Source organism: Podarcis raffonei, chromosome 7 (assembly GCF_027172205.1).
Source record: "Podarcis raffonei isolate rPodRaf1 chromosome 7, rPodRaf1.pri, whole genome shotgun sequence".
In the NCBI taxonomy this organism is placed as follows: Eukaryota; Metazoa; Chordata; class Lepidosauria; order Squamata; family Lacertidae; genus Podarcis; species Podarcis raffonei.
The window spans coordinates 14,705,991-14,778,079 of record NC_070608.1 but is presented as its reverse complement, the minus strand read 5'-3'; the positions used below and the strand labels follow the sequence as shown (position 1 = coordinate 14,778,079).

Below are 72,089 nucleotides of genomic sequence, written 5' to 3'. Positions count from 1 at the left end.
GTGCTGGAAGAGACTCTTGAGAGTCCCATGGACTGCAAGAAGATCAAACCTATCCATTCTGAAGGAGTGAGCCCTGAGTGCTCACTGGAAGGACAGATCGTGAAGCTGAGGCTCCAATACTTTGGCCACCTCATGAGAAGAGAAGACTCCCTGGAAAAGACCCTGACGTTGGGAAAGATGGAGGGCACAAGGAGAAGGGGACGACAGAGGATGAGATGGTTGGACAGTGTTCTCATAACTACCAGCATGAGTTTGACCAAACTGCAGGAGGCAGTGGAAGACAGGAGTGTCTGGCGTGCTCTGGTCCATGGGGTCACGAAGAGTCGGACACGACTAAACGACTAAACAACTAAACAACAACAACATTCAGATCTCCTCTCAGTCTCCTCTTTTCTAGGCTAAACATACCCAGCTCCTTCAACCATTTCTCATCAGGCTTGGTTTCCACACCTTTGATTATCTTGGTTGCCCTCCTGTGCACACATTCCAGCTTGGAATTGGACATTCCCAGAATTGGACACAGTATTCCAAGTGTGGTCTGACTAAGGCTGAACAGTGTGGTACTATTACTTTCCTTGATCTGCACGCTATACTTCTGTTGATGCAACCTAGAATAGCAGTAGCTTTTTTTGCAGCTGCATCACGCTGTTGACTCACGTTCAGCTTGTGGTCCACCAAGACCCCTAGATCCTTTTCACGTGCACTGCTAGTAAGCCAAGTGACCCCCATTCTATATTTATGCATCTGGTTCTTCCTGCTTATGTGCAGAACCTGACATTTGTCCCTATTGAAATTAATTCTGTTAGCTGCACACGTAAGTAGATTGTGCAGTTCCACAATAAACCTCAAAATTTCTCCCTTTTTTCCTAGGAAACCTTTCCCTCCGCTAAAACATGCCCTGCATATTTCTGTGACTGTTTTCCTTTGATGCCTAACTTCCTGGCTCCCTTGCATATGAACTGGGGGACTTTCCCCAAGATTCACATGGCATTGTCTGAACCATTCTCTTGAGACACTTTGAAGGAGAAACTGCGGGGAGGGAATGAGTGATCTGGGCAAGGAACAAGCCATGAGACAATTGCTAAGTCATTCCGAGAAAGGCGCTTAAAGCGTTGCTCAGCATGGGCCGCTGACAATGACAATGGCGGCCGGGAGCCTTTTCTGCACTTATGAATGAAACGTTTGTGATCTGCAATCTGCTCAGCTGCGGTAGGTCAAGCCCCAAGAAAAAGGCCACAGTGCACTGGTCAAATCAGCTGCTGCTTAAGCTTTCCCAATGTGAGTGACTCTGAGATGTGTTTCAACGACATCTCTGGCTTTCAGACTGTGTTCCAGGGAGTCCTAAGTTTCCTCAGCGTGAAGATCCCTGGAAGATGGTTCGCCAGCCTTTACTAACCTCCCCCTGAAGCATTTGGTTCGAGGGGATCCAGAGTGGATCCTGGAACACACACCAGATCCCTTGCAGCTGTTCTCTCCTGAGTGGTGGTCTCGGTCATGTTATAAGAATTCTAAGGTCTCAAATATATAAATTAAATGTTCATAAATGTACAAGGGAAACACATACATAACTGTATAAACCATGTGTCTGAGATGGTATGGGAGAGCAATCCTGAAGCCATTTTGACTCACCCAATGACCTGAAATATTCCTCTGCAGTAAGAGAGGCAAATGGGGAAAGCCTTCCCTTTGTCTTTTTGCTTGCAAATCCTGTCTTAAGAGCATATTTGTGTATGAATAGGGTGAGCCTGTGACCTGGATTCAGGAACTAAAGTATTAGCCATCATAAAAGAATGGCCAGACTGCCTAAGTAATGCAGTCAGTGGCCATTATCAGGTATCCTGGCAGGCAGGATTTCTGCTGTAGACCACCTCCTACCGTGATGTATGTATGATGTTCTGGGCGGTGATCCTGGGCCACAGGGTGGGCAGTTTCAAGAGTTTATATAAGGGCCTGCACACCATTATTCAGGGTTCTCCTCCCTCCTGCATGTGGTGAGTGGGGACCCTGTTGCAACAGTTCAATAAAGATCAGGCTTACTAGCTGCTTTGCTCCTCAATATACTCTGGTTGGTCTCTGTTATTTTCTCCTACCGATAGGTAACCCACTGAAGGACTGTATACGGGCTCTTGGATACCCCATAAGAGAAAAGGAGCAGGGGGTTTTTCTTACAACAGTCAGATAAGGTTCTAGCCCCAGTATGTGTGTGGCATTCAAGGTGGCACTCAGGTCCTAGCAAGCCAAGCCAGGCAAAGTTCAGTTTGCAAGGCAATGTTCCATTCCCAGCAAGGCAAAGTTTGAGCTGAAGGCAGCACCATGGACAGTTCCATTTGGAGCTGTACCCATTATTTCCAATCCTCTGCTCCACTCTGAGTATGTCTAACATTGGCTTCCACCCAATATATCTTTGGCTGAGTGTCAGAACTCCGCTTACAACTCTGCTTACAAGGTCATTTACATGGTTCTCCTCCTTACCTCCTCACAACAGCCCTGTGAGGCAGGTGGGGCTGAGAGACAGTGATTGCCTCAAAGCCACCAAGTGAGCTTCAGTCTGAGTGGGGATCAGAACCCAGGTCTCTCAGGTCCTAGGTCTGCATTCTAAAATTCATGCAGGGTTATGTGTGCCCATTGAATTTATTCAAGCACTTGAGAGAGTTCACCTGTTGGATTTATGCATAGGAGACCCACAGAGGTGGGGATACTGCTATGCCATCCTTAAAAGGTAAAGGTAAAGGACCCCTGACAGTTAAGTCCAGTCGCAGACGACTCTGGGGTTGCGGCACTCATCTTGCTTTACAGGCCAAGGGAGCCAGCGTTAGTCCGCAGACAGTTTTTCCTGGTCATGTGGCTAGCATGACTAGGCCGCTTCTGGCGCAACAGAACACCGAAACAAGAGCAGCACACGGAAACGCTGTTTACCTTCCCGCCAGAGTGGTACCTATTTATCTACTTGCACTTTTTTTGGCATGCTTTTGAACTGCTAGGTTGGCAGGAGGGACCGAGCAACAGGAGCTCACCCCATCACAGGGATTCGAACCGCCAACCTTCTGATCAGCAAGTGCAAGAGGCTCAGTGGTTTAGACCACAGCGCCACCCACGTCCCTAAGCCATCCTTACTGGAATCTAAAATTTGAAAACAGTCCATAGTGGAAAAGAAGGTTGGGGGGATGTTACCTGGTGAATAAATTGGGATGGATAATAGAACTATCAGTGACCAGAAGCAAAGTAGGAAATGAATGCAAGCTGCAGAGCATAGAAGGCTTTTGTGTCCTTGTTTTTTAAATGAGTTTGGTGCCATCTAGGGGAGAGAGAAAGAGAAAAGCTTAGGAATTTTATAATACATGCCATTCATAATATGTGTCCTCACAATCACTTGCACAAACTGGACTTTTTTGCTGTTGTAATAATTTTTATATTTTAAAAATGCAACAAATTGTCAGCATGTAACACCTGTGCTCAGAGAATGGCACCAGTTGCCCATCTGCTATTAGGCCAGGTTCAAGGTATACAATGTCCTTAATAACTTGGGACCAGTTTACCTACAAGATCACCTTATCCTAAATGTGCCTACTTGACTGCTTCAATGGGCAGAATTCGCACTACTACAGGCATCACATAATACCCCTTCTGCATTTGTGAAAACCTTCCTGCATTTGTGGAACTCCTCGCCTATTGAGATCAAGCACATGCCTTCATTGTATTCTTTTTGCCAGCTGCTACAATCAATATGGGGACGCGGGTGGTGCTGTGGGTTAAACCACAGAGCCTAGGACTTGCCGATCAGAAGGTCGGCGGTTTGAATCCCCGCGACGGGGTCCCTGCTCCTGCCAACCTAGCAGTTTGAAAGCACGTCAAAGTGCAAGTAGATAAATAGGTACTGCTCCGGCGGGAAGGTAAACGGCGTTTCCGTGAGCTGCTCTGGTTCACCAGAAGTGGCTTGGTCATGCTGGCCACATGATCCAGAAGCTGTACGCCAGCTCCCTCGGCCAATAAAGCGAGATGAGCACCGCAACCCCAGAGTCAGTCATGACTGGACCTAATGGTCAGGGGTCCCTTTACCTTTTACTTTACAATCAATATGGTTTAGACAAGCCTACCCAGATGCTTAGAGATGCTGTGGTGACTTTTTAATCTGTTCTAGTATTTTAACTTCTTGCACATATATACAACCTGCACCTAGATGGAAGAATTGAAATATCCTGATTTGAGGCATTTGGTTTGAAAGCGCCAACCGGGGTTCGGCTGAGGTGTGTACATTTCAGACAGCCATTGCACATGTGCAGATGACAGCCTTATTGGAGTTCAGCATGGGGAAACAAATCAGGTAATGTGCATTAGTGAAGACATCCCCACCACTTGGTTAGTGACATAGGAATGTGACTTGACATGCTGCAGGACCATCTCTCTATATTTCAAGTCTCCGATGTGTATATTACATTTTAGAATATTCATTTAAACAACCTTAATGTATCAGTGGCTTCCCTTCTTCTCTTTCCATAGTTCATTTTGCCTAACATAAATCCCTGCATATTTTACATAAACTAAACCATTCAGTATTCCATTATTACATCCATCAAAACTTATTTACACTGCTGAATTTATCTTAATGCTGCCAACGTTTTCAAGTGTACACAATTTCCCCCCATATAATCAATAAACATATTCCATAATCGTTCCATGAACATAATCAATAAATGTTCCAGTGTAAAGAACATATGTTCTTCTTGTTCTCTTATTCTATATGTCAGGTCCGTAAGCTGCGCATATTCCATCAGTTTAAGTTGCCATCCTTCTTTAGTTGGAACCTAACCTGTTTTCCATTTTTTGGGCTAACAAAACATGGGCCACAGTAAAAGCATACATAAATCACATTTTTTGACACCAGGGAATTTCCATCTGAATTATCCCCAATGAAAAGGACTCTGGGGTTTTTTTTGTAAAAGCACTTTTAAATATTTTTTTCATTATGAATTATTTCCCAATACTCTTTAACCCTTTTACAGGTCCACCACATATGATAGGAGGTGCCTGTTAAGTCTGTGACTACAGACATTTTAACGGGTTTTTGAAAATTCCGCCCAGACACCATTTTCGATGGACAAATCCCGGCTATATCTGGTTGTATGGCAGCCCTATGTTAAGAAGTCTTTGAACATGTCCCAGAAGCTGAATGTCACCCATTGCATACTGCCCAACCCCCAGCATTCATCAACCAGCAAAAACAGCAGACTAAATACAGGAGAAAATAAGTTCAATATGTAATTAATTAATTAATTCAGCATCAACACCATTGCTTTTGGGGAGGAGAGGCCCTGAAGAGTCACCATGTGACCTGCCATATGTGGTTGCTATGGAAATAGCTGTCTCCTCCAATGTAGTATACTCAACAATGGAAACCGTTCCTGTGAATTTTTGGTGCATGCCCCCCTGAGCACTGCCAGAGAAGAACAAGAATTTGCAGCTCTTAGCTTCATTTGTACTGGAAACCAGGAAGAACCGACTCTGGGGTTGCGGCACTCATCTCGCTTTATTGGCCAAGGGAGCCGGCGTACAGCTTCCGGGTCATGTGGCCAGCATGACTAAGCCACTTCTGGCGAACCAGAGCAGCGCACGGAAACACCGTTTACCTTCCCGCCGGAGTGGTACCTATTTATCTACTTGCACTTTGACGTGCTTTCGAACTGCTAGGTTGGCAGGAGCAGGGACTGAGCAATGGGAGCTCACCCCGTCGCGGGGATTCGAACCGCCGACCTTCTGGTCGGCAAGTCCTAGGCTCAGTGGTTTAACCCACAGCGCCACCTGCTTCCCAGCGAAGGGGTAACTGAGTGCTATTTCCAGTGGTCCATGTGTCCCTGACTGCTCTTTACTGCTCCCATGAGGAACAGAAACAGAATGCATTCTGCAGAAAAGTGATGGGGAGAGATTCTCCATCCCTCCATGTCCTACTCTCTTGTAGCATCTGTGTGCTTCAAAAGATTACTCTGTAAATATTAATTTAATCCAAGAGGAAGGAACAGATACCTCTCCCATCCAAACCTCTCAACTGCCCAAAAAGTGGCTCGTTTCGACAAACGGTATCAAATTTAAAACCCCCACGCGCTCTCAGAATCAATTATGGCAACTTTTCATTAATTGGGGGGAAATAATAAGCTTATCCTTTGCTAATGAACTCTTCTGCATTTGGCCTTTGAGCGAGGACCGCTTCAGCAGGAAAACTCAATCAAGCCAAGATAGCAGCTAATCAAGAAACATACATTTTGCTGTTAGAAACGAGAAGCAAAATGAAAAGCAGATTTGGGGGTTTTAGTGTCAGGGGAGTCTGTCCCCCCCCCACTTCAAAAATCCTTACAAAGAGAAAATGTAAGTTGCCTCATTCACACCCCACCTCAGATCAGAAGCCTAGTAAGCATTCCTTTCCATAGTTCATTATTTGATCATCATTCTTGTTTGTTTGTGTGCATATTTTCATCATTCCTTCAACAGGGATCCTATATTAGATCATATCCTCATAGTCTCGACAGGCTCATCCACGTTGTTTGTCCCATAATTCATACTCTCCAGCATTTCTCCGATGAAAATAGGGACACCCTATTCCATAATAGTGCAACACACATCATCATGCATCCGCTGAATGCTGTTGCAGGAATTTATGCATAGGTTGGGGGTGTTGCCCCTCCAGCAGATATCATGTACATGCAGCCCACTACCAAAATCAGCACAATCACTTTTGTGACTTTTGTGATTTGTCCCCACAAAACACTTCATCACAGTTTCTTCCTATCTATTCAAAGGGCCTCTGCTGCAGAATACCAAATGTAACAATTCACTGATCACTGTATCTGTGTACTGGCTCACTGGCAAAACTTCAGAAATTCATATAGACATGTGAGCTCAGCTACTCTGCAGCCCCTCTGCCTGAGGGATAATTCCTGGCCTCCTGATACCTGAGTGCCAGACAGGTAGTCATTCCAGAAATAACAAACCCAGATGAAGACAAAAGGGTGTGATTAACTTGGCTGGGAAACAGGGAAATGTAAATATCTCTTTTGTTACACTTGATGGGTGTTTGGTGGAGGGCAAGGGGAACCATGGGGCAGGGTCCAGGATGCTCAGATTACTGCCACCAGACCTCCCCTTTCATGATGTAACCATGATGTATTCGTGATGTAGTTTGGGGGGGGTGTGACATGGGGATTAGCAGCTAATCAAAGTTTGGGGGCTCTTTTGTTCGGGGCTTCCATCTTGTTCCACCTTGAGGCAGGTGGGAGTCCTGTTGCAACAGTCTTCAATAAAGACCAAGCCTACTGGCTGCTGTTTTGCTCTGGTATTCCTGGCTGGTGTCCTTGTTTTTTGTCCAAGGGAGCCCTCGGATTTCTCTGTTAACAAGGTCCATCACTCTGGCATGACTCTCTGACAAGCCCAGAGCACCAGTGCCGTGCGTGTGTGTGTGTGACATCGCGCACACACGCAACGCCGCCCCGCCCCCCAATGTTGGGCGCAACTCGTTGTCTCTGGTTCCCTGAAAACAGGTGCTTTCCGAAGCCTTCTTGCTGCTAAATCCAGAGTTTCCCTATCCTTAAAGAATCCGAAAATGGCTTTTGCTGTCCTTTAATGGTGCTCCTGCCACCTTTCTGTGGACACCTGTTTGTTGTTGTAGTTTTGTCCTTGATGTGGGTGTTTTCTGAGGTGGGGTTGCTCAAAACAGGAAATAGTTGGGAAACAAGGTGGAAGGATGTGGGAACTTCAGATTAAAACCCCCATCCGCATATAACCCACTGAGGTACGGACTGCCAGGGGACAGCTTGATTATGCAAACTGTGGATTTTGTGGGAAAGTCTAGGTGGGCCCTATAGTTTAAACCAGGGGTAGGCAACCTAAGGTCTGTGGACCGGATGAGGCCCAATCACCTTCTCAATCCAGCCCATGGACAGTCCGGGAATCAGCCTGTTTTTACATGAGTAGAATGTGTCCTTTTATTTAAAATGCACCTCTGGGTTATTTGTGGGGCCTGCCTGGTGTTTTTACATGAGTAGAATGTGTGCTTTTATTTAAAATACAGTGGTACCTCGGGTTACAGATGCTTCAGGTTACATACACTTCAGGTTACAGACTCCGCTAACCCAGAAATAGTACCTTGGGTTAAGAACTTTGCTTCAGGATGAGAACAGAAATTGTGCTCCGGCGGCACGGCGGCAGTGGGAGGCCCCATTAGCTAAAGTGCTGCTTCAGGTTAAGAACAGTTTCAGGTTAAGAACGGACCTCTGGAATGAATTAAGTACATAACCAGAGGTACCACTGTACATCTCTGGGTTATTTGTGGGGCATAGGAATTCGTTCATTCTACACACACCCCCGCAAAAAAATATATAGTCTGGCCCACCACATGGTCTAAGAGATGATGGACTAGCCCACGGCTGAAAAAGGTTACTGCCCCCTGGTTTAAACAAAGGGAAAGCAACCAGGAAGTCGAGATCTGCATTGTGTTCTCTATTACAGACGAAGGAACAGATCAAATACATAGCCACCAAATGGCACAGAAAATGTATGGTTCCTTCCTCCCGCCTTAACACTGCTACATCATTGGTTATTTTCCATGCACGTGCTGCTCTCTCTACATTCAGTGCTTGAGAGTGTCAAACTAGGACTGTTGAGTCCAGCTTTCAAATTAACACAGGCATGAAGCATCTTGGGCTACTCGCCATCTCTCAGCTTTCCCTACCTCACAGGTAGAGGATAGAATCCAGTAGTGATGTATGGAAGTGAGAGCTGGACCATAAAGAAGGCTGATCGCCGAAGAATTGATGCTTCTGAATTATGGTGCTGGAGGAGACTCTTGAGAGTCCCATGGACTGCAAGAAGATCAAACCTCTCCATTCTGAAGGAAATCAGCCCTGAGGGCTCACTGGAAGGACAGATACTGAAGCTGAGGCTCCAATACTTTGGCCACCTCATGAGAACAGAAGACTCCCTGGAAAAGACCCTGATGTTGGGAAAGATGGAGGGCACAAGGAGAAGGGGACGACAGAGGACGAGATGGTTGGACAGTGTTTTCGAAGCTACAAACATGAGTTTGACCAAACTGCGGGAGGCAGTGGAAGACAGGAGTGCCTGGTGTGCTCTGGTCCAGGGGGTCACAAAGAGTCAGACATGACTAAACGACTAAACAACAACAACAGAGGATAGAATGGTGGGGCGATGGGCGGAAAAAACACACGTTTTTGCTCCTTGGAGGAGAAGCAGGAAATAAATAAAGTTGAATGGGCCAGAGAGAGAAGGATATTCATTTCGTTTACGAGTTGCTTCTCATGAAACATCTCAGAGCAATTTTAACAATAAATATCACGAATAGCCAGGAGTGGTTTTGAGTAAATGCAGCTGCATGCATTTAGACTTTGTTTCATATGGGGATTTATTTATTTTTTATTAGGGGTAAAATTATTGTTGCATTGGGTTTCTTGTTATGGGTAACGAAATAGAATGGTGCACGCTATATCTCTAGCAATAGCGCTGGACTGAATTATACGTTAAAGACAGGATCCTGCTCCCCCAAGATGCTATATACCATGTCAGCAAAGCAGGAACAGCTTGTCCCTCAACAGGGAGCTCACAAAGAATTACAAACAGCTACAGTAAATTAAGGCTGCATGCAAACCATACATTCAAAGTGTGTTGCTTCCCGCAAACTGGGAACTCAGAGACCTACAAAACTCAGAGCTTAACAAACTAGAGTTGGCGATGTTCTTTTGGGGAAGCCTTGTAATTTAAGTGTGCTTTAAAGCTATGGGGGGTGAATCTTGTGACTTACGGTGTCTCCAGGCAATGTGTTTATCTGATTTCTTTATGGGAAGGTTGGGGCAGAGCCATACTATACATTTAAAGAACAGTGGCAAGGGAAATTGATGGATTATGCGGAACTGGTGAAATTGTCATACAAACTGCGAGACAAGGACAACTGTGGCTTTAAAGAAGAATGGGAACTTTTCACAAATTACTTTGAAAAACAACAAAATGAACTGGACTCCTTGCCAGGTTTTGAATAAACATACACAAATTTATTATTGTTAACATAATAGACAGATAATTTAAGGATCTTTATAATTTTATAATATGCAGAGAATAACATGTGTTGAAAAATCAGAGAGAGGAGCTGAGGGAAGTCTTGGGGGGAGGGAGGGAGGGTTTTTCTTGGGGGGGGAAATGCGGGGAATGAAGATGATATGTTTTTGATAATTTTTTATGATGAAATTCTTAATAAAAACTATTTTTTAAAAAAAAAGAAAAAGCACACCCAACACACATTTCAAGCATACAACTTGCCCCAAAGAATCCTGGGAGCTGTAGTTTATCCCAGGTGCTGGGAAAGGGAGCTCTACGAGGGAAAACTATGGTTCTCGGGATTCTAAGTCATATGCTTTAAAGGTGCATTTGGTGTGCTTTAAATGTATGGCATCGCATCCAAAGCAAGCGTTATCCCAGTGCAAATTCCTGTCACTTTCCTTCCTGCCAAAAGCCTGATCCTTGGGGAAAGTGGGTTTGCTGCACGAAAGCTAATGTGCTAAATGGCACAACCTGAATTTGCCAGCATGCGCCTGAATCCCACCCCAAAATAGTGTCGGTCTGGAAGCACTCTTAAATGACCCTCTTCTTGAGTCTCTCTTTTGATTGCAGGTCCTAAGACATCCCTTTACCATCACATTAAATCTGGTGTAGAACAAAGACTGACAGGACATAAGATTCTGAAAAGGGCCACCAAAATGACTAAAGGGGGGGCTGACTCCCTAGGCAGCTAGACTGGTGACTAGGGGCGGCCGCTGAGACAACATAACACTGGTCTTGAAAGACCTACATTGGCTCCCAGTATGTTTCCGAGCACAATTCAAAGTGTTGGTACTGACCTTTACAGCCCTAAACGGCCTCAGCCCAGTATACCTGAAGGAGCATCTCCACCCCCATCGTTCTACCCGGACACTGAGGTCCAGCGCTGAGGGCCTTCTGGCGGTTCCCTCAATGCGAGAAGCAAAGTTACAGGGAACCAGGCAGAGGGCCTTCTCAGTAGTGGTGCCTGCCCTGTGGAACGCCCTCCCTTCAGATGTCAAAGAGATAAACAACTACCTGACATTTAGAAGACATCTGAAGGCAGCCCTGTTCAGAAAATTTTTTAATGTGTGACATTTTAATGTATTTTTAATCTTTGTTGGAAGCCGCCCAGAGTGGCTGGGGAAACCCTATCAGATGGGCAGGGTACAAATAAATTATGAAGAAGAAGAAGAAGAAGAAGAAGAAGAAGAAGAAGAAGAAGAAGAAGAAGAAGAAGAAGAAGAAGAAGAAGAAAGGTTGCAGAGTCTGGGACTTTCAAGTTTAGAGAAAAGTTGAGTAAGAGGCAACAAGATAGATGCTTATAAAATTATGCACCGCATGGGGAAAGAGGATAGATAAATGTTTTTCTTCCTCTCTAACTCATGGACATCCAATGAAACTGAATTTTGGAAGATTTGGGACAGATAAACAAAAGTAAATATTCACAGTGCTCATCGTTAAACTATGGAACTCACTTCCCCAGGAGGCAGTGATAGACACCAAAATAGATGGATTTAAAGGAGGATTAGACAAATTCATGGAGGAGAGGACATCAATGGCTACTTGCCATTATGTCTATTTGCTGCCTCCACACAGTTGATAATAATAATAATAATAATAATAATAATAATAATAATAATAATAATAATAATTTATTATTTATACCCCTCCCATCTGGCTGGGTTTCTCCAGCCATTCTGGGCGGCTTCCAACAGAATATTAAAATACAATAGTCTATTAAACATTAAAAGCCTCCTGAACTAAAAATCTGGTAGTTGTTGTCCTCTTTGACATCTGGTGGGAGGGCGTTCCACAGGGCAGGTGCCACTACCAAGAAGGCCCTCTGCCTGGTTCCCTGTAACTTGTCTTCTCGCAGCGAGGGAACCGCCAGAAGGCCCTCAGCGCTGGACCTCAGTGTACGGGTAGAACGATGGGGGTGGAGACGCTCCTTCAGATATACTGGACCGAGGCCGTTTAGGGCTTTAAAGGTCAGCACCAACACTTTGAATTGTGCTCGGATAGATAGATAGATACCGTATTTTTCGCACCATAGGACGCACTTTTTCCCTCCTAAAAAGCAAGGGAAAATGTGTGTGCGTCCTATGGAGCGAATGCAGGCTTTCGCTGAAGCCTGGAAAGTGAGAGGGGTCGGTGCGCACCGACCCCTCTCGCTCTCCAGGCTTCAGGAAGCTATCCGCTAGCCATGGGAGACCCAGCTCTCCCACGGCTAGCGGAGCGCTGCATTAATCCCGAAGCTTGGGGCGTGCGGAGCTCAGTGCGCCCCAAGCTTCTGGGTGCCGGCAAGGTCTCCAGTTGCATTAATAGCATCGAAAGTAACAGCCAGGATTTTTGCCCACCAGTCGGAATGTAGTTTTATGGCTTCCACCGGAACCAAATCTGGCCCAGGGGCTTTGCCGATTTTAAGTTTAGAAATTAAATTCAAGATTTCATCGGGGTCAGTAGGAGGCCAGATGGGGAGATGATCAAATACATCTTCAAGAGCGTTGGTATTGGAATCTGGTAACGCAAAATATTTCCTTTAAAAGGATTCCCAGACCGGGGCAGGAATTATTGTTAAGGGGTATCTCCTTGATCTTCTATTAACCAATTGCCAGAATTGCCATGAGCTACATGAACTAGAGGCGACTATAAGCGCCTGCCAGCGATTTTGTTGCCACTCTTGCTTAGCCATTCTCTGGGCTTGCTTATATGCTGTTTTTGCTTGTTGGTAATTCCTGGGTAATACTAAAGCACCAGAAGATTTATATTCATTGTAAATGGCACAGAGATGTCATCTAGCTTGTTTGCATTTTAAGTTAAACCAAGGGGCACCGGTCTTAAAATGGGCCCGATTTACTTGGATGGCTGGTACTGTAAAAAAGGACATAAGATCTTCTGTAAGCAGAGAGAATGAATTAATAATTTGTTCATGCCCATACAGATCTAAATCTAAAACAACATGAGTTTGAATTATCTCTTGTTGAAAGAATTTCATATATTTTTGGGCTTGTGTTACTGACCATTTTATTCCTCTTACTTGTTCTGCAGTATTTATTCCCATATATATGGGGTGTCTAGACTTGATAGACTACCAGTCTAGGGAAAGCTTGGCACTCAAGGGGAGATGGTCGCTCATTTGGACGTTTTCTATTTTAAAATAAGAAAAATTTGGGAATAAATCTCTGGAAACAATAAAATAATCGAGAACACTATTTGTAAGTGTGCTCAAATGAGTAAACTCACCCGGAATATCCGGGGGACAATTTCCGTTTAAAATCATCAAATTCAAACGTAAAATAAGCTGATAAAGAAGGGTTCCCGCTTCGTTAACCCTATTATCTTTCGATTTTCTCTGTATATGGGGGGAGAAATCCAAGTTCTGGTGTTCAGGTATGACCCACCATTTGGCCTTGCCTAGCACTTCCCAGTTTGCAGCTGTACGAGCATTAAAATCACCTCCCATGACTGCTGAAATGTTTGGGAACTTAGTGTAACAGAAAGCTAGGTGTTCTTCAAGTGTTTCCCATTTGGAATGGAGGTCCACTACCTGCCCCCCCCCGAGGGGGATTGTGCTCGGAAACATACTGGGAGCCAGTGTAGGTCTTTCAAGACCGGTGTTGTATGGTCTCAGCAGCCGCTCCCGGTCACCAGCCTAGCTGCCACATTCTGGATTAATTGCAGTTTCCGGGTCACCTTCAAAGGTAGCCCCACACAGACCGCATTGCAGTGGTCCAAGCGAGAGATAACTAGAGCATGCACCACTCTGGCAAGACAGTCTGCGGGCAAGTAAGTTCTCAGCCTGCGTACCAGATGGAGCCATAATGCTTCTGGAAACCACAGGAATGGAGATTTTCATACAAAGCACTTGCTCTGCTGGTATCTCACCGTTTTGTTGTCTTAGGATCTGTAGCGTGGGAGCATTTCCTTTTATAAAAAAATAATCATGTGCCACCCCGGCATTCAGGTGCGTTCAGACAGAAAGTGTGGTACATAAATAGAAAAACATGTATCTTGCAAATGAGCAAGATAGCAAGCACAAAAAAGCAACACTTATCTTATCCACAATAGAATGGACCCTGCAACAGAGGGCTATGCAGCAGGATACCTTTCAGATATTTTGGACTCCAACTCCCATCAACCCCTGCTGGAATGGCCAGTATTTGAGAATGATGGAAGCTGTAGTCCAATGCATTGGTAGGATACCATATTGGCTACTCCTGCTGTAAAAGGATGCCCCTGAAACATGCTAATGCTTGGAGTCTTATTCAGGATTTTTATTTTATTTTTGCCCTGGGATCAAAAACGGACTATTGGCCTTTGGGGTATGTACCGGTATGTATGTATGTATGTATGTGCATGTGTGTGCTATTCATGAAATGGCTTTCCCATAAGGGATACAGTTAACCGCTGGCTCACCACTTTTGTCATTTTAATGAGGCAGCCCTTGCAAAGTGCTTAATGATCCATAAAAATTCAGAGCATTTTTGCCGGAGACCTCTTTCTCTCTCGCCTCCCCAAGCCTGCTCTGCTTGAACAAATCCCAGCCGAACAATCCTCAAGCAGCAAACAGCAACCTGGAGTCAATAGTTTTAGCTCTCTACGGCGCATAGTTGCCGGTAAGCCCCTCGTGGAGAACAGCAGGGTCAATGGGCATTGTGCGGTCCATGCCAGGACAACTCTCTTCCTCCACCATCCCTTACACATGCAACTTGGAACCACTTCTGTCCTGGGACAAATAGCAGCTTCCTGGGGTGAATTTCATCAACTGAGGACTAATGTTCTAGAGTCCTGGTCCTGTTTTCTCTCCCTGCAGCTGATGTTTTTTATTGAACAAATCCGTTAAATGTGATCATGCATTTGGACTCCAAATACTTAAGTACAGTAGTTTGGTTCTTGGTTGGTTACTGCCTCTAGAATAAAAGAAGAATACACACCAAATTGGTGGAATAACATCTTTATTTGGACGAACTAGGGTTTGGAATGCTGCGGGCAAGCTTTTGAGTCACACAGGTCTCCACATCATGCGAAGTATTTGACGGGTGGAAAGAAGAGAGAAAGAAAAGAAAGTGGATGTTATTGTACCTAATAATATCTTCTGCCCACTCTGAAAATTTTTTGAGTCCCTTGAAATAAAAAAAAATTAAGGTCATATATATATATATATATATATATATATATATATATATATACACACACACACACAAACATATATATATATACATATAAAATAAATGTTCATAAATGTACCAAGCAAACACGTACATAAATATATAAACCACATGTCTGAAGCAGCACAGGAAAACAGCCATGAAGCCATTTTGGCTCCCAAACTGACCAAATGTTTTCTCTGCAAAGTCAAAGGAAAATGGAAAAGCCTACCCATTGTCTTTTCCTTCACAAATCCTGTCTTACAGTAAGGGTATGTCTGTGTATGAATAGGGTGAGCCTGTGACCTGGCTCAGGAACCAAGTATTTATCATTACAAAAGACTGGCCAGGCTCCCCAGGGTATCCAATCAAGTAAGCATTAATAGGTAACCTGCCAGACAGGAGGTAAACAACGCACTCAGATTTCTGTTGTAGACCACCCCTTTCTGTGATGTAGGTATGGTGTGTCTGCGGGGTGGTCTTGAGCTACACCTTTTCTGTGATGTATGTATGATGTTTCTGGGGGTGGTCTTGGACTCCAGGGCGGGCAATTTAAAATGTCTATATAAAGGCGGGCACACCGAGGTTCTGGGTCTCCTCCTTTCCTGTGTGTGAGGGGAGCACCCTGTTGCAACAGTTCAATAAAGATCAGGCTTACTAGCTGCTTTGCTTTGCAATATTCTCTGGTTGGCCTCTATTATTTTCTCCGACTGATGGAGAACCTACAAAGGACTCTATAAGGGCTCTTGTGTCTCCCATAAGGGAATAAGGGCAGATTTTCGTTTATTACACCCTCAAATAAGGTGTTGTGGGGTTGTTGTTGTTGTTGTTGTTTTGAGGGGTACAGTTTGCTTTATCAAATTACAGACAGCCAATGGCTGTCAAGGCTTTATGTGACACAACCTTCAGAACACAAAGAAGGAAATGTCAAACATACCTTTGAAAACACAAACTTTTTAAAGGAGTAACCAGTGGTGGTACTATTATCATAAATAACTATGGTTTGTTTCATAGTTCTGTGACACTTGTGTGCAGGGTGTCTTGGGTTCAGTTGCTAATAACTCTAGTTAAAGGGCTATCAGGTAGTTGCTTGAGATTCTGCAGAGTCACTGCCCATCAAGAGGCAATACTTAGCCTGATGGAACAATGAAAGTGAAAGCTTTATAATATTTAGTTTATATCATATCTGAGAGCCAATGTGGATGCAGGTGGCGCTGTGGTCTAAAGCACTGAGCCTCTTGGGCTTACCAATCAGAAGGCTGGTGGTTTGAATCCCTGCGACGGGGTGAGCTCCCATTGCTCTGTCCAGCTGCTGCCAACCTAGCAATTCGAAAGCACGCCAGTGCAAGTAGATAAATAGGTACCACTCCGGCGGGGAGGTAAACGGCGTTTCCGTGCGCTGCTCTGGTTTGCCAGAAGCGTCTTAATCATGCTGGCCACATGACCCGGAAGCTGTACGCTGGTTCCCTTGGGCAATAAAGCAAGATGAGCGCCGCAACCCCAGAGTCGGCCACAACTGGACCTAATGGTCAGGGGTCCCTTTACCTTTACCTAGCCACTATATGGTCCTGTCTTTGATTCTGCTCTTTTAGAAGGGGTGGCCATTTTGTGTCATGCCACACCGCCACTGCAGCCATAAATAGGTACTGCTGCAGCGGGAAGGTAAACGGCGTTTCTGTGTGCTCTGACTACTGTCACGGTGTTCCGTTATGCCAGAAGCAGTTTAGTCATGCTGGCCACATGACCTGGAAAGCTGTCTGTGGACAAACGCCGGCTCCCTTGGCCTAAAAGCGAGATGAGTGCCGCAACCCCATAGTCACCTTTGACTGGACTTAAACATCCAGGGGTCCTTTACCTTTACCTTTTTATAGCAACATTATAATATAGGCTTCGGATATGGGTTAACCATGTTCAAACATCCACACCTCTGTTAAACAGCATGCTCACAGGACAGACATTGTCTCAAGAGATTGTTGTGAGGCTCAAATGCATCGAGAGAACCCCTTTCCTTGTCACCCTGAACTCCTCAAAGGAAGGATGATATCCAATTTTTTTAACAGACAAATTTAATCCACAAAAAGTGTTGCTATGTGGAATGCTTTTGCAGTGCCAATCAGAGTGGGGGCCAGGAGGGCAGCCTCAGGCTCCTGTGGGTCCTTGGTTTCAGACACCTATTAATTTTTTGGTGTTTAATAAGTTTCACAACTTGCTTTCATGTGCATCAGATTAAAACATGACATACTTCCTAAGCTTAAAGCTGCAAATTAAAGCAAATAAGAGGTGTGACTTGTTAAGAGACAATCTCTTTCTTTTTTGTGTGTTAAATGATATAGATTTTGTCATATCCTTAATACCAACTGTGACATTGCACGAAAGTGAGATTTTTCCTTAATAATTAGTGCATTTGCACAGAAAAGGGGTAGAAATTCATTTGTTAAATCAAAAAAACAAAGCACATCTTACTCTTTTCTTTTTGTCAGTGCCTTATTTAGTTTTTAAGTGCTGACATTTTATTATTATTATTATGGCTAGGGGGCTCAAAACTGAGAGAGCCTGTGCTGTTGCACAGGGTTCCAATTGGCCAGCTATACTTGAGCTCTTTGGTGGAAGAATTATATACAAATCGAGTTTATGAACAAACGAGTGAGACCTGCAACAAAATGTTGCAGTATGGAATTCTTCTGTACAGGGTGTTTGCCAGCCAGCCAGCCAGCCAGCCCCTTTTGCAGGTTTCCATTGCAAGATTCCATCGATTTGACACTTGAGAGCCATATTTGATTTAATATTTGTATTCTACTTTTCCAGAAACATTGCTGAGTTTCAAGGCTGGCAAAATGGTCCTATCTTCTCCCCCTGGAATCTGCAGTTAAAGGGATTATGAAGGACCAGATCCTTATCTCCCCTACTCATCCTCATGGGCCAAATTTAACAAAGATTTAACAAAGATCTTTGGGGCTTCAAAGCACCACACCGGGATTGGTGAGTTAGCAACCTTGAAGTTATTGGCTGTCAGCTGATGGGTGGTGATTTCAGGCCTGCTTTCTGCAGCACAATCAATTCCTTTTTTATTTCCCATGGGGAACTTGGCCACGCATCTGATTTAACTGTGTCTCTGCTTGCCCCAAACGTGAGATCACATGAGGTGTCAGGTACGGAGCTGGTGGGTTCAGTTTGGAGAAAACAGCCTGGTGGGCAAAACAGAGTCCTGAGCTGGGCTGAATTTGGCCTGCAAGATGGAGGCTCCCCACCTCTGAATTAGATGAAACTATGGCTCATTGAAGGGACCCGGGTGGCGCTGTGGGTTAAACCACAGAGCCTAGGACTTGCTGATCAGAAGGTCGGCGGTTCGAATCCCCGCGATGGGGTGAGCTCCCGTTGCTCGGTCCCTGCTCCTGCCAACCTAGCAGTTCAAAAGCACATCAAAGTGCAAGTAGATAAATAGGTACCACTCCGGCGGGAAGGAAAATGGCATTTCCATGCGCTGCTCTGGTTCGCTAGAAGTGGCTTAATAAAGTGAGAGGAGCACCGCAACCCAGAGTTGGCCACGACTGGACCTAATTATCAGGGGTCCCCTTTACCCTTTACCTTAATGGCTCATTGAAGACTTGGTTTATTGCAGCATATAGAGAAGGGAAGCAGCTGCACCTGTGGGCAGAAGCCTCATGCATCTGTTTGTTAAGCCAAGATATGATAGCCAAACAAGATCACTGTGAAATGCAATGCAGATTTACCTACCGTATTTTTTGCTCTATAAGACTCACTTTTCCCTCCTAAAAAGTAAGGGGAAATGTGTGTGCGTCCTATGGAGCGAATGCAGGCTGCGCAGCTATCCCAGAAGCCAGAACAGCAAGAGGGATTGCTGCTTTCACTGCGCAGCGATCCCTCTTGCTGTTCTGGCTTCTGAGATTCAGAATATTTTTTTTCTTGTTTTCCTCCTCCCAAAACTAGGTGCGTCTTGTGGTCTGGTGCGTCTTATGGAGCGAAAAACACGGTGCATTGCACATTTTCGTAGGATCATAGAATCGTAGAGGAGTTGGGAGGGATCCTGAGAGTCATCTAGTCATCTAGGTGTGACAGGAAGTCCTCCTGGCTGGAGCAACATTCCCTGTGTGTCCACTCTGGGCAAACAGGAAATGTGGTATTTGACTGCTTAGGTTACATCCCACACATCCACCCTCTTCAAGGAAGGAGAGTCCACCATCTCCCGAGGAAGTCCATTCCAGTCGAACAGCTCTTACCTTGTAAGAGAAATGGGTCTATACAAATCTGCTCTGTTGCTGAAACACAATTCTTGATTCTCAGCTTGCATTAATGTGCCTGGTGACCAGAAATAAAGGAAGGCAAGGGTCTACTTATTTGTACAGAAAATGTTGGCAAGAACAATTTGCCTTGCCAGAGTAAAGACACTCCGCTCATCACAATTCCTGCTTCTACAAGATCCCTCTCCCCTTTGCTTCTTACACATCAGCGCAAGTGGGGGATCAAACTCCGTTGCATCAATATATAAATGCAAACCTGGCTTGCACCTTTGTGCTAAATTAACTGGCCAGGCATTGGTGCTCCATTCTTTTTTCCATGAGAAGGAAAATACTAAGCACATGAACTGTGAAACCACCCCCTCCCCAATGCTGTGTTTTCACTATGGATTGAAACCCTGTGGACACAGAGTCCTGCCTGCATCCCACTGATTGCAGCCAGATTTTATCTCATTTACTTGAGACTGGTGTGCTAATAATTCGGTCTACACAAAGTAAAATTCTACAGATTGTATTATTATGGTCGGGGAGGAAGGCACATGAGAAACCAGAGCTACACCGTGTCACAAACCAATCTTATAAGTGTACAGTGGTACCTCGGGTTACAGACGCTTCAGGTTACAGACTCAGCTAACCCAGAAATAGTACCTCGGGTTAAGAACTTTGCTTCAGGATGAGAACAGAAATCGTGCTCTGGCAGCGCGGTGGCAGCGGAAAGCCCCTTTAGCTAAAGTGGTACCTCAGGTTAAGAACAGTTTCAGGTTAAGAACAGACCTCCAGAACGAATTAAGTTCTTAACCCAAGGTACCACTGTAAAATGTGTTGTTGGATTCCAAGTCTAAACTCCAGTCCTCCTGTGATTTACAAAGATAGCACAACAAAGCTATTAATTATCCTCTGCCGAGGGGTGCCCTATATAATTACTTTTTACCCAATGTTAAACTGTTGCTGTGTTTCTCAGAGGCCATAACAACATGGAGCCTGGTATTTAGGAAAAATTAAATGCAAAACAGTAAGCAGGGTGATTTTAAAGCTCAGTGAACGTAAGCAAGTGTGAAATAAACTCTGCTGAAAGGTATTCTTCTTGTTTAAAGTCAAAAGGGCATGTGCCCATAGCAGCAATTTGAAACAGTGAAAGCACCACTCTCTGCACAGTTGAAATATAATTAAAGCATTATTGAGGAAGGGAGAATGAGAGCCAAGCGCAATAATCGCCAAGTTCATTCATTGCCAATTAAAAAGGTGAGCATTTTGCAGCACAAACCTCAGCATATGCACGCAAAGGTAACATTTTATGCAGATCAGTAATAGACCTGTTATATGCCTGTTGCCTTTGTCCATGGAGTCCAGTAGTGATGTATGGATGTGAGAGCTGGACCATAAAGAAGGCCGATCGCCGAAGAATTGATGCTTTTGAATTATGGTGCTGGAGAAGTCCCATGGACTGCAAGGAGATCAAACCTATCCATTCTGAAGGAAATCAGCCCTGAGTGCTCACTGGAAGGACAGATCCTGAAGTTGAGGCTCCAGTACTTTGGCCACCTCATGAGAAGAGAAGACTCCCTGGAAAAGACCCTGATGTTGGGAAAGATGGAGGGCACAAGGAGAAGGGGACGACAGAGGACGAGATGGTTGGACAGTGTTCTCGAAGCTACCAGCATGAGTTTGACCAAACTGCGGGAGGCAGTGGAAGACAGGAGTGCCTGGCGTGCTCTGGTCCAGGGGGTCACAAAGAGTCGGACACGACTAAATGACTAAACAACAACAATAGACCTGTTGCAACCTACTCACTTTTTAAATCTGCAAAATATTTAACACATCCTCAAAACAACTCTGATAGGTGGGCCGTTTTTCAGATTCTCTAGAGAGAGAATCTCCGAGAAGCCAGCAAGCCAAGGAACTTAAAACACTATTTGTTACCCGTAAAAACCCAGCTGCTTGTCTAGTAGATTGAATCTTGCTCTCTAGGACAAGCAAGGCAGTAAAATGAGTTCTACATTAAAAAAAAAAAAACCTTTCCAAAATCGTGAGGAAATATTATGAGAATGATCTAGTTTAGTCGGTTAGAGCAAGGTGCTGATAGCACCAAGGTTGATGGTTTGATCCCCATATGGGACAGTTCCATATTCCTACATTGCAGGGGGTTGGAGTAGAATTCAGGGGTCAGCAAACTTTTTCAGCAGGGGGCCGGTCCACTGTCCCTCAGACCTTGTGGAGGGCTGGACTATATTTTGGAAAGGAAAAAAATGAACGAATTCCCATGCCCCACAAATAACCCAGAGATGCATTTTAAATCAAAGGACACATTCTACTCATGTAAAAACACGCTGATTCCTGGACCGTCTGCAGGCTGGATTTAGAAGGCGATTGGGCCGGATCTGGCCCCCAGGCCTTAGTTTGCCTACCCATGGACTAGAATGATCCTCGGTGTCCTTTCCAACTCTACAATTCTGTGATCTCAGCTGTTAATATCCTTGCACTTTTAAACGAGACAGATTCCCATGCCAAATTGCAGGTAGGATGGAGTGTCCCCCAGCAAACAAGGTAATGCATAAAGGTAAAGGTACCCCTGCCCGTACGGGCCAGTCTTGCCAGACTCTAGGGTTGTGCGCCCATCTCACTCTATAGGCCGGGAGCCAGCGCTGTCCGCAGACACTTCCGAGTCACGTGGCCAGCGTGACAAGCTGCATCTGGCGAGCCAGCGCAGCACACGGAACGCCGTTTACCTTCCCGCTAGTAAGCGGTCCCTATTTATCTACTTGCACCCGGGGGTGCTTTCGAACTGCTAGGTTGGCAGGCGCTGGGACCGAGCAACGGGAGCGCACCCCGCCGCGGGGATTCGAACCGCCAACCTTTCGATCGGCAAGTCCTAGGCGCTGAGGCTTTAACCCACAGCGCCACCCGCGTCCCTTAAGGTAATGCATAGAACAGTGTAAAAGCTGTGCAGGACAGGCAGAAATGCAACAGGTGAAGAAGTGTTTCCCATCACCTTCTATTCTGGGATAAACTACACCAGCTGGCTTCTTGGGCAGCTGTTATAGGAGCCTGGGTGTTTTTTTGGGGTGGTGGGGTGGTGTGGGAGTGGCGACACAAGGAGAGGAGGAGGAGGAGAACAACAACTGCCCCTGATGGATAAATGGCCTGGCACCACATAAAGTATATTTATCTATTAATATAAAATGGCCGCTGTTCTTCAGGGATGTAAATCAGGCGGATCTGTCAATCTACTTCTGCTGCACTTCAAGACATAAGCAGCCGGCGATTGTTAAGAGCCACCCCATGGATTTGACTTTCCTCCGGTGCGATTTCCTCCTTTCCCCGAGGCAGTCGAGAGCTCTTTTCCATTCTTTCCTTCCAAACAAATGAAAAGGAGGTAAGGGAAAACAAAACACCACCTAAAGGAGCAACGCGGGAGAGAGGCTCAACCCAGCGTTTGCTCTTTCCTCAATCATCAGATTCATTCAGGACGGCTTCTTCTCGCAGCTCCCGCGTGGCCGCGATCAAGAGTTTGTCGAAGTCCCCAGCCGCGCTTCGAACTGTCCCCTTTTGCAAAAGATAGACGGGGGACGCCAGTCAGATGCGCCTAGGCGCGTCTCGACACACGGTCACCTGCCTGTCTCCCTCTCTCCGCACCCACACGCACATTTCCATTTGAAGCATGGCATTGAAACAATGAACGTGGAACAGCAACTGGGCTGGGGCTGGGGCTTACTCTCTGCCTATTTCTTCCAATGACTTGGGATTTTTTTTTAACAATTAAAATTAGATCAGAGGGGAGGGAACAAGTGACGGCACACACAATTACGCGCCGCCCCGTTGCACGGCCTGTGGCTGTGCGCGCAAGCAGCTTTTACGCTTTTCTTGGACTCTCAGATTTTGCCATCTCAGTGCACGGCCCCCCCCCAAAAAAAATCCACCTCACCCACCAGAGCCTTTGCAAAGGGATTTTGATTTTTGATTTAATTATTTGGTGCGGTGGGACGCGCGCGTTAATTTGTCCATTAATCACAGGGCAGAGGGTCTTAACCATAATGGCCCGGGTTTAAATTTAACTGGGTTCACATTATAGGACAGGGTGCAGCTGTTTCGGAGTCTTCCTGGGCGTAAGAAAGACTCCTCCTCCTCTCCCCCCGCCCCATTTAAAAGGAATATCCGACAGCATAACCGGCTCGAGGGGTAGCGATGAGCAAGATATCCGACCGTATAGCCAGCCCCAAATTCTGTTGATTTCAGCTAAACTTCTGGGCTGTGCCACTGAATGCTCCGGACTTCTGATTATAGGATCGAAGGCTCCGAATGATTTTTACTGGGGGGGGGAGGTGTGTGGAAAAGGAGCAATGGTCTCTTCCATAGGAAGTTCTGCACCCTCTGATTTCTCTAGGAACCCAGCGTCCGGATTTGGGGACCTGTGCGCGCGTGCGTAATTCAGAAACATTTTGCGCCGGTGTTGCAATGAGAAGTTAGGGGGCGCGGAGATGAGAAAGTGGTCCGGGTCCATTATGACAACTTGCGCGGTTGCTGTACTTTGGAAATAACAGCAGGGGAGGCCGGAGGGACTTTCCGGAGGAGATAAAGCGCACAGCTACATTGAGGTCATTTAAGCGAACAAGTGTGTTCCACCTATTTCTACATAAGCAGTGTGGTTCCTTTCTGCAAACGTGCACAAAAGATCGAAGGCTCCAGTCCCACGCTCGCTTACGAGGGAGCAAGACCCACGGAACTAAGAGATGACTTTCTCCCGAGTTCAGCATGCACGTGGAGTCCCACGGAGCTCGAGTGGGCTTGCTCCCCAAGCATCGCGCGTGAGGCTGCAGCGCGACCCCAGAATGGAAGTTGCTCCCGAGTAAGCGCTTAGTGCAGCCTCGGACCGTGCACTAGTAACCAAAGAAAGACTGCAGCGTTGATTTTATATATATAAATGTAAAGCATCCTTGATATTATTAGAGGCAACCTTCTCTTCCCGCCGCCCCTCCCCCGTCAGCAAATTTAAACGTCTTTTTCCCCCTCTTTACACTGTATTAAAGTTAAGAGCAAAATGCACGTAACAAAGAACGCGGTGACAAAAAACCAAAAAACACCCCGCATGTGAACAGAATGAAGATATGATTTGATTAATTAGCAGAAGGTGAAGGCATGCTTTTTAAGGGAGGCAGGGCATTTGGAAGGAGAGTAGAGAAAGTAGCTGCAGGTTTTTCACGTTGGGGGAAAAAACCAAGAAAGAGAATGAAAACTTTGTCCCAAATCGAGGGACCCTGCTAGAAGAGCCGCGGGTTGTATCGTATGCAAATACGCAAGCTGACGTAAGAGATCATGTGGGTTTTGGCGTAGATCACCACCACCGATCGGAGAGGGTTTTTTTTAATTTAATTTATTTTTTTCCCCCAAATTGCTACTGTGTTTTGGGGGGTTTTTTTGGTGTGTGCGTGAGTGTTTGTGTGTGTGCTCGTGAGTGTGGTGGTGGTTGCTTTTTTTCCGCGGCGGGGGTGGGGGGGGGTTGTGCGGTGGGCCGAGTGTTAAAACCGAGAGTCCCGGACTGTCTCCCCCGCGTTCTAGAACGCGCACCGAGAGTTCCATTCCCGGGGAAAGTTCGTGTCTCGGCGTTCCAAAGCTTTGATCGCAGGTAAGGAAGAAAGAAAGCAAAAGAAAACAACGTTCGCCCTCCCTTCCTCCGCCCCTATCATTATTATTAGGCTTTTGGTTTGTTTGTTTTTAAGAAGGAACAAGGAAGTGCGGTTCTTTGCAAAAAAAAAAAAAAAAAAACCCAACAACCCCGCTGCTAAATCTTTTTGCCACATGGACTTAAGATGCTCTTTTGCTTTTGACCGATCGGGCAAGCCACTCGGACCTAACTTTTGCTTCTTCCTCCGGGGGAGGAAAAAAAAAGCTCCCGTTTTGTTAAGAGGACTTGAGAGCGGGTGGGGAGGGGAGGCAGGGAGGGAGGGGCGTTGAAGAGAGGAAAGATTGCGAGGAAGGTGGCAAAAGATCGGATTAAAAGGAAAACATACACGAGTATTGGAAAGGAGGCCCTTCGCCCTCTCTTCAAGCCGATCTCAAGTTGTTGTTGTTGTTTTAAGGGAGGAGGGGGCTGCATGCCGGGCGGGGGGGTAGGAGCAAAAAAGGAGAGAAGGCGAAGGGTGTTTTTTTCTTTTTAAAAAAATACATTAAAAAATATGTCTACGTTTCCCTATGTCGACATCAGCCACACAAAATATGGCGTCCGCTTTCGAGAAGGCGTTACGTAGAGGCGAGGAAGGCGATCTTGGAAATCCAGGCTTGGAGAAAGAGGGACACCCCCGCCCCCTCCTTTCCCCCATAACTGCGATGTTGGTGGAGCGGGTGGGGGCCGGACGCCTTTGCCCTCGTGTTCCCAGCGCGCCTCCTGGAAGACGGGGTCAGAGTTTTAATGTGGGGAGGGGGTGGGAATGCGGAGGGGTAGCCCCTCCAGGCTCCGAGCAAGCACAGATTTGGGCTGCAATTCCACGCACACACCAGATTTGTCTTTCATCCAGGCACCATGACGCGTTTGGGCTGCAGTCTCGTATCTCTCTCCCCGCTGCAACCCCGGAAAAAAAAATCTGTAAATTGACAGGAGACGTTGTATTCCCCCCCCCCTATTAATAGGAAATAATTGCTCTGTAGAAGCCACGCTTGCATAGCACAACGCATCGGGCTAACTCTCCTCCCCACCCCCAAATTTTCCCACCACTACCCCATCTTCTGATAGCGGGTGGGGAGGGGCGATCATCTTCTTGGCGCAGCCCCTCTTTTTTTGCTAAGAAATGAAAAATATAAATCTTGCCAAACGCCTGGTGTATTCCAACGCCCTGTTGAAAAACCGAAACAAAACCCGAAATGGGGAAAAAAGGTTACTCCTAACCGTTGTTGGTTTTACTTCTGATCTGATCCTGTTCCAAAGATCTCCACAATCCTGGGAAATGTTAAGGTGCTCTGGTCATCATTCCACGTTTCCTTTGGAGAGACTTCCAGGTCTATCCTTTTCCCCCACCAAAAAAACCTTCCCCTCCCCCCATCAGTTTTTATTTTCATAGGATTTGAATTGGACTTGCTCCTTTCCTGTCTCACTGGGGAGAGCGAAAGAGAAAAGACAACAACTTAAGGGTGCCCCAACCCCTGAGATAAAGTGCTGTGGGAGAGGCTTGCTTTTTGAGGAAGTGAAGTTTTGATTTGCTGAGAAGTTCCACCTGGTTGATTGACTTCAAAGCCATGTGAGACGGTTCAGAGTCCTAGACTTGTTTCCCGACGGCCTTTTGTTTGCCTGCTGGATGAATTCAGTGCCAAGCTGGGTACATTAGTTGGTTGTCTTGTCTTTCCTTTTTAAAGGGCACATTGTACTTTTGGCAGCTTCAGGTTTTGAACCCTAAATTGTGGGGATCCTAATGCACTTGTCAGTTAAGAGCAGTAAGAAGCAGGCAGCTTTCAGAGCAGGTGTGAGCCTATTGCAGCAACAGCAAATAATCTTTTTGCACCCTAAAGGAATCTACAGTTATTACGGCATGTGCTCTCATAGAATCATAGAATTGCAGAGTTTGAAGGGACCCTGAGGATCATCTAGTCCAACCCCCTGCAATGCAGGAATCTCAAATAAAGCATCCATGGCAGGTGGCCATCCAACCTCTGCTTAAAAACCTCCAGGTTAGGAGAGTCGACAGCCTTTCAAGGGAGACCGTTCCACTGTCAAACAGCTTTCATGGCCTAGACTCCAGTAATCAAATGTATAATGTGTCGTCCTCAGTTGATTGATATATGCATGGGCATAAAGGGGGGGAGTGTAAACAGTGGGGTCAAATAGTGATGGTAAGGTAAAGGGACCCCTGACCATTAGGTCCGGTCGTGGCCGACTCTGGGGTTTATTGGCCGAGGGAGCCGGCGTACAGCTTCTGGGTCATGTGGCCAGCATGACTAAGCCGCTTCTGGCGAACCAGAGCAGCGCACGGAAACGCCGTTACCTTCCCACCGAAGCGGTACCTATTTATCTACTTGCACATTGATGTGCTTTTGAACTGCTAGGTTGGCAGGAGCAGGGACCGAGCAACGGGAGCTCACCCCGTCACGGGGATTCGAACCACAACCTTCTGATCAGCTCTGTGGCCACAGTGCCACTTGCGTCCCTTCTAAATAGTGATGAGTGACCTGCAAAAAAATACGGTCTGTGACGATTCAGTTAAAGCTTAAATTTGTGTAAAATAATCCCTGTGACCATGTACAGTAGTGGTAATTGGTGCTAATACAATCAATCGCCCCAGTTTTGCTATGTTAATTAACACTTGTAGCTAGATGGGGGCAGTTTCCAACAAAAAAAGGGGAATAAAAATGTGTGATGGGAAAAATGAGGGGGAGCATTTGGATTAAATGCAATCAAGCCAGCTTTTGAGCTGCACAGGACATGTCTTTTCTACAGTTTGCAGTTTGCAGCTTTCAAATCCACTTTGCCCAGTTGAAAACTGCACCCGGGTCCTGCTTGCAAGCATCCCACAGGCTGCTTTTTGGGGACTGTGAGATCAAGATGCTGGACCTTTGACCTGATCCAGCAGGTCTTTTCTTACATCCAGAAAGCAGAATTGGGAACTTTGCTGGATTTGGTATTCACAGCTCAATCCTGGGCATGTTTATTAAAACGCTGACTTGGGTGTCTAGGGCCAAAGCCTCAGTAAAGCAGGACTCTGCGGCTATTGACCCACTGTGCTGTATGCCAGCCATACATAGCAGGTGATGGATTTAGACCCCAACACACTTCTGCCATTCTTAACAGGCAACAAACCTAGGAGCTTTAGCATTGTCCCATTTATGTCTGCTAATCACTGTGTTCTACCTTCATGGTCATAGGCAGAAAGCCTGTAAATGCCAGCGGCTAGAAATCGCAGGTACAGTGAGTGTTACTGTGTTCAGGGTCCTGCTTGGGGGCTTCTTGTGGTCATCTGGTTGGCCACTGTGACCCCAGAGTGTTGGACAAGATGGGCCTTTGGTTTGATCCAGCACAGCTGCTCTTGTGATTTTTATGCCTCGATGGAGCACGAGTTGTGCAGATCTGTAGTACAGTGGGACCTTGGTTCTCAAACGCCTTGGTTCTCAAACAACTTGGAACCCAAACACTGCAAACCCAGAAGTAAGTGTTCCAGTTTGTGAACTTTTTTCGGAAGTTGAACATGCTCCGTTTTGAGGGTTACGCTTCCGATTCGAGTGCTACACTTCTGTTTTGAGGGTTTCGCGAGGTCTGTCTGTTTTTCCTATTTATTTTGCGTTTTTGTGGCTCTCTTTGTGTGTGTGTGTGTGTGTGTGAGAGAGAGAGAGAGAGAGAGAGAGAGAGAGAGAGAGAGCGCGCGAGAGCGAGAGAGACTGTGTGGAACCCAGTTCAGCTATGATTGATTGTGTGACTGAAGTACATTGCTTATTGCTTTCATTTGGATCAATGGTCTTGTTAGATAGTAAAATTCATGTTAAATTGCTGTTTTGGGGGTTGTTTTTAAAAGTCTGGAACGGATTAATCCATTTTGCATTACTTTCTATGGGAAAGCGTGCCTTGGTTTTGGAACACTTTGGTTTTGGAACGGACTTCTGGAACAGATTAAATTTGAGAACCAAGGGACCACTGTAGACATTTCGTGGGCAGGTATGCATTGGGTCCCAAGCAGGGCATATGCTTTGCAAGTCCCAAGTTCAGTTTCTGCCAACTTGTGTGAAAGGGAATCTCAAGTAGAGAGCTGAGAACCATCTCCGCCTGAGTCTATGGAGGTGCACTGCTTGTTGGAGTTGACAGAGCTGAGCAAGAGGACCAGTGGTTCACAAGACAGTGGGGATCCATGATTAGTTTCTTTAAATGCCAATGGGTGATCAGTAGAGGTCCCTGAATCACATCAGCACTGGAGTAAGTTAACCCTACTGTTGTGGTTTCTCACTACACGCTCCAAAGTTGTCATTTGCTCCATTAAGAGAAACATGTGGGTACCTATAATCGTTCCCTAACAGGACAAAATGGGATGTGGATGGTGCTGTGGGTTAAACCACAGAGCCTAGGACTTGCCGATCGGAAGGTCGGTGGTTTGAATCCCCGCAACGGGGTGAGCTCCCGTTGTTCGGTCCCTGCTCCTGCCAACCTAGCAGTTCGATAAATAGATACCACTCTGGCGGGAAGGTAAACCGCATTTCCGTGCACTGCTCTGGTTCGCCAGAAGCGGCTTAGTCATGCTGGCCACATGAACTGGAAGCTGTACGCCGGCTCCCTCGGTCAATAAAGCGAGATGAGCGCCACAACCCCAGAGTTGGTCATGACTGGATCTAATGGTCAGGGGTCCCTTTACCTTTAACAGGACGAAATAGAAAGGAGAGGGAGCAATTTTCTGGGGGGAAATGGCTGAAAGGAAAGGACAGCAAAGGAAGTTGTGGTCCCAAGTGGGACCACCCCACATACACAAACAAGATAGTTGGGCTATAGAGAAAAGCAAAGATACAGGAAGTCTGATCATCAGCATCATTGTCTGGTTGCTGTTCGTGTAGGACAGCTTCAAATGCTTCTATATAGTCCTAAGTTCCAAGTTTCCTATTACTGAGCTATTTTTAATACAGTGTGCTTAAATTCATTGTTGCTCTGGCAATAAGAACAACAATAATTTTAAAAAATGGGAAACGGAGGAACTATGATTTATGAAGCATGGAAGCCATAGCTGATGCGAGAGTGAGGTGTCAGAAGCCAGAGGGTTTTCTTGACCCCTTAAAAAGCCCATAGCCATAGAAGAAAAGGACACCACGCACTATGGCTTGCCTTAAACCCCTCTGGTTCCAGCAGGACTGGAGCATGTCTAAGAGGGTTCGGCAATTATAGCTTATATGTAATAGAATTGAGGTTTTTTCAGTCATTCTGGAAATCACTATTATAGCCTGGAATTTTCCATTTCCTGACCAGAAACAGCTTTCCAACATAGTACTCAACTTTTCTATCATTCTGTTTAAAAGTAGAGAATAAACCATTCCCTCCCCCATTTTAATTTCTGCCAACAGCTGTGTAAAATCAGGAAGTACAATACACTTTTACAGTTCCAAGCAATTCTTAAAAAAATTAAAAAGTGAACTTTGCCTGAAGTGCTTCTAGAAGCAGTTACTCACATCAAACGCTGGAGGGGGGGATTACAGTGGTACCTTGGTACTCAAACAACTTGGAACCCAAACACTGCAAACCTGGAAGTAAGCGTTCCGGTTTGCGAACTTTTTTCGGAAGCCAAACATTCTTTGTTTTGAGTGTTACACTTCCGGTTTGAGTGCCACACTTCCGTTTTGAGTATTATGCTGAGGTCTGTCTGTTTTTGCTATTTATTTTGCGTTTTTGTTTTTGTGGCTCTTTTTGTTTTTGTGACTGTGTGGATCCCAGTTCAGCTGCTGATGAATTTATTGTGTGACTGCAGTACATTGTTTATCACTTTCGTTTTGTTGGTCGATGGTCTCGTTAGGTTGTAAAATTCATGTTAAATGGCTGTTTTAGGCGTTGTTTTTGAAAGTCTGGAACAGATTAATCCGTTTTGCGTTACTTTCTATGGGAAAGCACGCCTTGGTTTTGGAACACTTTGGTTTTGGAACGGATTAAGTTTGAGAACCAAGGTACCACTGTAGAAATAAGTGAAAAAGCGTCCATATATAATAGCAAGTGGCTTCACACTTTGCTTCCCCTTGTTCTTTCTCCGTGTCATTGTATGTAGCTAAAGTAGGGGTGGTGAATCTGTGGCCTTCCATATATTGATGGACTACAACTCCCATCATCCCTGACTATTGGCCATGCTGGTTGAACCTGATCGAAGTAGGAGCTCCCCAGAACATCTAGAAGGCAACAGATTCTGTACTCAAAGCTAAAGCGATGAAATGAGGAAACAACATGAATAAGTTTGACCAAATATTATTTCTGTAAATGGATATGTTTCAACGTTTATGCCCTGCCTTTCTGTGATCAAAATCAAACTCAAGGCAGCTTTCAAATAAAGCTATAGGTCGCGGCAAAAGTCTTGTGGCCTCTTATAGTATAGACAGTGCTATGGAGAGTTTTGGGGGGACAACCCCGGAAAACCAGGAGGGAGGTGGAATAGAGCTGGAAAACTCTCCAGATGTGGACTGCAGCTTCCATCTGATGGAGGTTATAGACCAAAACATCTGGAGGCAACCACATTGGCTACTGTTGGAACAGAGTGTCTTAGCTGGGTTTCTGGAACCCTAAACAAGGGCTCTCCATACCAGGCAATTTGTTGTGTGTCTGACTTGGGTCCCATAATCCAGGAAAAACAGGGTTCCCTGTGGAGATGATTCCATATACCAAGAAGGTTTAAAAACAAAAACAAAGAAACTTATAAATGTGTGAGGGCTGAGGAGATTTCACCCCTCCCATATCCAAGAATCTGCTGATGAGTCTGGTGATTTTCCAGAGAGGAGGGGCGGTGTTCTGCTCTCTACTTATTCCGCTCCAGCCTAACATCAGTCAGTCAGTGTGTCGGAGAGAGAGAGACTGAGTGTTAGAGATCGTGTGTATAGATAAGGTTGCTGCTAAGAGCAGCTGCAGGCACTCAGTGCAGTTCAGCATTCATTTTGCTTAGACCTCATATAGCTCTGTATATAGTTGTGTATTATAGTTGTAGATAGAATAAAGAAGATATTCTACAGAGCTGCTCTCCGAGTCGTTTATGCTCTGCTATACTCTGCTGTGCGACGACTGTCTTCTTGTTGGAGTGAATCCGGTGCTCACAACCCTAAGCTGTGAGTCCACAGCACTTTGACCTGTTCCTGTGCAGAAGGTGGTCTCTGGAAGTGCTATCCAGCTCGCCTAGCCCAGTCGGGGCTGAAGTGGATGAGTCCAGTTGGTGGCACTGGCTCAAGGGCGATGCTGACAAGGGCAGGGGGAAGCTGCAATCAGTGATTTGCCTAACTTTGTAAAGCAGTTTTTTGTATACTGTTCCAGAGTTGTCTCTCTGATTCCGCCCCCAGCTTCTGAGCTATCAATATATAACTGTGTCCTTGTTGACATAGAAATTAACACTGCCTAGAATTGGTGATATGTAGGCCATGAAGGTTTGCACCTTTTCTGTTTTCAAGGATTGAGGTGATTTAATTAGCGCTTGCCCTAGTTGCTCCCTGGCATTTGGTCCAGTTGGAATATTTTGTGTCATTCTGGGTGGTGGTTTTATGCAGAGATGTGAAATGGCAGGACAAGGTGTTGGAAAAGTGGAAATTGGTAAGGATAAACAGGGTCTCACCTCACAAGACAGAGCGAGTTGACAAAAATCAGCTCTGTCTGTTATGCATACATATTTATATGAAACACGACATGTAGAAAACAATATTACAGAGGTTAGGCTCAGAACTTTCTTTATGTGACATGATACTTTTCTAACCAATTTAGTCTCCCCTTTTTTGGAATGTTTCCAGTTACAGACTTCAATTACTGTTTGCTCTGAATTCATTTTCCCCCAGTGCAAAAGACTGGAATATTATATGTTTAAGAAATAAATTTATGTTGTAAGTGGGGTCATAATTGTTATTCCTGTTGGCTTGTTTTTGAGAACAGCTATAATGTAACTTATAAAACTCTTGTTTTTGTTTATAACTGGAAGTATAAAATTGGGCTGTCCTAGTAGGCTGTCTTTGTAACATGGGGAAACATTCAAATATGCATTCCTGACCTTCAGTCTTAAGTAATACCATTGGGGACCAGTTTTATCCCAATCTTTTAGAAGATTGGCTGTTATTCAGCTAAACAGTTAGCCTGACTTGGGTGTCATGCTAAACCATAGTTTACTGTGATGACAGTTAGTGTAGGGGAGCCTTAGACTCATGCTACCCACACCTTCCTATAGTGTGGCTGAGAGGAGATGCTCAAAAGCATTTGTTTCTGTTTTTGATCATCCGAACCTGACAAATTATGGATAATTTTAACTGAAGTCAATGGAAATGGGGCAGCTTCAAACTGGTTTCTGACCCTGGTTTATTTTAACCAATTGTAGTTAAAACTAACCACAGTTTAGAGTGGGAACAACACACTAAACTGTGTTTAGCCTAAATATTCTGTGGTTTCAAAATGCAGGGCTAATGCCTCTACAGACCAGTCCTAAGCCTGAAAGTTTTACTGAGTTCACTGGGGCTTCCTCCCAAGTAACAGAGAAAAGGTTACTTAATTGGAAGCAAATAACTTTTGAGATTGACTGGACTTCCTTCCAAGTCAAGTCTGTTGCACATTTCTTAAGCAGATGAAGCTCTCATTAGGCTGCAGGCATTGTCACAGTGTGTGCGTTTTATCAAGGTCTACAGTATCCTTTTACTGTGTGATACTTTGTAAACAGAGCTCTGGCCTAGATAGGTTTACTGCTTCTTTATTCATGCCTAGTTAGCAATCGGTTAGCCTCTTTCCTTTGTCCCAAGTTATTTTACCCAGCCCTCGCTTTTCAGGAGCCCTTCCTGCAAAAACCACAAAGCTCCAAGAAATCAATTAACAGCAGACTGCCAAGGCGAAATGCAATTTAGGTCATCTGCAGCCAGTAGGGAAAAGAGAGTTATGATGGCATTCTGTGAACACGTCCTGAGTCTGTCCGTTGGCCTGTCTAGTCCAGTCCAGTCTGCTCTGATTGACAGTGGCTCTTCTATGTCTCAGAGGGAGGGTCTTTCCTACCACCTGTTACCCACTATCACTTTAATTGAAGGTGCCAGGAACTGAATCTGGAAACTTCTATCTTCTGCCACTTAGCTGCAGCCTAGGGAGTGCTGGAGAAATTGTTGTTCAGCATTTAATGCAGACTTAAATAGCCACTTACATGGTAATCTGTGGCAAGCAGAAGTTCTCTCTAGGTGACAAGACAGGGAAGCTACAGAAGTCTGGCTTTTTCACCTATTAAATTGCACTTGAATAGCCTTGGTATATATGGGCAGGTACAATGGTCACTGCCCATATATACCAAGGCTATTCAAGTGCAATTTAATAGGTGAAAAAACCAGACTTCTGTAGAGCTTCCCTGTCTTGTCACCTGGAGAGAACTTGGTCACTAGGGACACAGGTGGCGCTGTGGGTTAAACCACAGAGCCTAGGACTTGCTAATCGGAAGGTCGGCGGTTCGAATCCCCGCGACGGGGTGAGCTCCCGTTGCTCGGTCCCTGCTCCTGCCAACCTAGCAGTTCGAAAGCACGTCAAAGTGCAAGTAGATAAATAGGTACCGCTCCGGCGGGAAGGTAAACGGCGTTTCCGTGCGCTGCTCTGGTTTGCCAGAAGCGGCTTAGTCATGCTGGCCACATGACCCGGAAGCTGTTCGCCGGCTCCCTCAGCCAATAAAGCGAGATGAGCGCCGCAACCCCAGAGTCGTTCACGACTGGACCTAATGGTCGGGGGTCCCTTTACCTTTACAATAGTCACTGGCCACTTTTGTAGACTTGCTTGCAAGGCCAATAAACTGGTGTTTGAGCTAAAGTCTGACGGTGTTTGACTTGCTTTGGCGTGGTGAAAAAGAAATAGCCTCAGATTTCTCCTACCTACGGGACCGCCTCTCCTGGTATGCCCCATGGTGGACCTTAAGGTCCATAAATAGCAACACCCTAGAGGTCCCGGGCCCTAAGGAAGTCAGATTAGCCTCAACCAGAGCCAGGGCCTTTTCAACACTGGCTCTGGCCTGGTGGAACGCTCTGTCTCATGAGACCAGGGCCCTGCAGCATCTGATTTCTTTCTGCAGAGCCTGTAACACAGAGTTGTTCCGCCTGGCCTTTGGCTTGGAATCAACTTGATCCCCTCCCCCTCTTTCCTTTCTCCTTCTGTGATGGAACTTCTATTTGGGGACTTCCCTGGCTTTTTTCTGGCCCACGTAGGACCAGTCTGGATAGTTAGCCTTGGTGAAGATTTGACATTTTCATCCCCAAAAAGTTTTTGATCTACTGAAATGAGGCTGCATTTTAATGTTGTATTTTAATCTTGTTTTTAAGTTGTATTTTAATCCATTGTTTTTTATACCTGGTGTTAGCAACCCTGAGCCCGGTCTTGGCTGGGGAGGGCTGGGTATAAATAAATAATAATTTTAAAAAATTATTATTTGGTGGAGAAGCCATCCAGGTTCCAGGAAGTAACTACTCGCTTCCCCCTGCCCAAGTTAAAGGAAAAGGGGAGTGAATTTTTGTTCGAGAGGTCAAAGAAGCCTCTTGGAAGTGGGCAGGGCTGTGTCAGGCAGATCATGGCGATGCCATAGGCATGCATAATAATCATGGTTCAAAATTAGCAGGGCGCCAGGCGCGTTTTGCGCCTAAAGATTCTCCGTTTGCGAGCACCTCAAAAAGCCTGGGTGCCACTTTTTATTTTATTTTAATTTATTTTTGCGCCTGGCTGACATGCAAGAATTACTGAAATGTACCGTATTTTTCGCTCTATAAGACGCACTAGACCACAAGACACACCTAGTTTTTGGAGGAGGAAAACAAGAAAAAAAATATTCTGAATCTCAGAAGCCAGAACAGCAAGAGGGATCGCTGCGCAGTGAAAGCAGCAATCCCTCTTGCTGTTCTGGCTTCTGTGATAGCTGCGCAGCCTGCATTCGCTCCATAAGACGCACACACATTTCCCCTTACTTTTTAGGAGGGAAAAAGTGAGTCTTATAGAGGAAAAAATACGGTATGTGCTTTGAAGCCTCGAAGTATATGTTAAGGATAGACAATACGTTAAGGAGTTTAACAATAAAGAGTATAGTGTTTGAAAAACTGAAGTATGGTACCAATAGTTTTTATTGTAAGCGCCCAATTAAACATGTATTAACAATTTCTGCTAAGAGCGTGATATTAAGAACCTGTCACTTACGTGAATTGCTTATTAGTTCATGCTTATCAAAATAAGAAATAAAAAGTGTTGTCGACACACGCACCCCATTGACGACTAGACAGTCTTTTTTGGTACCCACAACCCGGGTCCCAAAAGCTATTTGGCTCCTAGATTTTCTATCCCAGTTTCTAACACTGATAATAAAGGAACAGAGGGGGGAAGCAGATATAATTGCTCCCTGACAACCAGGATGTTTGAAGGGTGGGGTTTTTCCCTGAGACGCAGCTTTGAAAAAGGTGGCAATTCAGGAGTGTTGGAGCATTACTGCTTCTTCTGGGCTGCAGTTTAGCTTAGTGTTTGAGTTATTTTGCATGTAGAAGATCCTGGTTCAGTAAACAATATCTACAGTTCAAAACCTCCAGAAAGGAAGGCATCTGCTTAAAATCCTGAAAAGGTGCTCCTGCTCAAAGTAGACATTGCTGGCCTTGATAAACCGATAGTCTGGCTTCAGGCAGCGCCGTGTGTTTTTTGACAGTTTTTCAGGAGGGGATGGGAGACTAGGGTGGGCTACAGTTGCCCCTCACCCCTCTTCCAGCAAGCAACTTCTCCCCAAACTGCAAATCTTGTTTTTTAAGGGGAAAGACAGCTCTTAATTAGATTCCTGGCCGGCATTTAAATTCTCTCGGTGCTCTACTGTTGGCAGAAATATGCAAGCACATCTCTTTCAGCTAAAGGAACTGTAGATTGGAAAAGCACTTGAGAGCTAGTTCATTACTTCTTTGCTTTCCGTGGCGAATTAATTAGATTGCTTCTTTCCCCTAAAATCTCCCCCCCTCTCTCTCTTCCTCCGTCTCCCCATCCTCAAAGCTGCCAGCTTCAATTTTTGATTAATTTTACTTTGGAAGTTCATATTGCCTTTAGTAGCAGCAGCAGCAGCCTCGTTGATACATCTTAACTCATTATAGTTGTTTATATCCAACCATAGCTTGCTTTGCGCCAGGAATCATGGGTCTGTGGCCCTCTTTATGTTGGGCTGCATGATGTGGGGTTAAAGGTAAAGGGACCCCTAACCATTAGGTCCAGTCATGGCCGACTCTGGGGTTGCGGCGCTCATCTCGCTTTATTGGCTGAGGGAGCCGGTGTACAGCTTCCGGGTCATGTGGCCAGCATGACTAAGCCGCTTCTGGCGAACCAGAGCAGCGCACGGAAACACCGTTTACCTTCCCGCTGGAGTGGTACCTATTTATCTACTTGCACTTTGACGTGCTTTCGAACTGCTAGGTTGGCAGGAGCGGGGACTGAGCAACGGGAGCTCACCCCGTCGCGGGGATTCGAACCGCCGACCTTCTGATCAGCAAGTCCGAGGCTCTGTGGTTTAACCCACAGCACCACCCGCGTTCCTTGATGTGGGAGTTGAAGACCCACAATTTCCCCACCCATGCTTTCCCCAAGAGTCACTTTCTCACTGTTGCAATGGCTTACCCGTTTTTGTCTCCCTTTTCACAAATATGTGAATGTGATTAACTAGGGGCTGTGCCCCTGCTCACTCTTCTCCCCAACCACTGCCACTCCCCCCCTATTAAACCCCTAGGGTCCCCCCTTCTCACCCCATGCCACTATCCCCACCCCCATCCCACAGCCCAAACACTGAGGTCCAGCGCCGCAGGAGGAGCATGTGAAAAATAACAAGGTATACCACAGCACATTCTAGACTTGGCACCAGCCTTGCAGATTTGCTTTGGCTCCCTGTATGATCCCGAGCACAATTCAAAGTGTTGGTGTTGACTTTTAAAGCCCTAAACAGCCTCAGCCCTGTGTACTGAAGGAGCGTCTCCACCCCCATCATTCAGCCTGGACATTGAGGTCCAGCTCCAAGGGCCTTCTGGTGGTTCCCTCATTGTGAGAACCACAAGGAACCAGGCAGAGGGCCTTCTTGGCAGTGGCACCCTCCCTGTGGAATGCCCTCCCATCAGGTGTCATATAAAGAACTACAGTGGTACCTTGGTTGTCGAACTTAATCTGTTCCGGGAGTCCGTTCAACTTCTGGAACCGTTCAAAAACCAAGGTGCAGCTTCCGATTGGCTGCAGGAGTTTCCTGTACTCAATTGGAAGCCACGTCGGACGTTCGGCTTCCAAAGAACATTCGAAAACCGGAACACTTGCGGGTTTTCGACGTTCAGGAGCCAAAACGTATGAGTACCAAGGCGTTTGTGAACCAAGGTACACAACTTTTAGAAGACATCTGAAGGCAGCCCTGTATCGGGAAGTTTTTAATGTTTGACATTTTATTATGTTTTTATATGTGCTGGAAGCTGCCCAGACTGGCTGGAGAAACGTAGCCAGATGGGTGGGGTATAATAATAATAATAATAATAATAATAATAATAATAATATTTCTGCTTGTGGATCTGTCTTGGGCACCTATTGGATAGTGTCTGTGCCATCACGGATAATGAGTATTTCTCCCATGCTGCTCCCCAGTTTCTCATTGGGGGCATGTTTCTGGAGGAAAAACAGCCTTCCTCAAAAAGAGTTCTAATGGTTTCAGTGTTTAAAATGGACTGTCGGTGTTTGCAAGTTTCCCTGTTCTGTTTCCTTTCACTTTTATCATTTCCTTTCACTTTTATCATTTCCCTTTCCTTTCATAACAACAGGAGGTATGCCAAGGTAGCATCTCAAAGGCGTTTTTGTTGCCACCCTCCTTGCAACATCTTTACATACTTTACTCCTTGCCATTCTTTACTTTCATTGGGGCTGGAGAGCTGGGGTTGCTTCTGCTCCGAAAAGGATGTGCCAATCATTCACATCCACTTTGGCAACCCAGGCCTTTTGTTGATACATAAATCGATAAGGAAATTGGATCATGTAATATAGTTCTAATGTGAACTGCCATCAGATGAAAAATCATACTGATGTATTGCAAGCCGGTGTGTGCAGAGGGGTGCCCGGGGCATGCATTCCTTGCCCCCATGCTGATTATTTGATTGTGATATTTAATGCACGGGAGTTGTTTTTCAAACTGCATTCCAGAGACCCCTGGGTTTTCTCAGTGAGAAGATGATTGACTGCAAAGATGCTTCCCTGACAAAACAGTCGCTACTATTGGCAGAACCTATTTGGTGTTTCGCAACTTTCTGACTAGTTGCAGGACCTTAGCCAGACCTAGCAGAGTACACGCAGAATCCACGGAAGCAACTGGCGACTTGGCGGCAGACAGGATAGACGAAGCAGGAACCAGGAACTTGTAGTTAGGTGTTCATTATATACAGTGGACTATTTACAGGAACAGAACACGGATCTTTAGCTAGCTCTCTGACACGACTCACAACTCCTACACTGACACACTGAACCACTGAACTACCAGTTAGTAGGCCACTAATTATCACTCCCTTGAGAGAGCTTGACCAATCAGGGAGTGGTCTCCATGCCTCTGTTATCACCAGGCAGACTTACTCCTTCAGATTGCCTTCTGGCTGTCTGCCAAACCTTAATTGACTCTGTGTGAGTAGCTGCACGTACACAGTTTCCCAACAACTACTACTGGGTACCTGCTTTATTTGTGAATCAAATCACGCAAGGCATTGGCCATTGAGCAACATTCTTCCTGTTCTTCTGCTGTGTGCAGCTCTGGATAATGTTGGGTGGCTTCTCCTAGGACAGGGGTGCAGGTACCAGGTTTGCATGGCCTACTTTGTTCAGGGCCAGCACCTGGAGTTGGCAGGGATGCTGGGCCTTGGAGACCCCTGTTGTTGCTGCCTCTGCCACCAAACCCTGGCCTCCCTTGGCACCATCAGATACCTCACATGACATGGACACTCCTGTTTTCTGCCACCAGTCGCTTACCACCTCTTCTACCTCGATGCATTTACCCAGGCCGCAACTCTCCTTCTGGATACAGAGCTGCTTCTTGGTGGATTGCTGCAAAGTCCCCAAGGTGCAATACCCACCAGTGTCAATGTTGCATCTTGGGAATAATAATAACAACAACAACAACTTATTATTTGTACCCTGCCCATTTGGCTGGGTCTCCCCAGCCACTCTGGGCGGCTTCCAAAAAAATTAAAAATACATTAAAATGTCACACATTAGAAACTTCCTTGACCAGGGCTGCCTTCAGATGTCTTCTAAATGTCAGGTAGTTGTTTTATCTCTTTGACATCTGATGAGAGAGCGTTCCACAGGGCAGGCACCACTACTGAGAAGGCCCTCTGCCTGGTCCCCTGTAGCTTTGCTTCTCGCAGTGAGGGAACCGCCAGAAGGCCCTCGGCGCTGGACCTCAGCATCCGGGCAGAACAATGGGGGTGGAGACGCTCCTTCAGGGAAATCTGCCACAGAGCTATAGTCTTCCCACCACAGAGCCAAGTAGTGCTGCAGCTGGGGAGATGAGTGACCGGCAGCCACTGCCACACTGTTCATGCATGCTGAGGACCCGCCAAAGTCTGCTGTCTGCTTAGTAAAGGCAAACTTTGGCAGCTATCAATCGGAGCCGGATGCCAAATATAGGCTCAGAAGGGCAGACATAGAATTATGGGTCAAGGTGCCTCGACACATGCTCAACCCAGGATTGATTTGTTCCTTCTATATAAACAATTAGCTTCATCCACTCCCTGGTTCCCCCACCACACACCCAGTCTAATTTAGGGAGATAAATTATTCTTATTCTTTATTTGTATCCTGCCTCCCCCCCCCCCCGGCAGAAACTCAGGTGGCTTACAGATAAAACAGGAACAACTAAAAACATTGGTGGGGGGGACAACAACACAATAATTAAGAAACCATTAAACATCAATAAAACTTCATTGTTTAGTCGTGTCCGACTCTTTGTGACCCCATGGACCAGGGCACGCCAGGCACTCCTGTCTTCCGCTGCCTCCCGCAGTTTGGTCAGACTCATGTTGGAACACCGACCAACCATCTCATCCCCTTCTCCTTGTGCCCTCAATCTTTCCCAAAATCAGGGTCTTTTCCAAGGAGTCTTCTCTTCTCATGAGGTGGCCAAAGTATTGGAGCCTCAGCTTCAGGATCTGTCCTTCCAGTGAGCACTCAGGGCTGATTTCCTTCAGAATGGATAGGTTTGATCTTCATGTAGTCCATGGGACTCTCAAAAGTCTCCTCCAGCACCATAATTCAAAAGCATCCTTGGCGATCAGCCTTCTTTATGGTCTACCTCTCATTTCCATACCTCACTACTGGGGAAACCATAGCTTTAACTATACGGACCTTTGTTGGCAAGGTGATGCCTCTGCTTTAATAAAACTGAAACTAAAACTATCAATAAAATCAATAAAAACCAATAAAACCCAAACTATATAAATATTAAATGTCTATTAAAAACATACATGTAATTACAATCAAAACAGCATGGCACCTCCCTTTTCATTAAGAGCCTGATGGAGCAAGATACAGTCATACCTTGGATCTCAAACGCCTTGGCTCCCAAACAAATCAGCTCCCGAACGATCGAAACCTGGAAGTGAGTGTTCCAGATTTTGAACGATTTTCAGAAGCTGAACATCCGGCGCAGCTTCCAGTTGGCTGCAAGAGCTTCCTGCAGCCAATCAGAAGCTGTGCTTTGGTTTTGAAAGTTGAATGGACTCCCGGAACAGATTTCATTCAACTTCCAAGGTACGACTGTAGTCGGAGGGACAGCAAGGAGGGAGCCAGGCTAGCTTCTCTAGGGAGGGAGTTCCAACTTTTCGTTGATTGGGATGGGCTGTTTAACCTTTATATCCAGAAGGCCTCACTTCTCTCCACAAGGACTCAGTTCCACATCAGTCAAGGTAAAGTTAACAGGGCTCAGTCTTTTCAAACCCTTTGCAAGTCCCAGTTCTGTGTCTTCAATCTGAAACTACCGTATTTTTCGCCCTATAGGATGCACTTTTCCCCCTCCAAAAATGAAGGGGAAATGTGTGTGCATCCTATGGGGCGAATGCAGGCTTTCGCTGAAGCCTGGAGAGCGAGAGGCGTCAGTGCACACCGACCCCTCTCGCTCTCCAGGCTTCAGGAGAGCCCCAGTGCCAGCCCTGGAAGCTCCGGGGACAGCTGGGAGGCGCAGCACGTCTTCCCGCTGTCCCCGGACCTGATCTGAAGGCGGGCGGCAGGGTGAAGAGCGCTTCTCCCTGCTGCCGGCCCCACAAGCGCCTTGGTGCGTCCTATGGGCCGGTGCATCCTATGGGGCGAAAAATACGGTAAATACTGGGCAGTGTCTATCTCTATTTTGTTATCGCTCCACCGAGAGTTGCTTTTGCCTCTGCAAATTCTGATTATTGCTTGAATAATAACTGACAAGTCAATTGGAGTGAACTTTGAGAAGACTCTCTTTTTTTAGAAAAAAGTGTTATTCAACCCCAAACCAGGTTTATTAAAGGCTTTTGTTCCCTGAAGTTGGGTGCCCCATGAGTTGAAGCACCCAAATACAGCAACAAGGAGCCATAGCTTGGTTTCCCCCAACTGGGGTCCCTGTCGTCCAGCTGTTTCAAACTACAACTTTTCTCCACCCCAGACAGCACAGCTGAATACTGTGAACACTAAATTCTCATTCCGCCACTGACTAGCTGACTCACTGGCATATATTTATTTGTTGTTGTTTTTTCGAAAGACTTACAGCGTATCGCTTCTTTGATTTCATAGGCCTGATGTGGATTTTAATTGCAAAGCGTAATTACCTTGTGCTGAAAATGTTTTGACTATCATAAATAAGGGGCTCAACTGTCATAATAGAGAGCTATAATCTCATTAAGGGTATATGAAGCAGAGATTACTTTTTAAGGCAACAAGAGGCAGAATTCCTTTTGTTAAATTGGCATTTGTATCTGGGCGCTTTAGCCCAGGATTAAGGAACCTGTAGCTCTCTAGACGGCTGATGTTGCACCAGCTGATTGCTTGTACCGTATGGTTTTTATGGATTTGATATATTAATTGTGCAAATTGCCTTGGAACCAATTTTGGTGAAGGGCGATACATTGATGTTTTAAATGCAACGTTATTGTTTATTCTGTTGGTGAGTTGCCTAACACCGAGCGGTCTCCAGGCAACTCACAACAATTTAGAAACATGCAAAAATCTTAAGGCAACTAATATAAAACGACATTTTAACGTTGCCAAAAACACTACCAACAGCACAAATATGTGGTAATTAGAGCATAGCAACCAGGACATCATATGCCTTCTAAAAGTAAGCAATATCTTCTCACAATATCTGGATGGGGGTCCTGTGGCTGGCACTCTCATCATTTATTTTAACCTTTAAATCACGAACTTTGTCAAAAGACCACCAGTTCTAGGTTCTGCGTTTACAACATAATAAACTTGATATGTCAGTACATAACATAACATCCACAGGATGCAAATTAAAACAGTTATACAAATACAATTCAATAATCTGAAGCGTACAGCCCAATAAATAATACACAATAGTGCATAATATATATCAAACCTAATAACTAAATACGAAGCAGCAATGACAAATTATGCACAGTATCATCCCAGCAGTAAATTTTACAACCCTGTGAAATAGAGTCTCATAACATGTTATTACCCACTTAAATTGGATGCAACTATTAAACATAATGCACATGTAATAGCAAAGGCCTCTTGAAAAATGAGGGGGAAATCAGCAGCAGGATATCTGAAATTCAGAAACAGTGCACAAGTGCTTATACGTCTTTCTCTGCAAAGCTGGGTGGGGGTTGTCGGAGGAACCCTGTGCCCCCTCTGAAAACTACAATTCCCAGAGTTCCTTGAGAAGAGGGGTTGATTGATAGCTCTGTGAGGAGACTAGGCTCCTCCTATCAACTCTCAGCACCCTTAACAAGCCACAGTTCCCAGGATTCTTTGGTGAAGCCATAACTGTTGCCAAGGATACCACTTTTGAGTGTGAAGTGCTACAGATAGGAGCCTAGATCATAAATGACCATTGGCCATGCAGTTGACGAGTGTTGGAATTCCGGCAGCATCTGGTGGGCACCAGGTTGGGGAAGACTGTTGTGTAGGGGATTGGGGAACTGTGGGAGAGGAGAAACCCTGCTCCCCTATTGAGTCATTTTGGACTCACAGCTGTCCATGGAGGCGCAGGTCAAATCTGTATCCAGGGCAGCTGTCTACCAGCTCCACCTGGTACGCAGGCTGAGACCCTACCTGCCTGCAGACTGTCTTGCCAGAGTGGTGCATGCTCTGGTTATCTCCCGCTTGGACTACTGCAATGCGCTCTACATGGGGCTACCTTTGAAGGTGACCTGGAAACTACAACTAATCCAGAATGCGGCAGCTAGACTGGTGACTGGGGGCGGCCGCCAAGAGCACATAACACCAATCTTGAAAGACCTACATTGGCTCCCAGTACGTTTCCGAGCACAATTCAAAGTGTTGGTGTTGACCTTCAAAGCCCTAAACGGCCTCGGCCCAGTATACCTGAAGGATCGTCTCCACTCCCATCGTTCTGCCTGGACGCTGAGGTCCAGTGCCGAGGGCCATCTGGCGGTTCCCTCATTGCGAGAAACAAAGCTACAGGAAACCAGGCAGAGGGCCTTCTCGGTAGTGGCACCCGCCCTGTGGAAAGCACCCCCATCAGATGTCAAAGAGATAAACAAATACCTGACATTCAGAAGACATCTTAAGGCAGCCCTGATCAGGGAAGTTTTTAATGTGTGACACCTTAATGTATTTTTTGTCTTTGTGGAAGCTGCCCAGAGTGGCTGGGGAGACCCAGCCAGATGGGCGGGGTACAAATAATAAATTATTATTATTATTATTGCTGGAGTAACCCCAAGAGTCTTGCATTACTTTACAGCTGGGATGGGAGAGTCTTTGGTTCTTGCTAGAACATCTCCCATCACCCTGGACCATTGGCCATCTGGTTCGGGGCTAATGGGTATTTGCCGTGCATCACACCCAGACGTTCATAGATTACCTGCATCCCTGTTGCATTCTCAGCAACTACATGCATTCCCTTCCTGTCTGATCCAGAGAGTCTGAGAGAGGGAGCCAGATCCTCCAGATAGGAGTTGATTGGCAGTTTAACATGCCGTCATGAGTCAGCAGCTCCAGCACAGCCACCTGGCGCTGTTTGAGCTTTCCCTGGTTGCCATGGCAATGTTATTTTAACAAACAGCCTCTTAATATTTAACGGAAGCCCTGCCTCTGGCAAGGCCGCTCATAGGCGCTGTATCGCTGCTGCATAAGAGCTAGCGGCAAAGAGAGGTTCGGGAGCCAAATTTTTTGGCATCAAACCCTCTGCTCCCCTGACGAATCGCTGCCATTCATTAGCTGTCTGAAAATGTATGCCTGTCCCATAGCCAGAGACCAAATGCAATTTAAAGGAAAACACAAGTACTCCTCAGTCGACGGTAGTTACTTTAAAAAAACAAACAAAAAAAAACTAATGCATGTATCCTTTGATAGCATTTACTGAGAACAGCTGAAATTCCCATGCTGCCACTTCCTGTTTTCTAAACTCTGAGCTGGGTTTAGTTCAGGCTTGATTATTTTCGTTTTCCGCATTGATTTTTCTGCTTGAACGTAAAGTGTGGGTTGCTGTGCAGTTGGAAAGAGAGGCAGTGGAGGGCAAGGAGGGAGCCTTAATCGGCAGACGTGATATTTAGGAAAACGAATCTTTTGCAGGAGACTTAAAAACAGCAGAAAGAGGACTTTGGGCTAGTTCTTGCAGATATTCGCGGAGCCTGAATAATTCACTCAGCTTTCATATTTTATGCAGGAACTTTTGCTTCGGAACATTGTGTCCCAGACAATGGGCTCAAAGGCCGCCGGCTCTTTTTCCTCTGCTCCGGGAGTCGTGACTTTTGTTGCGGTCGCTGAGTAACAGAGGTGAAGAGCAACAAGCTTTGGCTGGGGGAAGTTCAGCTTGCGATGGACTCCGCAGTTGTTGCTTTGGGGGCAGGGGGTGGGGAGCAAACCGCTAAAGCCTAAGCTTGTTTGGACCCAAGGTGCTTGATGCTCAGGTCAAATAGTTGGGCAGGCAAGTACTGGAACAGGCAGGTAGGCCGGTAATAATAATATTAATAATAATAATAATAATAAATTTATTATTTATACCCCGCCCATCTGGCTGGGCTTCCCCAACCACTCTGGGCGGCTTCCAACAGAATATTAAAATACAATAACCTATTAAACATTAAAAGCTTCCCTGAACAGGCTGCCTTCAGATGTCTTCTAAAAGTCTGGTAGTTGTTTTTCTCTTTGACATCTGGTGGGAGTGCGTTCCACAGGGCGGGCGCCACTACCAAGAAGGCCCTCTGCCTGGTTCCCTGTAACTTGGCTTCTCGCAGTGAGGGAACCACCAGTAGGCCCTCGGCGCTGGACCTCAGTGTCCGGGCTGAACAATGGGGGTGGAGACAGTCCTTCAGGTATACTGGACCAAGGCCGTTTAGGGTTTTAAAGGTCAGCACGGAGTGTGTTACTTCCGGGTTTCGCCACTCGCGCATGTGCAGATGGTCAAAATTATGTCATGTGCATGCGCAGAAGCGGCGAAACGCAACGCACTGTCGCGTCTTACGTTCTGTTCAGGATGCGAACAGGGCTTCGGAACAGATCCCGTTCGCATCCTGAGGTACCAGGATTTGCAAAACGGACTAGAAATCTATACCTCTCTCCTAAATCGCAAGGAGAAATAGACTTCTTCCAGACGGTTGGTTTGGAGAGTTTCAAGACAAGGCTGTCCTCTGTCTGCATTGGTATTTGATTTATGTTTCGAACCACTGGCATGCACAGTGTGACAGAATAGGTGAATTAGTGGTTTTGTTCACGAGCAAGTAGAATTTAAACAAGCCTTGTATGTGGATGATTTACTGTAAGTGCTTAGTAGACCCGAGGCATTTGTACCAGAGTTAATAAAAAATAATTAATAGTTTGGGTAGAATTTTGTGGTATACAATTAATTGGTCAAAATGGGTAATAATGCCAGTGGGCAATAGATTATTTGTATACAAAGAGGTGGTTTGTTGGTGCCCAGAGCTCCTGACAAACTTAGGTGCTTTGATTCCAAGAGATATTTCTCAAAGGATTAAACTGAACCAAAACAAGTTGATAAAGGAGGTTTCTAGCGATTTAGAACAATGCACATTACTTAAATTTAGCATTTGGGGTAAGGTTAACATACTACAGATTAATATTGCCACGGATAATATTAGTGGTATTTTGTTATATATTTCCCCCCCCCCCCCAAAAGGGTTATTTGGGAAGTTAATTCAGGACAATAAGATAATGCAGCCACCAGTAACTGAAGGTGGTTTTAATTTTCCAGATATTAGTATGCATCTTAAGGTGTGTCATCGTGTACAAATGATTGACAAGTTTCTCCTCCTATCAGTGCCCCAGCTTGAGTGATTCTAGAGATGGCTTATTTCACGCTTGTTCTTGGATGGCTAATAATAGTGTCTAAATATGGTAAAAGGACCTGTAGCACCTTTGAGAGAGAGGGAGGGAGATGGCGTATGTTGGCCTGTCAACTACAATATGATCCACACGCTCACGCTAAATTAACTTTATGTGGTAATCTAGTTCTGAAGATGGGCCGGCAGTCTTTTTTTGTGTGAAAGGAATGGGTGGCGTGTGGAATACATATATTAGACCAGCTGATAGACTCAGATGCAGGATGTTTATCATTTCTTGTTTTACAGCTTAAGTGTCAATTATCAATGAGCGCGAGAGTGGCAATATTTTCAATTACAACATCTGCTAGTATCTATTTATGGCCCATCTGCTTTGAGTACTTTGGCATTTCCTAAACTGTTAGAGGGAATTATTGACTACTTACAGAAAACCAAACCTTTAACCACTGTTTATGAACTCTTAATGGATTTTGGTATAAGGTAGACGTTCCGGAACTTAGAGAAGCGTGGAAAAGGGAATTGGAAGATAAGCAATGGGAAATTGCTTTAGAATCCATACAGAATGGTTTCCTTGGACCTGAAATTGAGATTGATACAGCACAAATTGATATTTCTAGAACATTGGACTTTACGGCGTTTGTATAGGAACGCTTTGTCTAATGCAGATAAATGTCAGAAAGTGTAATGCTGAGAAATGCGCCTTTGAGATATAAGATGCGGGTTTGTCCAGTGATACATTTCTTTTGGACTGAGGTGGTTATTTACATCAATTTTGTACTGAAAAACTTCTTGATATTTGCAGGAGCTCATGTGCTTTTAAACTATATCCCTGAGGGATGGGAACTATCAGACAGACAACAAAAGTGGGGCTTGTGAGCCCTTATGGTGGATAAGAGACTTCAATTTTGAGCCTGGAAAAATAAATACCCACCATCTATTACACAACAGTCTGAGCACCTGACAGCCCTGGCAACATATTTCATATAAGCATCTATCTCGTGTGGAATCTAGGGGGCTTACGTTTACTTTTAAGATTTGTGTACTGATTGTTACTGTATCCACAATGTGCACTGGTGGTGGTCTATGGTTATTCGTATTATTCGGATATTATTATTTGGGTGTTTTTGTTTTATTTTTTCCTTACGTTGTTGGATTTGCAAATAAAAAACTAAAAAAATGACCTGTTGGGAAAACTGAGGGGGTACTTTCTTTACTGTTTTTTCCCCTCCTATATGTGCCCTGGAGTCTGTTGTGGACCTTTGTATGATAGCTATTAGACCTAGCATTCACTGCATACATTCTGACTTTGATTCTTGCCTAGCCAAGGAAACTGTCATCCTCCATGTTTCTCGGGGCAGTTTAAGCCTGGAGATATCCTGCAGGACCTGAGCATGACCCAGTTCCAGAAATGAGGTTCAGTGCACTTCTGATCTCCTGGGAAGCGGTTGGTGGTGGTGGTGATTTTCACAGAGACTGAACTGGAAGGAGAGAAACTCTCGCCTTGTCATATCGGCCGCACTTCAACTCCGCCAGTTCAGACCGTGGCCTAATTTGGTGATTTCATTCTGCCTCACTAACTGTCGCTGCCGTAGCAAGAGGGGACACTTTTTCCTGGAACATTTCTTTCATGCGTGTCTTTCAAAGGTTTCATTGTTTCATGGGTTCAGTGCAAGGGTGGGGAGACACGTGCCCCCTCCCCAATGTTGCTGGACTGTAATTCCTATCATCTCTGGCTGTTGGCTGTACTGGCTGAGGCTTATGGGAGTTGGAGTCCCAATTGCATCTTCATGGCCACAGATTCCACATATTTGGTTTTGTGGAAGAACGACTCCTAATACAGAGGGACCTCAGGTTAAGAACTCACCGTAATTTTCACTCTATAAGCCGCACCAGACCATAAGATGCACCTAGTTTTTGGAGGAGGAAAACAAGAAAAAAAATATTCTGAATCTCAGAAGCCAGAACAGCAAGAGGGATCTCAGCGCAGCGAAAGCAGCAATCCCTCTTGCTGTTCTGGCTTCTGGGATAGCTGCGCAGCCTGCATTCGCTCCATAAGACGCACACACATTTCCCCTTACTTTTTAGGAGAGAAAAAGTGAGTCTTATAGAGCAAAAAATATGGTAATTAGTTCTGGAGGCTAATGGGGCCTCCTGCTGCTGCCGTGGCGCCGCCACATGATTTCTGTTCTCATCCTTAAGCAAAGTTCTTAACCTGAGGTACTATTTCTGTAACCCGAGGTACCACTGTAAGTAGATCTGTAGCAATATAGTGTTCTACTCCTGGTTTCTCATATTTCTCCAGGTTGCTCAGACACCTGCATTGGAAGGCTATGGAATTAATAGTATTGCGTTTCCATTCCTTCTTAGATGGCAACGTGTATTACTTAAGTTAATTTCAAAATGGTAGCCATGGGTGTTCGCAGCAGTAGGGGATAAGTCTCTCGCCCAGAATGAACTATAACCCCCAGATTCCCAGTTTTCATTTTAAAAATAAGACCTAAGTTTCTAGCATTTGTAGAACCTGAAATATGACGCAAAAGGCACAGGCAAAATTCTGTGTGTGAGAGAGAAACTAGCTTGTGTGCTGCAGCCACCCATTGCAGTGTTTTAATTTGCCCCCTGCTGAAAAATCCCTGCAGAGGCCCATGATCTTGCTGTTTTTTGGGGGTGCTCCTACTCAACTTCTTAAGCAAGGCCTTGATATTGTTCCCTTGCCAAGTCTTGCCTTGATGGTGCCCTTACCAGAATGTATCATAGCAGTGTGTGCATTTGTAAATCTCTTTTATTAGTTATTGTTTCTAGTTCAGCTGAGATACATGTAGTGAAATTAATTTTGAATCTGATACAAATGCCCAAGCGATAACATGTTGTGAAAGTGGAAAGAAATTGATTTTTTTTTTATATTGTAGCTGCAAAAGGAAGCTTGTAAACTGAACTAAATTACAGTTTCAATCTTGTACACTCTTATTTTGGGAGCACGTGCTGCTGATCTCAGTGGCACTTATTTGTCAGTAAACATGCAGAGATTTTGGAGTAGTATTTTGTATACTGCGGATACCGTCCCTTTACTGTTTCCCTTTGTTGTTAGGAACCATAACCAGACACTGGAGAGACCTGTCAGGAGTAAGCATGGACCAATGGTACCAAATAGTATGGGAAACAGCCCTACTGGAAAAATTAACTAATAAACTGAAACTGACACGGGGACAAACAGAAGAAGACACCTTCACCCCGGTATGGCTCCCCTTTATCACATACACAGCCCAACAAGACAATGACAATAATCCACCAACAGCATACAAATCAATATGGCTAACCTGATCCAAAACACCCACCCACCCCACTCACACACGAAAACAAAGATCACCGCAGCCAATCACAAACAAACAATCACACCCTACGCCAACCCCAAACTCTCACCATCAAAGGAACACAAGTGAACAACACAAACAACACTGACACCAAACTCTACATACACTAAGCATAATAGAAACACTACCACCTGACCCCACCCCCATCCATCTTCCCTCCCTCCACCCCCTTTCTTTTTCCCTTTTTTTTTCCTTCTCCCCCTAATGCCTCAACAAATGAAACGGATTTGTAAAACAAGAAAATCATAAATAAAATATTTTTTAAAAAAAGTAAACATGCAGAGGATTGGGTAGCGTAGTTTATAAGCTAGAAGGGTATTCAGGCTTTTTGTAATTTCTTGCATTACAATAGTTTTGAAGGTCTTTAAAAGTCTGCTGCCCAGGGGCATCTTTTAAATTAGTCAATTGTTTATATATATCCTGCCTTCCAAGAGCTTAAGTTGGCATACATGGTCCTAAAGGTAAAGGTAAAGGGACCCCTGACCATTAGGTCCAGTCGTGGCTGACGCTGGGGTTTCGGCACTCATCTTGATTTATTGGCCGAGGGAGCCGGCATACAGCTTCCAGGTCATGTGGCCAGCATGACTAAGCCACTTCTGGTGAACCAGAGCAGCGCACGGAAACGCCGTTTACCGGTACCTTCCCGCTGGAGCGGTACCTATTTATCTACTTGCACTTTGATGTGCTTTTGAACTGCTAGGTTGGCAGGAGCAGGGTCCGAGCAATGGGAGCTCACCCCGTTGTGGGGATTCGAACCGCCGACCTTCTGATCAGCAAGTCCTAGGCTCTGTGGTTTAACCCACAGCACCACCTGCATCCCTACATGGTCCTAACCTCCAGTAAAATTACAGTATAGCAGTCTTTTATAGCACCAAGAATTTCTCATCCCTGATAAGACCACTTAACAGACTGAACATTTTGTGCATTGCAATGCAGTGTGAGGGGTTGGATCCCTGAAATCTCTTCCAGGTCTGTTTGCAAAACCTGCACGTGTGATGATGTTGTTATTGTGCCAAGAGGAAGGGGAATGCGGCTCTCAGACTGAGAAAGGCTCCCTTCTTCTTGCCATAAAACAAATTAAAACACTTTCGGAAGCTTTTGTGATTTGGATGGCTTCCAAGTAAAGTCTAAAGGATGTCTGTTTATGTTGTATGAGACCATGATGGTTCTGTTACAAAGCAGAGATGGAGAACTTGTGACCTTCAAGAATGTAGTTGGACTGTTGGTTCCCAAACCCAGCCAGTGTGGCCAGTGGTCAGGCATAATGGGAGTTGCAACCCACCAACACCAGGAAGGCTACAAGATCTTCATCCCTTGTCTTAAGGGTAATCAGCCATCAAGCTGTGCTGAATCATAAGAACAGTTTTGCTGCATTAAATCAAGGTCCATTTGGCCCTAGGTTCTATTTCCAACAGCAGACTCCAAAACTTTATAGATCATAGGGTTGCATCCAACACTCCTCGTCCTCAGAGTAGACTCATTGAAATTATGAGCATGACTACCTGAGATCCATTAATTTCAGTGGCTTTACTTTGTGTAAAACATAGCTGGATACATCCCGGAAAAGGGTTTTCTGACTCTAATGACTCGCTCCCAAAGACCCACCATCACCAGAGTCTTCTCCTCAAGATTAATGGGGCATATTGATGAGAATCTGCTGACTCTCAAATGACTCGTTGGCACTTCTGCTTTCATGGCAGCTTGTAACAAATGAAGCTTTTAACATTGCTGTGAGAACAGATAATTATAAAGCTCCTTTTAGGGGTAGGGATTATTGAGGCTAGTCATATGTTCGTTGGTACAATGTGGTCGCATCTCATTGACATCACCATATTAGTTCTACCAGAGTCCAGCCAGGGAGTCTTTGACACATCTTTTACCCCATAACCTGCAATCAGGGTACAGTGGTACCTCTGGTTACGTACTTAACTCGTTCCGGAGGTCCGTTCTTAACCTGAAACTGTTCTTAACTTGAAGCACCACTTTAGCTAATGGGGCCTCTCACTGCTGTCGTGCCGCTGCTGCACGATTTCTGTTCTCATCCTGAAGCAAAGTTCTTAACCCGAGGTACTATTTCTGGGTTAGTGGAGTCTGTAACCTGAAGCGTATGTAACCTGAAGCATATGTAACCTGAGGTACCACTGTATATGCATTTTTTGCTGGCCTTGGTAGCCAGCCAAAATTTGTGCTTCCCATGGCCGCCTGGTCAGGTCCTTTACCAAATACAGTGGCTCAAGGATTTGGTCAGTAGGCCTGAGACTGCCATTTACGTGAAGGAGGAAATGTTTGGTATCAGTAAAAAAAGAGTGCACAGATTTGCACGTCCTAAACTGTGGCCAGTTCCACAGTTCATTCTCATGGTTCTTTGTCTTCAACCCTTGCAAACTGAAAATGGTCTCCTTTAAATTAGGACATGTAGACAGCCTAGGGTAGGCCTCGCACGAAGAGAAATACAGGTGTCACGCGATGGAGACAGACTGAAGGTCCCTGCTAGGATAATTTTATTAGGAAAATTGGAAAAGTATCATCTGGTCCGCAACAAAGCCGAGGTGCTGATGAAAGTCTGTAGATAAAAGTGCAGAAATTGCATCAATCTTTTTTTCTGAAAAGGAAAGGGGGCAAGGTTTCTCTCTCTCTCCCTTCTGTTTAAATAACAGCTCTTTGTTCCTCTCCATTTTATTTTATTTTTTTCAAGCGCTTGCCGCTGCGGTACATACAGATCCAAGAGTCTTTCATCCCCAAATTCCCCACCTTTACCTTCTTCTTTTTAGCAAGCCCCAATTACAAGCCATTGATTTTCCTCTGGCTTGCCCACTGAGAAAGATTGACCTGCTGCGGCGCGTCTTCAGAGAGCAGCCCTCTTTGAGCTGCTCTGAGGTCAGCAGCAAAAGCAGGAGGCCAAGTTAAAAGATCGTCTCTTCTTCTTCACGTACCTCATCGTCCTTCCCTCCTGCTTGGGGGCTGCGCCTTTTGGAAACGACGATCAGAGGCACTATTATTAGACACCTTCATTTCAACGTTTCTTTTTAACAACCTTGAGGCGCCAAGGGGGCAGCAAGATTCCTTTTGTGAGAAGCCTTTACCATTCCTCACTTTGGGCCTAGAGGAAAGCATGTCCTCCTTGTTCACCTTCCTTTGGTTTAAAATCCTCTGTGTCGTCCTGTTCGCCTCCACCATCTTTTTCTCAGTTTCCTGTGATGGGGCCAAAATCACAGGTGTTTTCATGTCTTGCGGTGGTCCTTCAGGTATTGCTATCAAAGAGCCGCCCATGAATGATGCTGTCTTTGGGTTGGAGGTGTCAGGGAAGGGTTGTTGCTCAGGGCTAAAGCCTCTGCCCTGTATGCAGAAAGTCCCAGGTTTAAATCTTAGCATCTTCAGGTAGGGCTTGGAAAAACCTCAGTCTGAAATCCTGAAGAGCTCTTTCCATTTTTTTTAAAAAAAACTGTGATAGATGACCCAATGGTTTGACTTGGTATAAGGCAGCATCTGGGACTGGGTGGGTGAAAATCAATGGTATTTTTTAAAAGGATTTTTAAAAAATCGGATTTTTAGAAAAGAATGCTTTTGGAGGAAAATCTTTCTAAAGATCGTTTTCTATTTAAGCTACATTATAGTCCAAAGACTATTCATCAGTAAATAAGGATTTGTTTTAAGTTTTTCATGTGTGCTAAAATTCAGTCTTAAGGATTTTTGTTTTGTTTTTTAAACGTTTAACCACATCAGTTAACAAACATGGATACATATGCTATAATGTTTTTGTTACCTTTAAAAAAAGTGTTTAGCCACATCAAGTTAACAAACATGGATACATACGCTATAATGTTATTCTTTTACTTAAATAAATTGTTTAAATTGTTATTAAGAAAAATATTGTTTTTCTCCTTCCAACAAAGTACAGCAGAAAAGTTGTCCCAATATAAACAGTTAACTTATAAAACCTCACAACAATTTCATAATTATTTGTGTGTATTTCTAATAGTATAACCAAATCAGTAATTTTTGATATAACTGTAAAAACTACTCTGAAAATTTATTATTCCAAAAATGAGTCCTTCACCTGGTTGTAAATACTAAGATTATACCAGCAAGAACGAGTCTTTCTGTAAAAAAAAATTGATTTCAATCAAGTCTTACTGACTAGTGATTTAAATCGTGATTTAAATCAAATCCACCCTGGTCTGGGAGTTGTTTCTTTTTGTTTCCCCCATCTATTTCTTATCCATAAAACAATTTGGTGTGGCATGAGCAAATTTTTTATTCTGAAAGTGTGGCCCAGAGAAAAAAGTTGAAGAACCACTGAGATAAGGAAAAACCTTGGAGCAGAACAGACAGGTGCTCGTTCTGAGGCAAAACCTGAGCACATTCTCGGTCAGGCTTGCAGGCCTCTTTTTCTTCATTAGTGCCAAGTCTCTGGCGCTTTGCTTTTGGATTTTATCATTCCCACCAGGGCTCTTTGGCAGATCATTAATTTCTCATTCTCTTCAAAGAGAGATGCCCTTTCAGCACACTCTGCAAAAGTGAGTAGTATCCCCTGTGGTTTTCCCTTCCAAAACTATTTAGCTGGCCCAATGCAGGCTTGTCATTTTTATTAAAAAAAAACACAGAATTGCAAGTATGCTGCATTGAGGAAGATCTTGAAATGCAGGGGGGAAATCCTTTTGTTTATATTTTCACACCTGGCTACACCCCTTCACAATCCACCCTTCGCTGTATTTTCAACATGGGGGAATTAAAAAGGTATCCCGTCTTGTCTGGAACAGGGGGGCTGTTGGAGTGAAAATGTCAACAGAACCATTGTGCTTGAGTTGTGTTGCAGACTCTCTCGGCCGTAGGTTTTTTGAGAGCTAGCGGTTCATCACGTTGGATTTCAAACTGTGTGTTTATTTGCTCATGATTTATATCCCACGTTTCCTCCAAGGAAGACAAGGAGGAGTACACAGTTTTCCACCTCCCCATTTCATTCTCACAACAGCCCTGTGAGGTAGGGCAGGCTGAGAGGGGGGATTTGAACCCTGATCTCCCAGGTCCTACTGCAACACTAACCACTATTCCATGCTGCCTCTCTCATGCTCTTTGCGCCCAGGAAGTTGAGTGGTTTAGTGGCACAATTCAGCTCACCTCAGGGATTCCGCGTTAGGTGCAATTTTATGGTGCGAGGTAAAAAAAACGGCAGCTGCCACAAGTCTTGTATTGTTAATGTTTCAAAATGTGAAAGCCAGCCTGTCCTATAAAGCATCTTTTACCAACTAGCAACAGGAGAGGACTTTCCAATTATATTTTATGGGACCTCCATCCCACTCTTACCCCTACCCCAATAGTGCCGGTCAGAAATAAGGTGATTTTTTAAAAAGGGATTTAGAACATTACATTGTACCATGCAGAGGCTTTGAACTCAATGATGTGATTTTTATTTTAAGCACAATTTTTACACCTGCTTGGGTGGAGATGGTGATTTTTGTACAGCTTTGAAATTTAAGTTTGTTCATGATTCTTTCGTTTTGTTTCCTCTTAAGTTGCTAGGCTAGCAGTTTGCCGGGCTTGTTTGCAAACTCGAAGCTCCTGTGTTTTAACCGCTTGATTTTTCCATTCAATCTCTTGATTTATAATCATCGATAATTGTGTCTGTAACATTTTTATGTTCTGTTTAATTAGTTCGCTATCCAGATTATTAAATAATTCTTTTTCATTTCTTCCAATTTCTTCCAATATCTCCATTTCCCCCCCTTCTCTCTGATTTTCTTTGGGTATGCATTCTGTTGTATAAAGAACCCTCTTATAACTGCTTTACTCTCATCCCACGTGGTTTTAATGTCAGTCCCTTGGTTCAGGTTAAGTTCAAAGAATCCTTTTAGTGTTGACTTTGCTTTTTGCAGGACAGTTTCATCATTTAACAGACTTTCATTTAGTCACCATCTTCTTGCTTTTCTTCTCATCTCCTTTCAGCCATGCCCATACCAGGTTATGGTCTGAGATTGTTCTTGGTTGGATTTCGACCTTATTTACATGAATTAGAAGTTCTTTCGAGGCCCAGATGGGGGCTTTGAAATTTAAGTTATGGGCCACTGCTTCTATCTACTTGCTGTAAAGTGCTTCATGATCATAGAGTTGGGTCACCTAGTCCAACGCCCCTGCAATGCAGGGATCTCAACAGAATATTAAAATACAATAGTCTATTAAACATTAAAAGCTTCCCTAAACAGGTCGCATTGCATTTGGACTGTTTTCACACACGAATGTCCCATGCTGTAGAATTCTGTTAGCTATATTTTTTCTGCACAATCGGAATGAATTTCTGGAACCAAAATGCCTTTTTCTGTGCAGCCTGAGCAGGAGCTGTCGCCATTAAGGAAAAAGTGGTTGGAGTAGGCCAATATCTATGAGGACTGTCCCTGGACCAAGTGACTTTCCTTCTTTAAGTTCTCAAAGTCATTAACTGAGCTCAAGGTTGTCATCTGAACTGGCCAGATGTTTAACTGAGAATCAATCACAGTCAGTCCATCATTTGAAAAATAACCTTGGTTTAAGGAGCCATTTGGCACCTAGCTCATATACCTGAGATTCTAACATTGTAGTCAGGCCTTCAGAATTTCAGTTGAATTTGCCTGTTCATTCAGGCCCCTTTTCATTCAGGCCTTGCTGAGTCTTACTTTTGCCACGGCCCCAGCCACCACTGGTATGTGGCCCTCAAAATGTGGCCCAGAAGCGAATGTGGCCCTTAGTGCTGAAAAACATTCCCTACCTCTGAGATTAGGGTCTGCATTAAGCCCCTTTGTCTAAGGACTCAAGCTGTTCCAATGGGTTATGATTTAAGCAAGTGTTCTGAAATCTAACACTTGCTTTTTCATTCTGCTGGATGCCAGGGAGAAAAATGTGCTCACATGAAAGCTTTCTGGCAATTCAGACATATACTGGGACATACAACAAGGAACAAAGATGTTCAGATGTACATCTGAAATAATGTGGGTGTAGCACAAGGAGAAATAAGATTCTTACTGCTTTGTAAACAGCTGACAAATGTTGAAGTGTTATTACAGACTCTCTTAAAGATGATACATTAAGTGAATGAAATTTTTAGCTTTTTAAAAATGCTCTTAGTCTTACAGCTATTTTGTCTCTTTCCATTAAGTGCTCTAAATGACATTAGATCTCAATGCAAAGGTTCAGGGAATTGGGCACCAAAATAATTTATTGCTCTTTAATGACAAGAGCTTTAAAAAAAGGCAAGTAGAATCAATGAACTCTCTTCTTTCTTCGTGAGCTTAGCGTACAAGTTTAATGTTGTTTTTGTGTGTGTTTGTAATGTATTGTACAACCATGTCACTAAGTTTGTAGTGAACTCAGGAAATAGTGTACCAGTTTTTCTTACGACTAATCTACAGTGACAAGGAGCTGGAAATTTGATAATCAACTTCTGGTTAGAATTTCTGTCATTTCATTACAAAAATGTGAGTGGTATATCTACTCCTCTCTGTTTGCGCCACAACCCAAAGTATGTGCAACTTTAAGGCATGGATAGGCAAACTAAGGCCCAGGGGCCGGATCCAGCCCAATCGCCTTCTAAGTCCGGCCCACAGACAGTCCGGGAATCAGCAGGTTTTTACATGAGTAGAATGTGTGCTTTTATTTGAAAATGCATATCTGGGTTATTTGTGGGGCCTAGGAACTCGTTCACCCCCCCCCCCAAAAAAAAAATAGAGTCCGGCCCCCCACATGGTCTGAGGGACAGTGGACCGGCCCCCTGCTGAAAAGGTTTGCTGATCCCTGCTTTAAAGAGTCAACATCGGCTGCATACACACCATAAATTTCAAGCACATTTTCCCTCCTCCCCAGAAATAATATTCCTGGGAACTACAGTGGTACCTCGGGTTACAGACGCTTCAGGTTACAGACGCCGCTAACCCAGAAATAGTACCTTGGGTTAAGAACTTTGCTTCAGGATGAGAACAGAAATCGTTCAGTGGCGGCAGTGGGAGGCCCCATTAGCTAAAGTGGTGCTTCAGGTTAAGAACAGTTCCAGGTTAAGAATGGACCTCCGGAACGAATTAAGTACTTAACCCGAGGTACCACTGTATAGTTTATTAAGGGTGCTGGGAAATGGAGCTTTGTGAAGGGTAAACTACGGTTCCCGTGATTATTTGGAGGGGAGAATGCTTTAGATGAATAGTGTGCACATGGCCATTGCCTTACATAGGGGATGGATTTGAATGGGGCAGTCACTCTTAAGTAGCTGAAGAGCTGTGAGCCACAACTTGAGGACTGGCTCATCCTAAAGCAGGAGTGATCCTCTAAATGCTGTTGGACTCCAGGTTCCATCAGCCCCAGCCAGCATGGCCAGTGGTCAGGAACGATGGGAGTTGTAGTCCAGCAATGTCTACAGAGTCCCTACCCCTTTATGTGTAACGCTGTAAAGGAAGTTAAGTGGTGAAATAGTGGAAGCAGAGTGGGAAATGGCAACGGAGGAAACGGAGAGTGCTGTGGCTTTTCTTGCCATTTCAAAAAGCCCAAGGATTGAGGGAGATTTCCTTCTGTGAAATTTGCACATACATCAGAAGAGCCCTACTGGACCGGACCAAAGACCTGTCTAATCCGACGTCCTGTTTCCCATAGTGGGTAACCAGATATCCAGCCCTATCCCACTTGTCGTCTCCTGCCAAGTGGAATTCAGATACGGCAGGTAATATAGGCATCGTGAGTCGTCGTGATTGCTTGATGGCTCTTCACTTGGTGACTCACGACCCACCTTGGATTCCTTTCTGAAGTACGGCTGGATATGATTTTCAAAGGCTGGTGACTCATCAGCTGATGACTCGGCACTGAATGTCTGAACCAGCTCCTTTGGGAAGCACCGTCTTTGATGTGAGAGGTTTGGCGAGAGTTCTGTTGAACATTTAATCCAGGGGTAGGCATCCTAAGGCCTGGGAGCTGGATGCGGCCCAATCGCCTTCTCATTCCAGCCCGTAAACACAGTGCAATATTATTATCATCATTATTATTATTATATAAATGTTTATACCACCCTTCATCTGAAGATCACCGGGTAGTTTACAATATAATACTTCTTGCACTACTGCAGGTAGCAGTTTTAACCAGCCCTCGGGGGTTTTTTTTAATGTACATCATTTTATTACAAAATTGTTTTAAAAAGTAATACATTGCAATAGTATGCAATACAAGGTTGACTACCAATTTTACTACCATTTTTTAAAACTCTGCTCAAAATCAAGCTGTCACTGAATCCAAAGAACAATTAAATATGCCTGAACATTTGACAATATCAGCTTTTAAAAATCTAACAGTAGTGGCATTCAGCTACTACTTACATTAGAATACAGGTCTCCCTACAATCACATTACCTATACACAACTCTGTAGTTTTTATACTTAAGAATGAGGTGCACTCGACTTCACATTCTTAGCAAAATCGTTGACTTTTGAGCACAAAATCTTTACAGCAGCTTTATAACTTCACTCTTCATCTTCCTCCTCCTCTTCATCGTCTACTTCCTCCTCATCATCTTCTTCAGGTGCTACTTATTTCGAATGAGGTGGCTTCATCTCCAGGCTCTTTTAATGCCCTCCAAAAACAAAATCCTTGCTTCTCAAAGTCAGGTGGAGCTCAGATCCTCCATTTGTCTTTTTTTCACAAATCATTAAGCCAAGCAGCAGGCGGTGTGTGGTGCCTCATGCTAATAAGCTGGCATCCTTCTTTGCCCCTTTGAAACCTGGGAAGTGCAGCCCTCTCCTGTGGCAAAGGCTCTTTTTCTCCCCACGAAGGTGCCCTTCTCAGGCTTTGATGCCTTGACAGGATGCTTCCGCCTCAAAAAGAGAGAGAGAGAGAGAGAGAGAGAGAGAGAGAGAGAGAGAGAACGCTGATATTCGCAGGCACCCCCTGCAAAGAGCTCTGGGATTAAATGTGGCAGCCACTCCCGAGCCATAAGGTGATTTTCTGGGTATTTGGCATACAGCCCCTTTATCCTTGCACTGACTGGCGCCTTCAGGGCAGCTTGCAAGAACCTCCTTTTTACCATCTTGATATACGTTTGCCCTGATAAGATGTATCGGAAAGCTTGCAGTATTCCAAAGCTTGACACCTTGACGTTCTGGGCATTGGGGCGTCTGTAGGCCTTGCAGGCCCATGTTTGTAGTGGTAAGGTCAGAAGCACTAGTTTGGTTGTACATTCACTGACAGATTAGTGATGCTTTGAAATGCACATCTCCGGAGGCCATAAAGACCTTGTGTGCTATTTATCCCTTCCTCTTGCCAGCAGGAGTCCAGCCAGGCCTGAAAGGATGCAGAGAGCATGGGGAAATCCCTTTGTTTTGCAGCGCTACTAAGGCAAGTTCCTTGGCAGCTGTAGAGAAACGTATTTGTGTCTCATTGTATGAAGAGGCAGCCTCCAAGATGTTGCTGGGCTTGGCTCCCGTCAGCTGTAGGTGGCATGGCCAGTGGTCAGCATTCTCCATCACTGTCTGTTTCCAGGCACTGTGATCATCTGCAAGGGATTCCCACACAGCAGGGCTGAGGTTGCCAGGCTTCATGTGACGTTTGCAGACATCTTTGTAGTGCAGAGTTGGCCTGCCAATGGGTTCCTGAAGCCAGCTCCCTTGGGGATTCGGTTGTGGAAACGGATCCTGGGATATCTACAGCTTTATGCATTTCCACAGTGGGACGCGGGTGGCGCTGTGGGTTAAACCACAGAGCCTAGGACTTGCCGATCAGAAGGTCGGCGGTTCGAATCACCGCGACGGGGTGAGCTCCCGTTGCTCGGTCCCTGCTCCTGCCAACCTAGCAGTTCGAAAGCACATCAAAGTGCAAGTAGATAAATAGGTACCGCTCCAGCGGGAAGGTAAACGGCGTTTACGTGTGCTGCTCTGGTTCGCCAGAAGCGGCTTAGTCATGCTGGCCCCATGACCCAGAAGCTGTACACCGGCTCCCTCGGCCAACAAAGTGAGATGAGCGCCGCAACCCCAGAGTCTGTCACGACTGGGCCTAATGATCAGGGGTCCCTTTACCTTTTTATGCATTTCCACAAGAGTCTTCTGACCACGCAGTTCCAGGGAATTGCTTCTCCCATCAGCGGAAAGCCTTTTGGGGATTTCCTCAGGAGCCCTCAGCACAAGAGAGAACTCTGTAGGTGGCCCAATTATTTTGAGCTCTCCAGGCTCCTCCAGGGAGGTAGCAAACATCTTGTTTCTTTAATATGCAAAGTTAATTAATCCAAAACTGCTTCTGTGCAAAACTTTTTGACCAATTACAGTTCTCAATACATTTCCACAAAACTGAAAAAACAAGTAAAGAAATCACTGGACTGTCCTTAAAGAATTTTTCCTGGGAGTTGGGGAGTTTCCTAGAGGACTTGTTCTCTCTTAAGCAGCAATTTCTGTCTCACTGATTAGTACGTTGAGGAAAACTACTTAAAACATCAACTGATCATCATCTTTGCTGAATTGGTTTTTGACAGCTAACTTCAAAGTAGTAGCCGACCATGCTGTGTTGTTAAAACCCTTAACCACCTTGCACAATTGAAATAAATAAAACCACCTTCCAGCTGTGCTAAACTCCAGTGGACTGTCCTTGGAGACAGCTCTCTATAAAAGTGAAGCTCAGCCAGGCAGATACCATTTGATATGTTTTGGTGGCCTCCTAAGAAAAAAAAATTTTTTTTTAGATCCCTGTGATAAATGAAAGTAAAGAATACCACAAGAAGCAAATCACCGTTTAGATCCAACGCATTAAGCTAAGAATATGGTTTTATCAGAAAGTGTCAAAATGATGGTACATTAATTGACTGCTGCTTGACCATCCCTCAGTTACAAATTGGGAGGAGGGTGGGTGTTATGTACTGAAGTTCTCACCCTGGGCCAGCAGGGGGATACTGTATATAGTTCAGGTCCACATATGCAAATAAGGGATTGAAAGTGACGTTCAGTGATTGGATAGTTACAGAAAATGGTTACTGTTGCGTTGTAACTGAGCTCTATATAAGCAGGCTGGCTGAACCCTTCAGTTCAGTTCTGTTCTGACCTGTGAATAAACAAGAGCTGTTTGGAGAATCGCTGTGTCGTCTGATATGTTCACCCACAACTTAACAGTGGGTCTCCAGACTATGGGAAATGTTGGTTTTACTCATTTATATTTATTTAACAGGCTTTGTATACCAGTTAACCATCAAAACATCTTAGGGGAGCTTTAAATCAGAAAACATATGGAGAATGGAAAATGTTTAAGGAATATATAAGATTATATTGTAAAAATAATACCATCTTAGCAGAACTTGAATGATACGTGTGAACAAAAAGGAACGAAACAAATACTTTAGTGTAATGAATGAAAAAGGATATAGAGTAAAGCTGTGCAACAAAACCATGACAATAGAAACAGTATAATGAGAACAATTGGAAGTTTTATGCAGAAATTTTTATTTGATGGATATGATTTTGTATAAATCTTTGATATTTTTTTCTTTTTTCTTTTCTTTCTTTCTTTTTTAATTACTTTTATGTCTTGATGGTTTCTTTTTTGGTATTTAACTTTCCTGTACTTACCTTCGTTGTACATTTGTATTTTAAGACTAATAAAGATTTACCATGAAAAAACAAAACAACAAAACAAAACATCTTAGCATTTGATATAGAATATACATTAAAAGTACCAACAAAACCAGATGTTTAAAACAACTTAGCCTACTAACGGAAAGAATTGAAACCCAAACAAATCACCCTGTTTCATTTTGGAAATAAAATCAGCAGATTTAAAAATACATACTATAAAATGACATATTTAAAATACCCGTCTGGGTAAATAATAATAATAATAATAATAATAATAATAATAATAATAATAATTTATTCATTATACCCCACCCATCCAACTGGGTTGACCCAGTCACTCTGTGCAGCTTCCAACATAATATAAAAACACAAAAAAGATTTTATTGTGCAGCAAAAACAGGCAGTTTAGTTGCTGCCACACGGAAGGGTCAATGATTACTTGAAGGTACGGAACAAACTCTATGTGGCACTTGTGAAAGTTTGTCAGATTGATGATTATAATATGAGATAACCATGTGTCCAGGCAGACATTTTCAGTAGGGGCAAAGAGTAGAATTCCTTTCCCCAATAGCTGTGTTTGACTCCTTGCTTCCTTTAAGACAAGCCCAAAATAATTTTCCTTTCCAATTGTGCTTGGCTGAGATAAGCTGGAGTGGCTGGTATTCTGTGCCAGAAATGAGGGTGATGGCTCTGTTGGTGCTTTTATACGGTTTTCTTATCTGCTTGACTTGTCTAGTTAATTGGCTAAATTATGTATAGAGTTTTAACTCTTGTTTTTGTTGTTCTATTGCAGTCCTTTTACTGTAAGCCAGTTTGGCAGGATCTATGATCCAGAAGAGCAGCATTAAAAACTACTTTAAGTCTATTTACTTAACTAGCATAAAAGACATTTAACTAAATAAGCTTATTTAACAAGGTCTGAGCCAAGAGAAGGGAAATACCCCCTTTTCCATTAATTTGATTTGAATATGCTAGCAACCTGTTATGTACTGAAGTTCTCACCCTGGGCCAGCAGGGGGGATACTGTGGATAGTTTTCACTCAGGTCCACATATGCAAATAAGGAAGTGACGTTCAGTGATTGGATAGTTACAGAAAGTTGTTACTGTTGCCTTGTAGTTGAGCTCTATATAAGCAGGCCTTGTAGTTGAGCTCTATATAAGCAGGCTGGCTGAACCCTTCAGCTCAGTTCTGTTCTGGCCTGTGAATAAACAAGAGCTGTGTTGTCTGATATGTTCACCCACAACTTAACACAACCATACATAATGGAAAGAATTTTGTAAGATAATTTTAAGAATGGTAACAGGTGCAAAGTAGGTTTGCTTAACTTGATTTTAACATGCAAGGAGGTAATTTATTCCTTTCTTACTATGCTTGGGATTGTGGATTGTAGAAGATTTGGGCAGGAGCCAGATTTTCTGAACTGGGAAGGGCGGGGTATAAATAAAATTTATTATTATTTATTATTAACAGCGCATGTCTTGTCTTGCAGGTGCCATGCAGCCCGATTGCTGTGGTGGCCAGAACTGAAGGCCATGGCTAGAATTCTTTAGGACACACATCCTGGACAACATCACACAATAAGCCATCACGGAGAGCACCTTGTCTGGGAGAAGAAACTGTTCTTGCCAAGGACAGTTGCACAGCTGCCATGGCTAGCAAAAGGAAATCGACCACTCCATGTATGGTTCGAGCATCTGAGGCCATAGAGCAGGAATCTCCCAAGGACTGTAGTATGGGAAGGGAAGCAACCGGCACTCCAGAGCAGGATGCGAGCAATGGTTTGGTGGCCGGTAAGGAGAGCTGCGAAAATGACTGTGAGGTGATCGAAGGGAAATCCTCCCCGGCCAACCCGGCCAGGAAACCCCTCGGAGGCTACGAATGTAAGTACTGCCCCTATTCCACGCAGAATCTGAATGAGTTCACGGAGCACATAGACACCCAGCACCCCAACGTCATCCTCAACCCCCTGTACGTGTGTGCCGAATGCAACTTCACAACCAAAAAGTATGATTCCTTATCTGAACACAACGCCAAACTCCACCCGGGAGAGAACAACTTCAAGCTCAAGTTGATCAAGCTCAACAACCAGACCGTCCTAGAGCAATCCATTGAGGCGGCGAGCAGCTCAGTTGCCGTGGAAACCCCTGAAATCGAGGTGGTTCCTGTTGGGCATAGTGGTACAAGCAAGACCACCCCGGTTGGGAAGCCTAAAGTCGAAGGCAGGAAAGTTTCTTTAGAGACCCACCTGGATGGGATCCCTCACCTGATTACGGAGGCCACAGAGCCTATCACATGCATTAACGGAGCAGAGCTCCTCCACGATATCCTGGCCCATGTGATGCCCTCTGTGCAGCTCCCGCCGAACATCAGCCTGGTTCCCAAAGTCCCCGTGCCGCTGAACAGTACCAAATACAATTCCGCACTGGACACCAACACAACCATGATCAGCTCCTTCAACAAGTTTCCGTACCCGACGCAGGCGGAGTTGTCGTGGTTGACGGCCGCATCCAAGCACCCTGAGGAACAGATCCGGATTTGGTTTGCCACCCAGCGGCTGAAGCATGGCATCAGCTGGTCTCCGGAAGAGGTGGAGGAGGCAAGGAAGAAGATGTTCAACGGCACTATCCAACCAGCGGCCCAGACCATTGCCGTTCTGCCCGCTCACGTCGCCGCTGCAAAAATGCCGCAGCCGATGATCCAGACGGCTGTGCCTTGCCAGATACTTAGCCAGACCGGCCTGGTTTTGACGCAAGTCTCAAACGGGTCCAATGTTTCCCCCATTGCCCTTGCCGTGGCGGCCAACCAAGGGCAGAAGCGGAGCATGCAGGCCCAGAAGGCCGTCCCAGAAGTCAAGCGCCCGCACGTTGTCGCCGCGGAGGTCTCGTCCAAACAGATCGCCCCTGCTGCTCCGACGAGCACGACCGCAGTGCCCTTGTCTCCTGGGCTGCTGGCAAATGACCGCAAGAAGACTAAGGAGCAAATAGCAGCCCTGAAGGCGAGTTTTATTGTCAGCCAGTTCCCCGATAACGCGGAAGTGTACAGGCTGATAGAAGTCACGGGCCTCTCCCGAAGCGAGATAAAAAAGTGGTTCAGCGACCACCGATACCGGAGCCAGCGAGGGATTGTCCACATCACGAGCGAGTCGCTAGCCAAGGACCAGGTTGCTCTTGTGGCTGCAAGGCAGGCGCGGAACTATAATCCATACCCGGACTTCACTTTCCAGAAGTTCAAAGGAAAATCCAGAGAACAGCTGGCGGTCCTTGAAGAAAGCTTTATCAAGAGTTCTTTTCCAACCCAAAGCGAGTTGGAAAGGCTCCGGAACGAAGCCTGCATGACTAGTCGAGAGGTTGAGGCCTGGTTCTCCGAGCGCAGAAAGCTCAGGGATAATATGGAACAAGCCGTCTTGGACTCGATGGGGCCGAGCGTAAAGAATAAGGAGGAAGGGGCTTCCAATGGTGCCATTGGTCCGACAGAGCAGTTTGACGTCTCCCAGGCAGCGACCTCTTTGTCCAGGTGCTCAACGGCATTTGCCCCAAGTAGCCAAGAGCAGGCGCACCTGCTGAAGACCACATTTGCGAGGACGCAGTGGCCGACTCCACAGGAGTATGACGAGTTGGCGGCTCAGACGGGGCTCACGAGGACCGAAATAGTGCGTTGGTTCAAAGAGAACAGGAGCTGCCTACGAACCGGGACGCTAAAATGGCTGGACCAATACCAGCAGCAGCATGCCGTCGACGGATATGACGAGGCAAAAGGACCAGCAGCCACCGAGACAGCGAGTAGCAGTAGCGAGGGGGTTCAGCAACCTAGTAAAGAGCATCTGAAGCCGGAGAAGCAGGACATAGAGGGCATGGAGAAATCTGAATGCAGTGACCGAGGTAGTCAAGGCAATAACGAGAACAAGGGAAATGTGAGTTGGGTGGAAGTCACCATCGACGATGACGATGATGCTTCGGACTGTATGGACAGCTGGGGTCAAGCAGCGCCGGGAAGCAAAGCAGGTTTTGATTCTGAAAGTATACCTGGCGACACCTCTCACACCTAAGACAGGTAATGATGGGGATTGTTTGTTGACCTAACGCTGGCCATGGTCCTCCTTGGCTCAGCGTTCTAATTCAAGGGTTGCATCCAGCTTCCACTTGTGCAGCAGGACTTCCTCCTCCCCACCCCCACAGTTCCCAGATCTGCTCTGAAGTGTTAGAGGAACATCAACACACTTGCAGAGGGTGGTGTGCAGTCAGTGGACATGGGGAACTAGGCTTGTCCCCCAAATGTTCCTGGTAAATTAGAGTACAGTCATATCTCTTGTTACTTTTGCTTCATGTTATGTTTTTTCAGGTTGCGTCCCGCGGCGACCCGGAAGTACTGGAAAGGGTTACTTCTGGGTTTTGATGCTCGCGCATGCGCAGACACACAAAATGATATCATGCGCAGAAGCGGCGAATCGCTGCGGGTTGCGTTCCTTTCATGTTGCGAATGGGCCTCCGGAACGGATCCCGTTCGCAACCAGAGGTACCACTGTATTAACGTAGTAAAGCCTGGCACCTGCTTCCCAAAGCCTGGGAAGCTTCTGTGTGATGCTTCAACGGGGTCCAAGAGCCCTTCCGCCACCTCCCCAAAGCCTGTCCTGCTTTGGGAAGGAGGCAGAAGGGCTGCAGCATCTTGTCGGAGGCCTGGCACCTCTTTCCCAAAGCCCAGGAAGCTTCTGCCCAATTTAGGGAGGGAGAAGTGATGCTCACGCACGCGATGTCAACACACCTGGCAAATTTCGAATGCCACGTGTATTTGGCTCTAGATTGGAATCGAGAAAAATATTCACCTGTTTTATATGCTTAGGAGACAGCAGCCTCTGCATGCTTTTCAGATCCACCTTAACTGATTAATCATAATCCAAGGAGTCTCCCAATTATCTGTGTGTGTATTTTGATTTCATTTATCTGACCCTGGCTTAGTGCCTTTTTAAACACTCCTCATTGCTGAAAACGCAAGCTTAGGCCCTCTAGTGGGAAAAACATACAAACTCTGACATGCTTATTAACATGGTCTCATCATGCTTTCGGGACACCATCCAGCCAAGAATTGGTAATACTTAAAGTCAGCAGGTTTGCTATTGAAAATATTGTATTGTATTGTTTGTAAGCTAGGTACTAAAGATTTATTTTTGATTGTAGGGTATCTTAACGCAGTTGCCACAGGAACTGCACACAGTGGACCCCTGTAAAGGGCTGCTTAGTACCAGACAGAAATCTGAAAAATTAATTTGGTTAGCTTCAGCATTCTCCTTACTATTTCTGTTAGTAAAATTGGGAGTTTTCTGTGCCCAGGTGGGCACAGTATGGCTTAATAAGGCAAGCACAGAATGCAGGGAATGAGAGGTGACGGGTGCGGATCACATGCAATACGCCAGGTGTGTTGCGCAGGTCTATCCTTTGGCAAGCATTTGGCATCCAGGTAACTTACTGGGGGCGAGAATAATAATAATAATAATAATAACAACAACAACAACAACAACAACAACTAATAATAATAATAATAACCCGAGAAGAGATGCTGTCTCTTACAAATACAGTCATACCTCGGGTTACAGACGCTTCAGGTTGTGCTTTTTCAGGTTACGGACACGCCAAAACCCAGAAGTACCGGAACGGGTTACTTCTGGGTTTCGGCAGTCGCGTATGCGCAGAAGCGCTAAATTGTGCTTTGCAGATGCGCCAAATTGCAACCCGCCCGTGCACAGACGCGACGCTGCGGGTTGCGAACGTGCCTCCCGCACGGATCACGTTCGCAACCCGAGCGTCCACTGTACACTCCTCTGCAAGCTTGCTCAGAAATAAGCCTTGCTGAGTCCAACAGGGATTTAATTCCCAGGTAAGTGTGTGTAGATTTGCAGCCAGGCAGAGCAACCCAGTAAGGGAGAATGAAGATGAGCTGGGACAACTTCTTTTTACGGAAGCTTTTTATGGGCTCCAGCCCTTGTTTGTTTGTTTTTAAATCCTTACCACTGGTCTTGGTGCAAGGGGAAATTAAGTATGTCACTTCCAGGGCTGGCATACACCCTCCCCTGCAAAAATAAATAAAATTATGGGCATGTCTAAATGAATCCAGCCACTCCAAAGCCTTCCCCTACACACACAGCTATATTTGTTTCAATCCAGGTAAGAAGACCCATTGAATTTCATGCACCTGAGTTAGTGCCCCACAGCCAAAAAGCACAAAGGAGGATTGTTGCTGGTGTGCAAACTATGCTCCGTTTTGCAAAATAATAACCATATTCCGTGCACTCGTTTGTTTATCTGTCATAGGCATATCATTCAGCTTTCTAGACCTATCTTTCCACTCTTTGGGAGTACGCCGTCACTGACCCTGGGAGCAAGCAGGATCTTCGGAAGCAGGGAAATCCAACGGGTTTTGCCTCCCAGTTCAAGGCACGTGGGTACAGTTGCGGTGGAGAAAGGACAGTCCTGGGAGCATCACTACAGATCTCACGGTGTCAAATTTCCACCAGGGGACTTTTCTAACAAGGGCCCTTGTACATAGGTTTTTTCCCGCAGCGTCCAACTTGCTTGCCTCCCATTGTAACTTCCCATGTACAACGTGGAGACGTCTCGCTGCCTTTCCTGGCTGGTGCGTACGCTGTGGATTCTCATTGCCATCTCGAGGTCGCGATTTGGCTTATCGGTTTTCTTGAAAATTAGTTACCGCTGCGTCTACATCCATGATGACTTGGAAACCTTTTTGGCCTCCTGCACATGTTTCTAAAGATGTGTTTCTATTTTCGCAGAGAGAGTTTACTCACCTCAACACATTTTTACCAGTTCAGTCTAGGGCTAGCTGCTCGTTGTGACTTTCTCAAGAGCCTTTTATTTGCAGTTGGCTCCCTTTTGTTCCTCTGCATGCAGGAAAAGCAGCAAAAACATTTGTCCGGGAGAGACAGCTGATCTCTTTAACGCATCCTGCATTTCACCGTTTGCCAAAACATCTGGATTATGGAGCTCCAGAGTTGTTGACAGTACGCCTTTGCTTGTTCTAAGCACCTTTTTCTACTACATGTAGTACAATCCTTTAAAAAAAAAAAAAGACTTTACAATGGAGGGCTTAAGCTTCTTAATAACCGAACTTGCTCACAATTCTTTGTTTGGTGCAAATACAGAGACTTATTTTTGTCAGCCTTAGGTGCTCTAGTGCACAACGTGGTTTCTTGAACCCTCAGCCACTACATCTTTCCTTTGTTTCTAGGTCCTCAGAATGCACTTTTGTTCTCCAAATAACTGCTGAGAGAGGAGACGAACTGTCTTATTGGGTAGAGGTCAAATGGTGAAGTTGCTTTGGTTTGGAGAGACGGATCCATTTCCTATCCCAACATACACTGCACAAATCTAATTGCTAGGGAGTTTGAATTAAAACAAAACACTTTTCTAACTTTTTGCTTGTTTGTTGTAACTCAGTAAAACAAAGGCTTTAATGTTTTTGGTAAGCTTTTCCTCTTGTTTCTCTCTTTTTTTTTAAATGCAACATCTTCCTCACGCTGCTAAGTAGCTTTAAATACAGCATAGCGTGCCTGCTCTTGAATGCTGAGTGGCAGCTTAAAGAAAGTTATCCGGGAAGAAGCAAGGCCTACTGTCATTCACAGCCATTATTTTGCTAGCCGGATTCAGAGACATTGAAATCCCACTGCTATCATTCTCTATAGTCAGAGGGAAGAACCTTTTCCCCCTCTCTCGGGCTTCCATTGCCTTGGGAGAAAATGGGCAGGGATGCAAAATGGATGTGTGCACACCCTTAAAATAGACACACCCACACACCCCTCAAGTGCACAAACACCAAGTTTCCAATTGGATGATGAATGAGAAAGGACCAATTTTCACCCTCAGTCTAGCATGTAAGGAGGTCTCAACTTCGTCACCCAGCATGCAGCAAGCAGGGTGAAATTTAGGGTGCGGATTGGAGCTTGGACAGGTGATGAGGCCTGACAGGCCAGATGTTTCCCAGGCATGTTTTGCATCGTGGATGGGGAACCTCAGGCAAAAGGGCCAAATGGAGGCTTCCGCGCCTGTCTGGCCCTATCTCTGGGTCATGTACTTTCACCTTGCCCTGCTTTGCGGCCTCTTGACAGTCTCTGCCTGGTTAGAATATTTCCTTAGACACTGGTGATGCTTCTTGTTTGCCTGAATGGAAGGTAGAGGAGCATGTGAAGAAACTAGCCTACTGTACAAAGGTACACCTTCTTTTGCTCACACCCAGGATTGGGAGCGGGCACAGAAAAGGATGCTGCATTGCACCTGTGGAAGTCCTAGTGGAAGGAATTCTATGGATACTGCCACATGCCCTCTCACCCATAGGCTTGGCACGAGGAAGGGTTTTTCTCACAGCCTACAGATGGGACACGGGTGGTGCTGTGGGTTAAATCACAGAGCCTAGGACTTGCCGATCAGAAGGTCAGCGGTCAGGGGGTCCCTTTACCTTTACCTTTACAGGTGGAGCAATGCCGGAATTGCTCATAGATGGCCTTAGACAATGCATCTTTTAATGACCCAATATTACTACTCGGCTACATAGGACGTTTTGCAAGGTT

The 72,089-nt window shown here is 45.2% G+C and overlaps 1 protein-coding gene across 3 annotated transcripts; it reads left to right on the top strand.

The window, feature by feature from the left end:
• Positions 1–24,526: 24,526 nt before the first annotated feature.
• Positions 24,527–70,996, top strand: ZHX2 (zinc fingers and homeoboxes 2). 3 transcript variants are annotated; one of them, XM_053395335.1, is made up of 4 exons: positions 24,972–25,097; positions 29,179–29,360; positions 65,007–67,567; positions 69,820–70,996. In XM_053395335.1, the coding sequence occupies exon 3, from the start codon at positions 65,166–65,168 to the stop codon at positions 67,560–67,562; it is 2,397 nt and encodes a 798-aa protein (XP_053251310.1). In that variant the 5' UTR covers positions 24,972–25,097; positions 29,179–29,360; positions 65,007–65,165; the 3' UTR covers positions 67,563–67,567; positions 69,820–70,996. The 3 variants fall into 3 exon arrangements, with proteins under 3 accessions (XP_053251309.1, XP_053251310.1, XP_053251308.1); XM_053395334.1 differs by lacking the exons at positions 24,972–25,097; positions 29,179–29,360 and adding an exon at positions 24,527–24,777; XM_053395333.1 differs by lacking the exon at positions 29,179–29,360.
• The last annotated feature ends 1,093 nt before the right edge of the window (positions 70,997–72,089 follow it).

What these genes read in the sequence shown, in the direction of transcription:
- ZHX2 (XM_053395334.1), top strand. Translation starts at nt 65,166, where the DNA reads ATGGCTAGCAAAAGGAAATCGACCACTCCATGTATGGTTCGAGCATCT.